The 59816-nt window shown below is 32.5% G+C and overlaps 3 protein-coding genes and 1 pseudogene across 3 annotated transcripts; 1 reads left to right on the top strand and 3 right to left on the bottom strand.

Moving 5' to 3' along the window:
* Positions 1 to 5387: 5387 nt before the first annotated feature.
* On the bottom strand, positions 5388 to 31159 carry LOC114711814 (short-chain dehydrogenase reductase 2a-like; annotated as a pseudogene).
* An 8533-nt stretch (positions 31160 to 39692) lies between these two features.
* On the top strand, positions 39693 to 41515 carry LOC114711813 (ankyrin repeat-containing protein NPR4-like). The gene is made up of 2 exons (XM_028896242.1): positions 39693 to 40184; positions 40709 to 41515. The coding sequence occupies exons 1-2, from the start codon at positions 39693 to 39695 to the stop codon at positions 41513 to 41515; spliced, it is 1299 nt and encodes a 432-aa protein (XP_028752075.1).
* Positions 41516 to 44990: 3475 nt separating this feature from the next.
* On the bottom strand, positions 44991 to 45821 carry LOC114711812 (uncharacterized). The gene has a single exon (XM_028896241.1). It carries the CDS (start codon positions 45819 to 45821, stop codon positions 44991 to 44993), a length of 831 nt encoding a protein of 276 aa, XP_028752074.1.
* Positions 45822 to 46002: 181 nt separating this feature from the next.
* Positions 46003 to 46611, bottom strand: LOC114711811 (ankyrin repeat-containing protein BDA1-like). The gene has a single exon (XM_028896240.1). The coding sequence runs from the start codon at positions 46609 to 46611 to the stop codon at positions 46003 to 46005; it is 609 nt and encodes a 202-aa protein (XP_028752073.1).
* Between the last annotated feature and the right edge of the window lie 13205 nt (positions 46612 to 59816).

Here is a 59816-nt window from a genome sequence, read left to right as displayed (position 1 = left end):
CTCTATATATAGTATTTCCGTGTTGTCTAGTTTAATATTTTTTTATGGTTCCTCTAGGCCAACATTTCATATAATTAATTTGTCCGACACATCAGGTTGATGTCATATGCGCGTAGTTAAGATTAGTTAATAATTCCAAACGAAAGTAAATGAAAGGGCTAGAACAACAGTACTACTGTAATTTCATGGTCTGACCCATCAGGAACAAGTTCTTTTTGGGCCTTCCATCAGTAACAAGTTGGAGCTTAATAAGTTGAGAAGTTTGCCAGAATTCGATGGCCTCCAATTGTACACCACACGCAAATTATTATTAAAAACAGTATCCTCACATGTTGACTTGTACGGTTCAATAAAAGTTAAATACAATGACCCAGTTTAAAGAAAAATGAATAACATAAAAACAGGAGAGAGATAATTTAGTTGATGTGCATACAAATATGTACATATTTATATATATGCTTATTGTAACATATAATGTTGTTAGATCCGATATGTTCCTTGTAGTAGCTAAATTCTGACAAGTAATGTGTGCGTGGCTTAGCCAACAATATAATGGATTAAAGTGGATCTATGGATAGAGTATCCAGTTTTTCTGTTTTTTTTTCCCTCTGTTGTTTTTTTTTTTGTCCGTTTTTGTGACTATTTCAATTAATTTAACAAAATATTTCTTTTAAAAAAACACTAATGAAGTTAGATGGCTCAAACAAAAACCATACATCATACTCCTTCGGTCTTTAATATAGAGTAAGTTAACTAATTTAAGTAAATTAAAAAAATTAGTTAAGTAGGTTATTTGTAATAAATAGATATTATCTTTTTTAAAATATCTTTGCTAATAATATGTATTAGTTAGAATTACTATTAGTTACGATATAAAAACAGGAGAACATGCAAATGCGTGTGTGTATATATATGTATATGCTTATTGCAATACATAATGATGTTAGATCCGATATGTTCCTTGTAATGGCTAGATTCTGACAAGCAATGAGTACGTGGCTCAGCCAACAATATAATTTAATCACATACATCGGCTTGCGATTAAATTGGATCCATGGATAGAGTATCCAGTTTTCTGTTTTTTTTTTCTCTGTCGTCTTTTTCTTTTTTTGTGACAATTTCAAGGTAAATATTTAACAAAATATTCTTTAAAAAAACACTAACGAAGTTAGATGGCTTAGTCAAAAACCACACCTAATACTCCTCCGGTCCTTAACAGATAAACTAGCTGATTAATTTAAGTAAATTAAAAAAATTAATTAAGTGAGTTATTTATAATAAAAAGATATTTTCTTTTCTAAAATATACTTGTTAATAATGTGTATTAGTTAGAATTACTATTTAGTGAAACATTTAACACGTGCAACTTTTATCAGGATTACCTTAAAAAAAGTGAATAAATATGAGAGACAAAATAAATTAGTGCCTTATATTTAGGATCAAATTGAATGTCAAACTAGTTCTTATACTACATCCGGTCCTTATTATAAGACTTAATTAACTAATTTGAAAAATTAAAAAAATTAGTTAAATTAGTTATTTATAATAAATATATTTTATCTTCTTTAAAACATCTACATTGATAATATGCATTGACTAAAACTATCATTTAATAAGATATTTACTATGTGGAACAATTGTAGAAATTACTTTTAAAAACATAAATAAATATGCAAAATAAAATAAATTAACATATTATATTTTGAATCAAATTAAAAATCATACTAATACTAAGCATAGCGGTAGGATAACACGAAAAGATCGATGGTCTTTATCTTATGGGCTGAGTTCTCGTGTCTCAAGTGGACCAATTCAAATGTATACCTATTAAACGTCCAGAAATATAACACTAGTCATTATGTTACCCAGGCCAGTTGGGGGCAAAAAAATTATGTAACCCAATCAGCACTTGCAGTTGGTAATCGATTTCCTATATATTATTATTAATATTATTATTTTATATTAAATCTTCCATTTATAGATAGCTTGGAATACGATGACTTGATATAATACTAAACATGTTTATTACTTCAACTGTATATAATTTATTAATTATAATGTTCTACCCTATTTGATCACCAGCATCAATTCCCTAAATTAAGAATATAACCAATGGCTGCACTCCTCCGCCATCAACGAAAATCAAGCACACGAAAGTAGATAGGAACATTAATATTTCTTTTCTTTTTTCATCTTTGTTTTCTTATCTTTATTGCAGATTTAAATTTAAATGACACTAATTAACAGAGCATTCTAGAAATAATAAAGCATGCAAATTAACCCTATTGCATTCCACTACGAGAAGAACAAAACACGATGAATAATATTATACATCTTCGTCTTCGATTCAAGTACGAATTAAAAGGGGTACCTCACGCTCTAAACCAAAAAAAATAAAAACAAGTCGGTGTATTGCTTGGGTGTAGGTTCGTTGGGCTAGAATTGGGTTCGCGTCTTCCCGAGTTGTGAAAAGTCTAGCTAAAATATATATAGTCGATGTAACTATTAAGTATCAAAACAGAAAGGTAAAATTTACATGTTCTAGTCGATCGAATTTCTTGAATTTAAGGAGCAAGTCGCAGTCAATATGGTCAAAGCGGAATTTTTTTTTTTACAAAAATTTTTTTACTTCTCATTGGCCTATAAGGAAAAAAAATATTAAAAAATACGGAACAAAACAAACAGACCCCTGCCAAAGAGATCCCTGCCGTTGCCAGCCCTAGACTTAAAATTGAAGGTTTTTAGGCACGCGTCTTTCAAGACAAAAAAAGAAAAATAAATTCTAAAGAGTAATTCAAGACAAAGCCATGTAATAAAAAGCCGGCGTCATCAGAGCTTGTGAAGTTGATAAGCTCGCCGGTGACGGCCAACCCCAGTTCCACCAAAGCTTGGAGGGTCTCCAAATGGTTTTTTTTTTTTTGGTTAAAAAAAAATGGTTCTACTTTATACACAAGTGAAAAACAGTTTCCACATTAACACTATAACTCAGGGATTCTGGTTTCGCTTTTACCAACTCTCTCACACTCTCTATTCGATCCCCCTCTCATAACTGCACGGTGTAGAGGAATTCTTCCGTCTTCATCACGAACCAAGCATGCTTCGTCAAAAACTTGAAGCAAGTGAAGTCCTTCACAATAATGTAGACATGACCCTCTGCAGAAGCCAAATGGAGGACTGTGCTTTGAAAAGAGTCCAACTCAATGGCGAGTTTTGAGTTGTCCATGAGAAGGGCCCTTGTGACTTAAACATGACCTAGCAATGATCATATGTGTAAAGGAGTTTCACTGAAGGCAGTTCTTGAAATCTTGAAGAGGATTAACGGGTTTTGCTGTACCAATGAGTTCAAAATTGATAAACCCCCCCCCCCCAAAAAAAAGTGATGTCTCTCAAAGATCTCTCATTTTGCCGCTATCACATAAAGTTCTCATTTCCCTTGCACATATGATTCGTTTAAACGCTACTTACTATATATGCACGCACATTATTATGATGAAAAATAACTTAGGTACTTATTATGTGAATTTCAACTCATTAAAACAAAAATTACAATACTCTGATCATTATATGCTTTAAGATCATAAAAAAACAAATTTCACGATTGCAACTGGATAATTAGAACAAGCAATACAGCTCAGGCCACATAACACCACGGGTTACGAAAGGATGAGATTTCTTCTCTAGCACAAAACATTTGACGATGAGATCGATTAACTTATTGAATGAAGCAACGAAGTGGGTTAATTAAAGCTTGAAAGGTAATTGATATAACGGTTGATCACCAGACTCAGATTTCTTCGCATATCTTATACCCATTAATCATCCTTATATTTAAACCAAATTCCTATTTATTTTAAAATCTTTATGAAACAATTTCTCTTTCAACATTTTGGCACTTTGTTTCCAGTACTGGGCGTGTATGGGTTTTATCAATTCTCCTTTCTTCCCTATTTTGATGCCAAAGGTTCCTAAACATGACTTCTACACAAACACATCTTAGTTTGACAGAAAACTTTAATCAATCAGTAGATTGAGATGACAATAATTTTAAATTATCTAAATATAATTTTGTTACAAAGTACAAACTTAGAACAGATCAGATCTAAATATATAAGAGAAACATGTAACCATGATATACCATGAATTATGATCCTAAAAGCAACCCATGCCACTTGTAACCCGCCAGACAATAAATAGCATTAGTTGAAATGAGATATATAAAGAAACAGCATCAACTTTGTCTAATTCCACATGTCAACAGCTTTCTGATTAGTCTGGCACATTTCTTCACGATCCAAATTAACACAACAATCAGCACAAGCAATCCAGACCAGGGCCAAATTGAGGCTGCAACGGTGGTCCAACCTGCTTTATTATTCCAAAGAAAATGGCTTGGCATCACCATACAAAGAGCAGTTAAGTAGGCAAGGGCTAGGGTTGTGAGAGTTGATACACATGCCTATGGATAAAAGCCATAGCACAGCGTTTTCTTCATAGGAACTCCACTCACAAGCAAGAGGGTGACGCTAAGTGATGAAATGAAAGAGATAGTGATGTAAATTACATACTCCAAAAGCAGATGTTGGAAACTAAAAGATAAGACAGCTTCCCCAGGACGATAGGAGACGTTGTTAGGAAGGATAGTGCACTTTAGGGCTTCAATATTGGATGAGCCTTGAGATAAACCTTGTTGGATGAAGCCACCAGGTGGGTTAATTAATGATTCAAATGTTATGGTGGCTATAACAGTAGGCACTAAAGTCAGATTTCCCCTCATTTCTGCTACCCAATCACCCTTTTGTTTGAACCAACCCCCAATCCATTTCGAAATCCTTAGGAAGCAGTTTCTCTTCTTTTGATTTCAAGGTTTTGGTCTTGCAATTGGTGTTGACGACTGTGAATGCGTGTGGATTTCGTTCTTCTCCGTTCTGACTCTAGAATAATCCGTCAGCATGACTTGTATTTCTGTGGTTTTAAAATGTTTTGCACTACGTTTAAGGATGTCATAGGCTGTGAGACCTATGCTGTTCTTCAAGCTTGTCATTTCTATTACTTTTCGGATTGATAGAAGGTACCTTGTAGTCTGAAATAATAAACTTGCATGTTAATATATTGGGGAAAGTGTCATGATTTTGGGGTAAAACAAATTAGACCCAATAATTCACGAAAAGTATAACCGGTTTACCTAAAAAGAAAACTCTTTATATCAAGAATTTCGTACATCAACTTGCTTGTACGCGACTGCTAAATGGAAACCCGTGTTGCCCACTCCATCAGAAATCGTAAAGTTAAGAAGCCCCCCATAAATGGCAAGTTCCAATTCCACCAAACCCTTGAGAGTCTCCAAATGATTGTGTATCACACACAAGTGAAATATAGTGTTTCCACTATCAAGAAAACTCAGACTCAGGCTTCGCCATGACCAACTCTTTCACAACCTCTATTCTGCCTTTGATAACTGCATAGTGCAAAGGAATTTTGCCCTCTTCATTAGGAAACAAGCATGGGTTGTTAACTTCATGCAATTTCTTTACGATGTCGATGTGACGTTCTGCAGAAGCCAAGTGGAGGGGTGTGTTCTGGGAAGAGTCAACCTCAATGACTAGTTTCGGTTTGTGCGCGAGAAGCGCCTTGGTGAATTCAAGGTGGCCAGTCAAAGCTGATATGTGCAAGGGAGTTTCGTTGAAGCCACTTTGTGAGATCCTGTGGAGGATTAATGGTTCTTTCTGTCAATATGAGTTCGAAGTTGATACAGACCCTTTGCGTGGTGCTTCATAAAGAACGCTCAATCTGTTCTTCACCATGAGAAGTCCCCACTTTGATTATTATAGTCTCTCTTGCGTGAATGCGGGAGTTGTGAGCATTCTTCATTATATATAGACACATCATTTTGAAAGAATCTGTCAAAATATGTTGCTTACAATTGCTTAATGTTCAACTTTCTGTTGAATTATGTAAAACCGTCGTCCACACGACTCAGTTTGTGAAAGTAACATCACATGATATGAACAATAAATCAATACTTTATCGGCAATGCTATTTGAATATATTGTTTTCCAAATTTTCACCTGTGAATTTCATCATTACACAAATAATACTCTCATCACCCAATTAATCTTCAATCCAAATACAGACACCTGGAGCTGTATTTCTTTAGGCCGATTCGGACCAATTCGACATTTGTTTTTCTTAGGAAAAAAAATTGTAGAAGAGAATAAACATATTAAAAGTAGTGAAGTTTTTCACTCATTACATCATACACGGATCGATTTAAATTATCCACAGGTTTTAAAATTGTCAAGAGTTTAATTATTTTCACGCTTATACTAATAATATTAATTAATAATTGTCCGCAGAAGGCAGAACAGGAGTACAGTTTGGATTTGCTGAATGGGATTATTTAATTCAAGAGTTCTGCTTTGGCACATATTACATGTGAAGAAGCTGCAACACATTTTAATCAATCCCAAGGATTTAAAGATGATAATTTGAGATGCTTCCAATACGCTATGGAGGGATGTCTCACTTTCAATTTAGTCCTAAATATAAGATCCCAATTCACTTTATCTATCATATTTATCTATTTTTTAAGGTAGTTTTTGTAGTAGTTGTACATATTAAATATTTCATCAAATGACCTTGATGTGCAACGGTATTTTAGAGAAGACAATACCTATTTGTTACAAACAAGTAACTTAACTAATTTTTTTAATTTATTCAAATTAGTCAACTAGCTTTTATATTAAGAACTGGAGGTAGTAAATGGCTAGCCCCTACAACTTCCAGTTATAATCATTAATCATGCAGAGTTTTAACGACAGACAAATTGATAATGTGACAACAATAGTCATTGAAGTTGAACTGCCCTTAATTGTCGCTTTGGGGTTACTCCAAAAATTAACCGAATTAATGCAATATAGTGCACAACTCGGGTCGTTTCACTTTGAGGAGCCGAAAACGAAATTAAATCCTAGTAAATGAATGCAAGTAACCTAAACTATAAAAAGAGATTTTTGATTTTGAAAAGCTGTTAATTAAATACTACGAATCAAATTGGAATTAAAATACTTTTTTTTGTTTTTATATAAAAGTGATTAAATGAATGGAGATTAAAGAAATGAAAATGAGACACACAAATAACACTGATGATAATCAATCCTCTAATTCAACAATGTAGGCAATCATCACTCTAAAAGATGTGGGAGTTAAAAACAATGAATTAAGAATTATAATTAAACTTTTTATCCAACAACCGAGCCACCTCGAGTTGCCACAAAATATTTTCCTAAAATTCAAATTACTAACTGCAACCAGAATAGTAAAATGAAATTAAGGATACTAAAAACCAATGCTCAATTAAATCCTTAAATTCACAACAATAGACTTAAAGCTAGCAAAAGACAATATGATCCAAGATTCTAAGCCACCTTAGAAAATCACAATATATTAACTCCAAAATCAATACAAATGTCATAACCACAACATCATAATTGAAATCAAAGCTATAAACAGCCCAATGTCAAATACTAAGCAATAATCCAGTCACAATAATCCCCAAATATAATCAGATTAAGCAATACAATTATCTTAATAATTAGAAAAACTATCCTAAGACCTAGGAATTGTTAAACAATTATTGAGTAGGAAATTAAAGCAACTAAAACTCCCCCTTGATGATCTAAGCTCCTGCCATTATTGTTGAATTAGAGGATTTCAGAGCTCTAGCCACGCATAGTCACGAGAAATGCCACAATCAATGTTCTTTTGCGGTCTGCCATGGAAGAACACTGTTCACGCCGTCGAGCTCGTGCTGCCCCTGTTCTGCTCGCGTCTCAGTTCAAGCTGCTGTCTCTCTGTTCTGTTGTGCTGCTGGTTCGCGTCTCCCGTCGCTGATTCTCTCTGCCACCAGAAAGATTCAACGGAGAAGATGATGAATGGTCCCCTCTCTTCGTTCGCCGCCTCCAGCCGCCAGCTCTCTCCGTGTTCGTGCTCTGTTCGCTTGCGTCTCCCACTCCTGCTTCGCGTGTGCCTCGCGTGTGTGTGTGTGTGTTTCCCTTTTCTCGTTCGGCGTCTTCTCCTGATGATGAATAGAATTATTAGGTTGGGGGAGGGCAAAACGTTCCGTTTTGCTCTCCCCTTTTATTATTGTTATATTTTTTTTTATTTTTCTTTTCTTCTTTTTTTTTTTAATTTTTAATTCTTCCAAAAACCTGCAAACAAAATTTAAAAGTAAGGTAGCATTAATTGTCCTCAAAAACCAATTACTCACAATTAAACCAAATATGACAATTTTACCCCTATAAAATAATAATTCAAAATAAAATAAATTAAATCAATTAAGGCAGAAAGAAACCAATTAAGCTGACAAAACTCATATAAAAGATACCAAAATATATAAAAATAATTGAGTTTGTCAGTCATCCTTGTTTATTTGTTTATTTGCTTCAGCAAGTATTCGATCTCTACAAGCGTACTGCAAAATCCCCCCCCCCCCAAACAGTCAGTTATAGCCAATATTTAAGAGAACACACACACACACACATGAATGGGAGATGGGATTATATTGCAGATGGAAACTCAAATTCACTAGATCTGTAAACATGTTCAAGGCTAATTGTTGAATATATGCAAATACCCATATGGTAGTTTGGACACGGTTGACTTTAATTTTTGAAGTTTATGCAAATATACCTTATCGATGGACGTGGCCTTCTGCAGTAGCTAAGTGGAGAGGTTGCTTCGTGAAAATAATTGATTTAAAAATCTACTTTCGGAAACTTATGACAATAATCGAGTTATTTCCGGAGTTTAAGGATATTAAAAAAATTAGTTAGTAATTTGTAACAAATAAATGTTAGTTTTTCTTAAATGCCCTTGTTAATTATTAGCATTTGAATTATCTCATGATGGAAACTTTTAACAAGTACAATCAATGGAGATATTTTGAAGAGAAAACTATAAATTTAAAAAAAAAAAATTTGAGATATTATATTATCTTTTATCTAATTTTTACATTAAGAACGAGAGCTAGCTTCAGGGAAAATGCCTATAAAAGCAATTATTTTACGTGAAATGAAGACAAGTCGTAAAGGAAAGGTTCCGGTTGCAGAATTAACAAGATGTTTGGGAGCGTTTTGTTGAATAAATGCTTTTTAAATTTAGAAATAATGTGCGCGCGCGCATGCGCGTGTAGGAGGTTGGCAAAATAAATACATACGAGCATTTTATCATCTTAAAGCTGATCCTCTGGTGAGGGGAACTTAAGATTTTACTTAAGATTTTTTTCAAAAAAAAAAAGATCATAGGGACAACATAATTATTTTGTCAAATTATAAAATTCTTATTTGGTTATATATGATTAAAAAAAATTTCTCTTATTCAGGTGACTATTTGAGAATTTTTTTTTTAAATTCAACAATCACTTTTGTGTCATTTTTCCTTATTTACTGCTACTATTATTATAACTAAACACAAAATAGTTTAAATATTAATTTCATAAATCGCTCACTACAAATCATTTTTATTAAATTTAACTGTAAAAATGGAAAAATCGCTTATATTTTAATACTAAATAAACGGGATCTAAATTGTCTCTACCGTTGACTTGTAATTTTCTAAAGGAATACATTTTCTTTCTTTGTAATAAAAATCAAAAGTAAATTTTATAGAACTACTTACAACCGATCACTTAGGATTAGTTCAGGCAAAAATAATAAGGTAAATTAAAGAGTGAACAGAGATTAAGGAATTAAACCCTCCGAATATAAAATATCCCTGCTCGTTCTTACAACTTTCTTAATATGCACTTAGAATCTTGCATATACAATTCCTAAGAGGGTTTAATTAATAAAGCAAAGTGATATACTCGAGCAAGCGGGACGTGGTGATCTCCGAACTAGATACTCTTCTAGTTATTAATGTAAGACTTATTTAACTAATTTGTTTAGATTAAAAAAATTATGTAAGTTAATTTAATTATAATAAATTTGACATGTTGCTCATAAAATACTCTAATCTTCTTTGTTTGCTTTCTTTTTGAACCAAATAAGATATTATTAAAATTATTTTCTTTCCATCCAATCAATCCTTTCATCTAATCAACATCGGGATTATCAAGATATCTCCCTTCCTCTCCCTCCTGTCAAGCCAAACAAGCATGTTTTCCTCACAAAATTTTCAGTTACCCTATATTTAGTACGAGAAAAAATGAAACGAAGGGGAGAGAAGAAAAAATCTTAATGGATTCAATCTAAATAATTGAAGGAGTAGAGTTATAAAATTTTAATAAAGATACGATGTAACATAAAAAAATGATAAAAATTGACTAAAAGTGTTTAATCTCACTTCGTCAATGATTTATATTAAACTCATTAAAATTGTTATCCTCTCCCCTTCTCTCTACTTCCCTCGTATACAGACGGCAGAAATAAGAAGATTGTGAAAAGAAAGTAGCATTAATCCCTAGATTTCCAATGAAAGATAGGGATTCGAAAGCTCCTTGCCTCTCCTTACTCTTATTCTCTTCTCCTTCTCTCTTCATTTTTGCTCCGCAGTTCGATAGCTTGAAACTCAGGCGAGTTTGTTGCAAGTGGAGTAGCAAATGTCAAACTTGGATTATACGATGGAATTGGAAGCCATGCGTGGCTGGTGGAATCTCTGGTTTTTAAGCAGTTAATTTACCCACTCCTACTTTATTCTGCGTCTGTTTTTTAAGAAGTTAGTTTCTCCACTTCTTCCTAAATAATTTTTAAACAACGTTCATGCGAATAAGGATATTTTGGCCTAAAACATGTGATTTAGTAAGAAAATTAACAAATATTTAATTTTTTCCCCATTTCCTTGGCGCACACCTAAGAGGCATGAATTGATTGAGATCATATCAAGCAATATTGGATAAAAAAGTTATAAATATTAAGATATTATGCTTCTCCGGTCCTAAATATAAGACCCATTTTATAGTATAATTAGTACTACAAAATGGGTTTTATATTTAGGACCGGAAGAGTATTTAGGATCAAAGTTAATTTTTGATCTACTTCTTATATTTAGGTATAGATGTAATATCACAAATTTTGAAGATGGGAATGCCTAAAGAAATAATTATTCAATAAAAGCCTATTTTTGAGTGAGAAATTCAAGAAAATTAAAAAATAATTATTATTAAAAATATAAAGGCTCAGAATAATTAAAGAAAATTTCTAGATAATTACTTTGAGAAATAAAGGAGTTCATGGGAGTTTATTTTCCCAAAAAAAGATAGTAAAAATAGATTAAAAGCAAGTTTCTAAATTAAAGTTTTATTTTCTTGAGAAATTTACCAAGGGGAAAGTCGAGACAAGAATGGCTGATCGGGGGGAAAAAAAAAGTTGAGATAAGAATGGGCTTTTTTATCAAAATGATATACACAGTAAAATAAATTACCATGATGCTATACTATGAAAAGTATTTCCCTAAATGCTATAGCTAAACTCGTTCACTACAAGAACGAGCTTGAATTTTTAAAGAAATTGTTTAGGAGGAGAACGAGTTTTCTGTCCGACCATTTTTTTTAACAAAATTGAAAACGCGTTTAAGGCGTGAACGAGTTTAGCTTGTCAGAGCACATACTGCCACTTACCATCGCCTTTCCTTTTTCTCTTTCATTTCAGCAAAATTTACAAACAAATACCCATTCCGTCAACAGCTACTTTCTTTTTCTTTAGACTTTAGAGAGAATTGCAATTAATAACCCCACTCCTTCCTAACCACCTCGTTCATTCTTTTCCTTTTCCCTTCATTCTATATTTCCAACAAAATGAAACAATACTGTTAGATTTTATATTTTACAAGATATAAAAAAATATGAATGAATTTTACTTTATATCCTAATAATTAAATTTTAAAAAAAGATGTGAACTATGAATTCTTAACCATTATCAACTGAGCTAGCTTGCTTCAAGTGGCTCGGTAATTAGTGGGTACTGTGTAGTAAGATAAGTTATTTTAATTTCAAAATATTTTTCAATAAAACTGAATTGACCATTTTATTTTGGATTGTATAAAAATGATGTTAGTAAATCGTTTGTTACTTTCATTATTAATCATATTAATCATACTAAAGGGTTAAGTAATTATGTCGTCATTTTATTGCACTTAATCCTCAGCAGTTTTGTTAATATAAGTTAATGACGTTAGTGAATATATTTTCAAGATTTTCAGATTTTGGCTGGTTAACCTATAAAAATTTTAGAGGAAACTTAGAAATTGATACTGGCTAAAATTACATCTTGTAAACAAATGTTTACAATATATACTTAGATGCCTCATGTATCAAGACAGCCTTGTCATGATTTAATGAACATTTAATTATATTAATTCAAACACGTTTAATTTTTAGCCAATAGACGGATCCAAAATTACATTATGAATATTGTTAAAATTTGTGCCCCTACTAAATAGTTACACATCTTAATGTGATCTATTTTGATTCATCATATATGTAAACAAGTCGCAGTATGCCAAATTAAACTGACTTTTTTAAGAAAAAATATTCAAATATAAATTACATTTCAATAAACTTATGTTTGGTTTAATTTAAACTTGCAAATTTGAAACCAAACATGTGCATATTCTGTTATTTTTTCATAAATTGTTCCATAAATGTACATACTTCCTGTAAAAAAAAATTTATATACGACAATGCTACAAGGCGGTTTTACATAATTATTTTAGTGTTTAATTTTAATAAGTTTTAACACCACTCATTCCCTCATAATCTCTGACCTTGGATCCGTCCATTGTCTATATTAAATAGATGTAAATTTTGCATATATCATATCATGTTGATAGATAATTTATATACAATAAATTTATTTTATATACTTTTTAAAATTTATTATTAGGATATAACGTAAAATTCATTCATGTTTTTTTATATCTTGTAAAATATAAAATCTAACAGTATTGTTTCATTTTGTTGGAAACATAGAATGAAAGGAAAGGAAAAAAAAAAATGAAAGAGGTGGTTGCAAAGGACTGGGATCATTGATTGCAATTCTCTCCAAAGTCTAAAGAAAAAGGGAGAAAGTGTTGATAAAATGGGTATTTGTTTGTAAATTTTGCTGAAATGAAATAGAAAAAGAAGAGGCGGTGGTGACAGTGGCGCCACTATGTGCTCTGAGAGACTAGTTTAGTGCATGCCTCGAACGAGCTTTCAATTTTGTTAAGAAAAATTGTCAAACATGAAACTTATTCTCCTCATGAACAACTTCTTTAAAAATTCAAACTTTTCTTGTAGTAAACGAGTTTAACTATAGCATTTAGTGAAATACTTTTCCCAATATAACATCATGGTAATTTATTTCACTGCGTGTAGAATTTTGATAAAATGCCCATAAGAACGATAAGTACGGTATATACCTACATCACACACGTCCTCTCCTCCCCTCAAGTCATCAGCCACCGCCCTTATGCTCCTCTCCTTGCCCAATGCGAACACGCACTCTTCTCCCTATCGTACGACATTTATCAAAGAAGCTAAGCCGTGATATACTCATAATGGAGAAGGGCGAATAGATGGAGTAAGATGGGGAAAGCAGATCAAGGGAAACAGAGATTTGAGAGATTGGAACGAGAGAGAAACCGAGAGAGAAAGCAAACGCTATGAGTGAGGCGTGGATATCGACGCAGGCGAAGAGGGTAGGAACTTGCGCTGACAGGAGAGAAAGTCGGTTAAGTTAATTTTCCTTTAAGTGTCCTCCATCTCTAGTTCTGTTAATTGGGTACAGAGTTGAGAGGAAGAAGCAATTGAAAAAGTTTATATATATATATATATAAATAAACATACATACTGCTGCATGATGAAATTGTTTGAAGCAAGGAATTCTTTGCAGTTCCAATTTGCTGTTCTAATCTGTGTGGTTTCGGGTTCTGTGAAGTTAGCGCTAAGGAAAACGGTAGCTTGGTAATAGATATAAAATCAGCGACCTGCGGCTGTTTTGATGCCTAATACATGACTGCATGTTGATTATTGTGTCTGATTGATGACCTCTGAAATAGGGGTTTGTGTTCTCATAGGAAAAGGTGAAAGAAGCAAGATTCATAAATCTGATATATGAATGAACATATGTTTACCTGCATGTGTGTGGTTGGATGGTGAATAATGAATTAAAGCTTTGGAGATGGGAAATTATTAAGGACTTGCTGTTTGCTATTCTTCAATGTTTAGCAAGTGTTTTTAAATGGTTAAATTTGTGCTGTAAGTGTTGGAATGCTGATTTTTATTTAAAAGCTGGAAAGTAATCTAAGAAAAAGAAAACTGGTATTGTATATGGTTGTGTGGCATTGTGGCTTAATTAATTGGGCCCTTGAAGCTGAAATATACATGCTACAGTTCAGTGACTTTAAATGCTAGACCACCATTTTAGATGATTAATTTATGTTTGCAGGCATTAAGATGATAGTTGAAGTGATATTCATAAAGATGGAATTTCAGATTTATAAGTGATGCTGTCAAAATGACCGAATTAGTTGATGAATTAACACTAATTATACTTTTCTTCCACTGTTTTAGTAGCCTTTATATGTGTGCTGCTGTGAATCTTATGAAGATAACCATATTGTTAGAGATGGGACTAATATTAAGTCTAAATGACAGTGCAAGAGAGATAAAATTGCCTTGAGGGAATAAATAATGGAAGCATTAAGATAATGATTTAAACATTATTTGAATCTGGGAAATAATTTCACATTGGAAGCAACATTATTTGGAGCATTATTGAGAATTAGGGAATATCTAAATGATCGAAATTTTGATATATCGGAGTCTTTATTTGTGTGATAATGAGCTTACTGAATCGAAATGTTGAAGTGGATAGATTATATGATACTTCCATGAGATTGGCGGTTCTTGTGTGCGCGCGCGCGCCGTTTAATGCTCCCTTGTAATAAATAGCTGTCTCAATATTTTGGGGTTGATAGTTTACTAAAGTTTATTGTTTTATGCCTCTAGATGTATAGTAACTGTTCCCAATAGTTTGATGGTGTGTGGACACATTAATATGATGATTTGATCATTAAACGTTGTTTCTAATCTAGAAACAATTAAATAATGAAGAAGATTGACAAGGATCTTGGAAGAAATGCATTATCTCAAGGCTTTATTGGGTTAAATTGATGAAGTAGAATGAAGAAATCAGGCCTATTCATTCCCCTTCTTGTTTCGGTCAAATGACTATGAAAGCAATATCTTTGAAATTGAAGGAAAAAAAGTCCAGAATTAGTAGAAAGTAGGCCATGGGAAATATGGGGGAAAGGAATAAGAAAATATTTTAGTTCATTTTGAATATATATGGTAAGATTTAATTTGAAAATTATTCTAGGTTGTATGGCTTCAAGTTCTCTGCTAATAAGGTTATAGAGAATAGAATCTCTTAATAATATATGAATTATTCATTTGAGTATTTTTGTAGATGGTTGTTGATATATCTCTATTTTATAATATATTTTTATATATAATTAACAGATTTTATAATGTTTAAAGGGTTTCAAATGTAGAAGATACTCATATTTTGAATTAAGGAAATTATATAAATTAATTGCTTACAAGTGTATTTTTTATTATATTTTTTTATAATTTCCCTTTTGAAAGGTATTTTTGCTTTGATTTCAGGTTTTATCCAATTTCATTTAAATTCAAAAGCCCCTTTACTTTGGTTGCCATGAAGATCACATCAAATTAAGAGAATTCAAATTTAAAGTTATATCAAGATAACAAGATAAAAGAAGATAAAAGAAAAAGCTAGAAGACTCAAGGGTTTCCTCATCCAACTAGGATAGATTCAAAAACTATAAAAGGATATCAAAGGACCCCTGGAGAAGCAACGAAGCCATCTACACTACACAAGCACACGCATACACTTGGCTTCCTCTTGTGTCTAATTATTTCATTATCTTCTTATTTTCTTTTTATTATTATGGTTTCATCTAGCCATATGTGTAGCTGGTTCTCTTTGTTCTTAAGGACAAGATGACGTGACTTGAGTTTCTGTTTTTATTAGAGAGTTTGTTAATTTTCATATTTCAATCTACTAGTACATTGCTTTTATGAATTTCCTAGGTTAGGATTTTTTTTATTTCTTTTGTGGACTAATATTTGATTTGTGTTTCAATTGAACAATTTTGTTTTGAAATTTTCAATGAATATATTTTCGGTTTCCTCATAATTCTATGAATGTTTATCTTTATAGATTTCTATTTTGATTTGCACAAGTAGTTCATGCTCTAGGGTTTTCGATAGATAAATCTCTTTAAGGAACAAGATATAATTGTTTAATTGAATTCACAGGTTAAGTGGTTTTTAAATGATTAATTGAAAGGTGATTATATGCTAGCTCTCTAGGTATAATTATTAATTAATTAATCACGACTTAGATGTTATCTAGGATTTTTTTTTCTTTTGACTTAGTAATTGTTTGTATACAACTTCCTCATCTTTTTGAATCGTGATAGCCACTCATCAACATCCTTGGAAAGTGCATCATTCTGGTAAAGTCTTCGTTCTTTTTACTTATTGTTATTTTCTTTTTATTTTTGTCAATTTATTTTTTTAAAATAATCAATCAATTTTCATTCCTACTCCTTCCTTCTCTACATCACGTTTTTCTTAATTAAAAAGATTTTCAAAATTTTAACAAAGCTCTTCATAGAGAGAGACGACCTAGGTTTACCTCTATACTATATAGGGTTAATTTAGTAAATTAATTTGAGAGCTTACACGACAGGGCGATCAGTTGTGGATGATACATAGTAGATATATCATTATACATCTATTTAAAGAAATAAATGGCAGAGAATTGTTGTGGGGTGATAGAGAGAATTAGTAAGTTATGGATTAATCATAATCCTAGTTCTAACTTATGTCATATATGTACTTATAATGTTAGGATTTAATTGGTGTCCTAACCGATCAAGAAGAAACCCAGAGCTAGGTACCCACACTGGCAGGCAGAAGGTAGTTTTATTGATTATTTGTATGTTTTGTTTTGGTTGCATGTCTGTTTATACTATAGTTAAGCAAGAGAACATATAAATTACCTTACCAGTTATTGCCATGACTATATGTATGCATTTCGCTATCTAGTATATGCACATTTAATAATTAATCAGTTAATAGCTGCTTATTTATTCAATTACTTAGTTATGTAGTAGCACAATTACTCAATTATTCAAATTATGCATTTAAACATATGCTCAAATATCCAGTTATGCATATAATTAGTAATAAGTTAGCAGCTACTCAATTATATAGTTTAGTTAATCAGTTATGCAGTTGTTCAATTATTTGGTTAGGTGCAACAATTATATGAGATTCAATTAAATGATAGTAAATATGCCTTAGTTAGTTATTCAGTTCAGTTTAGTTATTTTGTAAGGTATTGTTTTTCACGGCTTATTTTGCATGCTCAGGTTTATACTCTGCATAATATAAAATATGATTAGTGCTACTAGGATTCTTTGAATCTCACATTGCCTTTCTATTTAATCATAAGAGCCAGTTCATCCAAAGGAAAAGAGAAGCTGGTGGAAGTATAGCCAAAGTGGAAGGAGAGAAGAGTTTAGTCCTTAGTTAATTAATTAACCTTGAATATATTATGTGTTATGTTCCCCCTTCCTTTTATAATGTGATTTATGATGTTTATATTTCACCTTTGTGAGGTTATGCGAATTCTCCTTATATGTTTGTACGTACCTCCATAAGGAGTGACTGGGGGTAGCTTAGCATAGTTGGGGAGTTAGCATTTATGTGTACATATTGATAATATAGCTGTGGCATGAATAATATAATTTAGAGTTTACAAAGCATGATTGGAACATGTCACCCAAAAAAAAGCATGATTGGAACAAAAAAGTAGAGTTTTCAAAAAGTAACATCTGTATAAATAGAAGTTGCTACCAGGCATATGTATAATGAATTTAGATCTCATTTTTATAGCATAAATTTTAAGAAAATGAAGTTACAAAGTCATGAATCAAAGACAAAAAGTTTTAAAAACTTTACTTTTTTGGTGTAAGCTTTCAGCCATAGTTAATAAATCTGTTTTCCTTTAGGTGTACACAGTAGGATGTTACAATAGAGGTAGTACTATGCAAAGAGATAGGTAAAGAAATGATAATGGGTTACTTGGCGAGATTTAATTTGATTATAAATTACTGATCAAAATCCAAGTTCTGCTGTCAACTTATATATATTCAAACCTGTTGACTCGAAGTCTGACCGTTCGATGAAAACGAGTTTGCTAGATTTGCACTAAAAAAATAAAACAAATAAAAGAATAATAAAAAAAGCCAAATAAAAGAAAATGAATATTAGATCAGCGTGCTGCGCGACATGCTAGGTTGCTTATGCCAGTGATTGTGGGGCTATAATATATGTGGGTTATATCTTTTCGCCTTTGGAAAACAAAATTTGTCCTTTATCCAAAAGGAAGAAATTAAAAGTCCACTCGGGAGACCGCGGGTACGGCATACATCATTTATATAATTTTTTTAAAATCTCTTTTACATTTCTTAAAACCAATCAACCAATTTTTTTTATCAATTTAGTGAGTACTATTTAATTCTTCCTTGAGCATAACCGGGGTTTCTTTTCTTGGTTAATGATCTCAAAATTAGTTTTCCCTTCCTTGATAAAGAATATCCCTATGTACGTACCAACATATTGGAAGGCGATGTCCATGGCAGCCGGGGGCCACATCGGATAAGAGCCCTCGGGAAGGATAAAGTGGGTTGGTAATGTCTTAATATCAATCACCCGTTTTCCCCCCCCCCCCCCACTCATCACACACAAATACAAAACAAGTTTCTTTGTCGTATTCTCTGTTTCTTGCGTGAAAGAAATGTGATTGTTGGATGTAACTAATGTTTAATGCAAGTTCACTTCATCTTCCAAGTAGTTTCAAACTAATTATAAGTGTTGATCAATGATCATAGGGTGATCTTTCGTCAAAGTCTAAATAGACAGCAGCGTCCTAGCTCGTTAGTATTACATCATTTACATGACTCACGATGGCATCACCTCAATCATATTCAAAATAATTGGCAGGAAAAATTACTAAAGGATTCTAAGAAAAAAAATTTAATTACCTAACCATCTTAATGACAAGTGACTATTCTAAACTTATAGTTATTTCCTTAAAATTTGTCATTGTATACTCTTCACTAATTGATAGATTTTAAAGTAATTAAATCCATTTCTTAAGGCCTGATGGTGATTCTCCTTAAATGATAGCACTTAAGACATTGACTCTCACTATGATCAGTGTGTAATTGGAGGGATGTGCATCTTTTTCTTCTTATTCTTTGTCTCATTTTATTGTCCTCATCTCTCCTTCATCTATGATTTCTCTTCCTACCTACTCTTTCTTTTACCAATGACAATTCGACATGAAAAAAATGCAATGGAATATAACTATTGCCAGACAAATGCACATGGTTGAAAAGGTTGCTAGTGAACTCAGTACGATTGGGACTCCACGCCAATACTCAACAATAATGTTACCCCATTACTTATGAGTTCTATTTGGTCCTAAATATAATATCTCAATTCATTTTGTCTTTCATCTTTTTTCAAAATATTTCTATTTATTGTCGTGTGATTCATATAGCAGACCCCACTTAATAGGATAAGGTTTGTTATTGTTGTATTTCTATTCATTGTAAGGGAATTAATTCTAATAATTTAATGCACATGAAAGTCACCACAGTTTAACTGAGAAATCATTTACGTTGTATAATTTGAGGATTAATTGATTTATCCAGAACGTCTTGAAGTGAAAATAAAATCCACAAACAGAAAGAGAGGATCCAATTTATCTTCTTCTTTCTTGAAAACTTTTTAATCTGTCGTATTTTCTAATAAATATATAGTCTGGGAATTATGTTAAATAAGAATTACCAGTGGAGTATACTACTTCCAATCCTTAATATAAGATTCTATTTAATTTTTATTTTGATTCTAAATATAAAACCACAATCCACTTTATTTTTTATATTTATCTATTTTTTTTAAGATAGTCTTTGTAATAATAGTAGTACTAGCTAATATACTTGATTAGTAAGGATATTTTAGGAAAGACAATCCTTATTTATTAAAAATAACTAATTTAACTAATTTTTTTAATTTATTTAAATTAGTTAACTAGTTTTTATATTAAGGACCGGAGGTAGTGTTAAATAGTCCTGGACTCGGGACTTCCAAATATTCTTGGTATGTCTCAATTCGTTGCTTTCCTATGCCTAACCTCTTTACCATAATTACTTGGCGGGTCATTTCATAGACAAACCCCACAATAATGTGAATTTATAAAAGTAAAGTATAAAAAATATTCCTTCTTGCAAAAAAAAAAGTATAAAAAATATTCCGAAACGTGTCAAGAGAATGACCTGGCTATCCATAAAATAATCAAAATGAATATTAGTTAGCTTCTAGAAGAGCGTGGGGATACGTGCCGATTTGTAAAAGTAAAGTATCGTAATTGATTTTTGGCGTATATAAATGCATAATAATCAAGGTAAAAAAAAACCGGACCGGACCGGCCGGTTTAATCAGTGAATCGGTCTTCAGTCCCGTCTGGTTTGCTTATTAGATCGGATATGAAATGAACCGGTAACAAACTGGATAAACCGGTAAAAACCGGTTTTAAACCGGGTAACCGCCGGTTGAAGTGGGTTGCCCTTTTTTTTTTTTTCATGTCCCAGAGAGGAAGAAGAGGAAAAGGAGGAGAGTGACAGTAAAACATTTCAGATCTAACAAAAACGTATGAAAGCAAGGAGGAGGAAGACTAGGGCCAGAGGGAGAGACAGAAAAGGAGAGTAGCTTGCTGATTGTTTCCGTAGAGAGCCACCTCTGTGCTGTGTTTTGCTTACTGAAATCCATCGAAGAAGTGAGTTTTTCAGAGAGAGATGGTGAGTTTTTCAGAGAGAGGCGGAGGAAGAAGAGAAAAATGCTAGAGCAGAATTCTAAAAAAAAAAGAGAGAGAGGAGAACGAAGGCTACCATGTCTTGGTCTTGGATAATATCAAAGTGAAAACTGAAAAGGTTGGTGCAGAGTGTTAATGACACTTAGAGCAACTTTTTCTCTCCCTTTTTCGTTTTTCCAAAGCCTGATATTTGATTTTTTTTTTTCTCTCATGACATGTAAATAGAATATTATGTAATAATATATAAATAAAAAAAAGAACGTCTTTCCAAAACCTGATATTTGATTTAATTTTTTTTCTTTCATGACATGTAAATAGAATATTATGTAATAATATATATATATATATATATATATATATATAAAGAACATCTGGCAAAGGAAAAAGAGACCAATGAGTTTTTTTAATATATTACACATGCAATCCTTATGCCATCTCGGCATATTTTTAAATATTATTTTGATTTAAAAATTTTCATAATCCAATATTTTTATATCAAATATAATATTTTCAGTTATTTTGTTATTTGTTGTAACTAAATTATTATTTTATTTTCTCATATTTTGTTACAAATGATTATTAATATTGTTATGTTTTGTTATTGTCAATTAAATTATATTATTTTAATATGACCGGTTTGATCCAGTCTGACCTCGGTCTAACCCATTAACCCTTAACCCACTTCCTCAACCGGTTCAATATCCGGTCCAGTTTTTTGTTCCTTGATCATAATTTATAAGATAATCATAGTTTTTTGATTCATAGTTAATTTTGACATGTAGATTTTGAGTTCATAATTCATTTTGCATGTATAAGAATATTGGTCTATTTTTTTAATAAAACCATAATTTTGACTCTTATAAATGCCTGTTTGGATTGAGTTTATAATATTTTTTTTGCCAATGAGTTTATAATAAATTTTATCCAGCTAAACTTTGTTTTTGTTAAAGATGATCTATGCACCCCTCTTAATGATAAAATCTATTTTTGAGTACAATTTTGATTTCGCCATAAGCTGTTAATTAAAAAGTTTCAAATAATCAATTGTTACAAATCAATCTTATAATCATCTTCTGAATCATATTGAAGAAAATTTATTTTACCAATAAAATTTATCCAAAATTTATCCTTCCTACAAAATCTAAGTGACTGTGTACACACAAATGGAAAAGAGTTTTCCCCTGATCAAGGGTCCGCAATGACTCTGGCTTTGCACTAATTAGCTCTAACGCAATATTTGTTCTCCCTCTTTTAACTGCATAATGCAATGGAATTGGTCACAAGCTTGCAATAACTCCACGATGTGGACGTCAAACCCAAGAGCAAGTTTGGGTTTGTGAGTAAGAAGGAATTTGTGAATTCAGGGTGGGCGATGGGGTGGAGACTCCTGCGCATTGACCTTAATCTCGGAAGCCTTTATGATTTACTTGATTTAAAATTGATATAAATTATAATCACTTAAAATACATAAAACAAGTAATGACACAGGTATGATTGGCAATAATTTTGTCTTAGTTTGAGTGATTATGAAACAGCCACCAGGATTGCACACCAAAAAGGGGTCCCAACAAAGATTTGGAAGTGTTTGAATAGAAACTAAATCATAGTTTCAGAAATAATTTTATGATATATAAAATAAATATGTTGAGAAGTGCGTTTCGATTTGTAAAAAAATACTTTTATAAAATACTTCTAGAGATATCTAAACACCCTTTAATCGAAGAAAGTTGAAAGATTTGGTCCTAGAAAAAGTTGGGATTAAATTAATAATCCTCAAAGAATGAATCACTAAGTGAAAATTTGACATAATTAATGCTCATAAGGATGAACCACAGACTGAAAATCCACGCAATATAGGTCTCTATTATTAAATTTTTTAGGGCCTACATATATAGGTCTCTATTGTATTGTATTTCAGGACCTTGTTTTTCTTTCAGGCATGTCAAATTTACCAATGGCTTTTTTAGTCTGATAGAAAGAATTAGTCTTTTACAATGTGATGAATTGAGATTTAAATTCTCAATAAAAGAAGTGTCCATAATAAATGCTTGACAGTATCTCAAATAAGATTGTCTCTAATAAAAGAATACCTATATGTAGCAAAAAATGTAGAATTTTGATAATAAAACAGGGTGGCGTAAACCGTAAGTCTGCTTACTTATATGTAGCTAAAAGAATAATAACAACGACAACAATTAGAAAGGCATCTCAATTCACTTTAGAATTTCATATATGTTAACTGAAATTTCTTATTGTATAATTGTTATTTTTTAAAAAAAGTGTAACATGTTAGATTAATAAGATAAGATTTTTATCAAACATATTGGAAATGACATAAATAGAATTAAAGGAGTAATTTCTAAGGAAAATTGCATAAAGGAAAAAGAAAAGACCGTGAAAATTGTGAAATTGTAAATCAGGTATTTTGTTAAAACTGTGTTGTCAATTGCAATCCAATTGTTATCAAAGCCAATGAAAGTGTTGTAACAAGTCCCAATTTGCGACTTTGCAATTTTCACGGTTTTATTGGTGATTTTTTTTCTAATTTCTAATTCAAATGATTAAACAAGATAACTTAACAAAACCAATTCGTATTATATATATAACAAGCTACTTTTTTTTTGCCTAATGAAACTAACTCCTTTTAATTCTTCTTTGAGAATAATTGGGGTTTCTTTTCTTGGTTAATGATCTCAAAAATTAGTTTTTCATTCTTTGATAAAGAATATCCCTATGTACGTACCAGCATATTGGAAGGCGATGCTCATGGCTGGCGGGGGCCACATCGCGAGAGAAGCCTCAGGAAGGATAAGGTGGGTCGGTAATGTCATAATATATCAATCACCCTTTTTTCCCCCAACTCATCACAAGCAAATACAAAATAAATTTCTTTGTCGTCTTCTCTGTTTCTGGCGTGAAAGGGATATGATTGTTGGATATAACTAATGTTTAATGCAAGTTCACTTCATCTTCCAAGTAGTTTCAAACTAATTATAAGTGTTGATCAATGATCATAGAGGGATCTTTTGTCAAAAGTCTAAATAGACAGCAGCGTCCTAGTTCGTTAGTATTACGTCATTTACATGACTCACACGATGGCATCACCTCAATCATATTCAAAAATAACTAGCAGGAAAAATTACTAAAAGATTCTAAAAAAGAAATTTAATTACCAAACCATCTTAATGACCAGTGACTATCCTAAATTTATTGTCATTTCTTACTTTAAACTTGTCATTGTATATTCTTTACTTGTTGGTAGATTTTAGAGTAATTAAATCCATTCTTTAAGACCTGATTGTAGTTCTCCTTAAATGATACCACCTATGACATTGACTCTTATTATGATCAGGGTGTAATTGTGGAGGGATGTGCATCTTTTTCTTCTTCTTCTTTGTCTCATTTTATTGTCCTCATCTCCCCTTTATTTGTGATTTCTCTTCCTATCTACTTTTTCTCCTACCAATGACAATTTGACATGAAAAGGTTGCTGGTAAACTCAGCACGATTGGGACTTCACGCCGCTACCGAACAATAATATTACCCTATTGCTTAACATAGGTAACTGTGAGTTTGATTTGCTTTTAAATATAATATCTCAATTAATTTTGTCTTTTATCTTTTTTTAAATATTTCTATTTATTATAAGGCAATTTTCACCAAAAAATTAATTCTAATAATTTAATGCACATGAAACTCTCCGCGGTTTAATTGAGAAATCATTTACATTATATAATTTGAGAATTAATTGATTTATTCGGAACGTCTTGAAGTGAAAATAAAATCCACAAACAGAAAGAGAGGATCCAAGTTATCTTCTTCTTCCTTGAAAATTTTTTAGTCTGTCGTATTTTCTAATAAATATATTGTCTGGAAATTATGTTAAATGAAATTTACCAGTGGAGTATACTACCTATGATCCTTAATATCAGACCTCATTTGACTTTTATTTTAGTCCTAAATATAAAATCCCAATCCACTTTATTTCTCATATTTATCTATTTTTTTTAAGATAATCCTTGTAATAATAGTAGGCCTAGCCAATATATTTGATTCGTAAGGATATTTTAGAAAAGACGACATCTATTTATTACAAAGAGTTAACTTAACTAATTTTTTTAATTTATTTAAATTAGTCAACTTACTCCTATATTAAGGGTCGGAAGTAGTATTAAATAGTTCAGAATTCAGGACCTCCAAATATTCTTCGATAAAATGCGTTCATTATAATAGTGCTATTGTTTTACCTTTTTTTTGGCCATCCATAGTGGGTATTGTTTTTGTCCAAGTGGGATTTAACAAAGAAGTGACTCGTTCTAAAACTGAGAATTTACTTTTTGAAGTAACGGAAAAGTTTAGCATACTTGGCTGTCTCAATTCGTTGCTTTCCTATGCCTAACCTCTTTACCATAATTACTTGGTGGGTCTTTTTATAGACAAACCCCACAATAATGTGAATTTATAAAAGTAAAGTATAAAAAATATCCCACAATCTTGCCAAGAGAATAACTTGGCTATCCATAAGATAATCAAAATGAATGTTAGTTAGCATCTAGAAAGCTCGTGGGTGTACGTACCGATTTATAAAAGTAAAGTATCATAATTGATTTTTGGCATATATAAATGTATAATCATTTATAAGATAATCATAGTTTTTTGATTCATGGTTAATTTTGACATGTAGATTTTGAGTTCATAATTGATTTTGCATGTATAAGAATGTTGGTATATTTTTTTTAATAAAACCATAATTTTGTCTCTTATAAATGCCTGTTTGGATTGAGTTTATAATATTCCTTTTGCCAATGAGTTTACAATAAATTTTATCCAGCTAAACTTTGTTTTTGTTAAAGATGATCTATGCACCCCTCTTAATGATAAAATCTATTTTTTAGTTAAAATTTTCTTTTCGCCGTAAGCTGTTAATTAAAAAGTTTCAAACAATCAATTGTTATAAATCAATTTTATAATCATTTTCTGAATCATATTGAAGAAAATTTATTTTACCAATAAAATTTATCCAAAATTTATCCTTCCTACAAAATCTAAGTGACTGTGTACACACAAATGGAAAAGAGTTTTTCCCTGATCGAGGGTCCGCAGTGACTCTGGCTTTTGCACTAATTAGCTCTAACGCAATATTTGTTCTCCCTCTTTTAACTGCATAATGCTACGGAATTGGTCACAAGCTTGCAATAACTCCTTCACGATGTGGGTGTCAAACCCAAGGGCGAGTTTGGGTTTGTGAGTGAGAAGGAATTTTGTGAATTCAGGGCGGCCCTTTTTTTTGGGGGGGGGGGGGGGTTGCTGCGTCGGAGGCCTTTATGATTTACTTGATTTAAAATTGATATAAATTGTAATCACTTAAAATACGTAAAACAAGTAATGATACAGGTATGAATGGCAATAATTTTGTCCTAGTTTGAGTGATTATGAAACAACCTCCAGTATTGCCTACCAAAAGCCGGTCCCAACAAAGATTTAGGGTGTTTGGATAGAAATAAAATCATGATTTCAAAAGTAATTTTATGATATACAAAACAAATATGTGAAAGAATGTATCTCAATTTATGAAAAATACTTTTAAAAATACTTCTAGGGATATCTAAACACCCCCTTAATTGAAGAAAGCTAATTGAAGAAAGCTGAAAGTTTGGTGTTAGAAAAAGTTCGGATTAAATTAATAATCCTTAAAGGATGAATAACTAAGTGAAAATTCGACATAATTAATGCTCACAAGGATGAGCCACAGACTGAAAATCCACACAATATAGGTCTCTATTATTAAGTTTTGTAGGGCCTATATATATAGGTCTCTGTTGTATTCCAGGACCTTGTTTTTCTTTCAGGCATGTCAACTTTACCAACGGCTTTTTTAGCATGATAGAAGGAATGAATCTCTTACAATGTGATGAATCAAGATTTAAATTCTCAATAAAAGAGATGTCCATATTAAGTGTGACAGTACCTCAAATAAGATTGTTTCTAATAAAAGAAGACCCATACATAGCAAAAATGTAGAATTTTGATAATAAAACAAGGTGACGTAAATTATAAGTCTGCTTACTTATATGTAACTAAAAGAATAATATCAATGACAACAATTAGAAAGGCATCTCAATTTGTTTTAGAATTTCATATATGTTAACTGAAATTTATTATTGTATAGATTGTTTTTTTTTTTAAAAAAGTGTAACATGTTAGAATTTTTTTTTTGGTCAAGTAACATGTTAGATTAATAAGATAAGATTTTTATGATTTTTATGAAATATATTGGAAGTGAAATAAATAGTATTAGAGGAGTAATTTCTAGGGGAAATTGCCCTAAAACAGAAGAAAACACTGAAAATTGTGAAATTGCAAATCAGGTATTTTGTTAAAACTGTATTGTCATTTGCAACCCAATTGTTATCAAAACCATGAAAGTGTTGTAACGGTTCCTAATTTGCGATTTTGCAATTTTCACAGTTTTTTTTTTCTGATTTTTCCTAATTTATAATTCAAATGATTAAACAAGATAACTTGACAAAACCAATTCTCACTGTATATACAGATATAACAAGCTATTTTTTTTTGGCCCAATAAACCTAACTACTATTTAATTCTTCCTTGAGAATAACTGGGGTTTCTTTTCTTGGTTAATTATCTCAAAAATTAGTTTTCCCTTCCTTCATAAAGAATATCCCTATGTACGTACCAACATATTGGAAGCCGGTGTCCATGGCCGCCGGGGGCCACATCGGATAAGAGCCCTAGGGAAGGATCAAGTCGGTTGGTAATGGTCGTAAAATCAATCACCCGTCCCACCCCCCCCAATCACACATAAATACAAAACAAGTTTCTCTGTCGTCTTCTTTGTTTCTTGCGCGAAAGGAGTATGATTGTTGGATATAACTAATGTTTAATGCAAGTTCACTTCATCTTCCGAGTAGTTTCAAACTAATTATAAGTGTTGATTAATGACCATAGAGTGATCATTTGTCAAAAGTCTAAATAGACAGCAGCGTCCTAGTTCGTTAGTATTACATCATTTACATGACTCACACGATGGCATCACCTCAATCATATTCAAAATAATTAGCAGGAAAAATTATTAAAAGATCTAAGAAAGAAATTTAATTACGAAACCACCTTAATGATAAGTGACTATCCTAAATTTATTGTCATTTCTTATTTTAAAACTTGTTATTGTATATTCTTCACTTGTTGGTAGATTTTAGAGTAATTAAATCCATTCTTTAAGACCTGATTGTAATTCTCCTTGAATGATACCACCTATGACATTGACTCTTATTATGATCAGGGTGTAATTGTGGAGGTATGTGCATCTTTTTCTTCTTCTTCTTTGTCTCATTTTATTGTCTTCGTCTCTGCTTTATTTGTGATTTCTCTTCCTGTCTACTTTTTCTCTTACCAATGACAATTTGACATGAAAAGGTTGCTAGTAAACTCAGCACGATTGGGACCCCACGCCGCTACTCAACAATAATATTACCCCATCACTTAACGTAAGAGGTGATTGTGAGTTTGATTTGTCCTTAAATATAATATATCAATTATTTGTTTTTATTTTTTTTTAAAAATATTTCTATTTGTTATAAGGGAATTTCCACCAAAAAATTAATTCTAATAATTTAATGCACATGAAACTCACTGCGGTTTAATTGAGAAATCATTTACATTATATAATTTGAGGATTAATTTATTTATCCGGAACGTCTTGAAGTGAAAATAAAATCCACAGAGAGAAAGAGATGATCCAAGTTATCTTCTTCTTTCTTGAAATGTTTTTAATCTGTTGTATTTTCCAATAAATATATAGTCTGGAAATTATGTTAAATTTAAAATTAGTGGTGGAGCGTATTAAATAGTCTCGAATTCGGGACCCCCAAGTATCTTCGATAAAATGCATTTATTATAGTAGTGGCATTATTTTACTTTTTTCTTTCTGCCATGGCAGTTATTGTTTCACGCTCGCACAGAACCATGTATTATGATAATTATGGTCAAAATAAATTTTGTTGAAATGGGATTCCTTGATTTTGAGGAAAAGAATGTTAATTACTTTCATAATAAAGAAGTGGCACACGCTCTAAAACTGAGAATTTACTTTTTGAAACAATGGAAAAGTTTAGCATACTTATATGGTTGTCTCAGTTCATTGCTTTCCTATGCCTAGCCTCTTTACCATAATTACTTGGTGGGTCTTTTTTATATACAAACCCACAATAATGTGAATTTATAAAAGCAAAGTATAAAAAAAATATTCCACAAACGTGTCAAGAGACTAACTTGGCTATCCATAAGATCATCAAAATGAATGTTATTTGGCTTCTAGAAGTGCGTGGGTACAAGTACCGATTTATAAAAGGTGGAGTATCATCATTAATTGCTGGCATGTATACTCGTTTGTTCCTATTTATAGGACAGGGAGAGAAAATAAATTTTTATTCTATTTATACGATACTGAGAAATTTTTTTTGTATAGATAAATAATTTTACCGTTCATTTATTATTATGTTAACTTTATTTATGTAGGGTATAATGTATATTAAATAGGGATAAAGTTAGAAAGTTGTTGAATTTTAAATTAGAGGTGATGAAGTTTATGGTTTTTCTTGCTCTATATGAAACATGTTGGAAGTTACTTATAAATAAGACCAAATGAGTATAAATGTTTAATACTCCCTCCGTTCCTTATTATAAGAGACATTTCATGTTTATGGCATGTTCCTATATATAAGAGACACTTAAAAGTTGTCTCTACTTTTTTTTGTTGATTTCCTACTTTACCCATATTTATTATCTCCAACTCACACTCTCTCTCCCTCCTACTTCTCTTTCTTTTAATAATTTAATTGTTCTCTCTCATGTTCTCTCTCCTTATTAATGAGGACAGTTTTGGAAAAAGAATTATACTTTTTACACATTGATTGTTCTTAACTGATTTTAACTGTTTTTTTGATCAACGTAAATCGGTTATTTGTCTCTTATAATAAGGAACGGAGGGAGTAATTTATAAGATAATCATAGTTCTTTGATTAATTAATATTTAATTTTGTCATGTAGGTTTTGAGTTCATTATTGATTTTACCATGTATAAGAGTGTTGGCATTTTTTATAATAAAACCATAAATTTTGACTCTTATAAATGTCCGTTTGGATCTAGCTAAACTTTGTTTTTGTTAAAGATGATCGTCGATGCACCCCTCTTGATGATAAAATCTATTTTTGAGTTAAAATTTGGGAAAATATATTTGCCAGTCCTTATAGTTTGAGAAGATTTTGAATTGAGTCCCTATAATTTTATTTCTTTTTATTGAATCCTTATAGTTAATTTTGTTAAATTCATCGGTCCTTCTGTTAGTAAAAGTTGCAATTGCCGTTAATGTAAAGTGACATAGGGTGATTTGGCACTCTCTCACCCAAGTATGTATGTGGCTCCCTCTATCATCTGTCTCTCTCATCTCTCCAAGCTAACCACGGTAAGTTCCATGGCGCCCAGATTCTCCCAACTCACAAGCTAAACTGAATCCCATATTTCCACAACTCAGAAGTTGTGTTCTTCGTGAGCCCAACCAAGGCGTGCTCTGAAGCTTTATAAGCATGAGGACCTAGTCCTCCCAAGAGTCTCGCGATGCTCGACGTCGATATGATGCGCCCAGATCGCCTGGGTATCATCACTCTACCGCATGCTTGATTCCGAGAGCTACACCCTTCATGTTCACTCACATGACTCTATCGAACTCATTGGTGTCGAAGTTAACAATCTTTTGTTCTTTGATTGATTCCCTGATACTTCGACATTGCTTAAGATTATATTGAGCTGGTCGTACCAAGAGATTGTGGATTTCACTGACTTTTCCATGTCTTCTTTGGACAGTGGAAGAAGTGGCTGACAGAGATAATGCCTCTACAAGTAGAGATTCATACGCGTCTTCAACATTGGCAATCAAAACTTTCGCTCCTTCCTTCACGAACAACCTTACCATTGCTTCCTCTATTCCTCTCGTTCCTTCGATCACTATGGCCACTTTTCCTTCTAATCTGTAGAAAAATACAAGATTTATGCAGAGAGTTTTAGTTCATTCTCTTGTTTCTGTTTCATGATGCTTGAAACAGGGAAAAAACAGAGCATGTATGAACAGAGAGAAGAAATGAAAGGAATACCTCCTAGCTGGAGAGAAAGTGTGGTCCTTTGCCATGATAGAGACACCCTAAAGATTTGGTTCTGGCACTACTTCGGCAACAATCATGGCTGACCTCTTAAATGGAGTTTCTTGCAATTACGACCTCATAGACAGAGAGAGAGAGACGAGAGACGAGAGAAGATGGTAAGTGCTTGGAAGTTTTGGTTCAATTAAGGAGCACCAGGTTCGATAACGTGACTTGATGGGAGACACAAAGGCAAAATTTTGAACTGTGCAAGTGCTTGGAAGTTGGCACACAAGCGAGGTATAGGGAGTGTTAACGAGGGAGTTTGTTTGTCTTTATTTAAAAGTTTTTCAATATACTCAGACTTCTAAACTTATAAATTTTAAACAAATAACCAGCAACTTGAGGGAGTCCTTCTTCATTCCTTTTGGGTGTTGTTAGCTTCGAGAGATGAGAAAGACAGATGGTAGAGAGAGCAACAAACTTGGGTGTGAGAGAGAGTGCCAGATCACACTCTATCCCTTCACATTAACGACGTTTGCAATCTTTGGTAACGGAAGGACCGATCAATTTAACAAAATTAACTATAAGGATTCAATAAAAAGAAATAAAATTATAGGGACCTAATTCAAAATCTACTCAAACTATAAGGACTGGCAAATATATTTTCCCTTAAAATTTTGATTTAGCCATAAGCTGTTTAAAAAAGTTTTAAATAATCGTTATAAATCAATTTTATAATCATTTTATGAATCATAATTCAAGACCATTTATTTTACCAATAAATTTTATCCAAAATTTATTCTTCCTACAATTAATTCAAACACACATGTGTAAGTAGATAGAATTTAGTACTCTTCCAGTCCTTAATATAAGACCTAATTGTTGCATTAATTTTTGTCCTAAATATAAGATTTATTGCTTCTATTTATCAATTTTTCTAAATTACCTCTATGGATACTCCTTCAACCATAATTAAGTAGAAGATAGAGAGAGGACATTAAGGAAGATGATTTTAATATTTTAGGAAAAACATATCATATTTTTTATAATTAACTAACTTCTTTAACTTTCTTAATTTAATCAAATGAGTTAAATAGGTCTTATATTAAGAATTAGAGGAGTAAAATGCTTGTTTTGAGGTAATCGTTGCTCCTATATGTGGCCCAAAAAAAACGAAGTAATCACTCTTGCTAATGGAATTATTATATATCTCGAGCTCTTGGATGATATGGCTGAGGGCAAAGAAGAATCTCGAAGCATAATTGTTAGTGGAGTTTTATACAAAGAACTGAAAAAAAAAAAGCCTATTTCCTTTTAATTATATTTCTGTCTATTTTTAATACTTCTTCATTCTTAATTTTCTGCACATCCTCCGCTTTTATTGCATAAGAGAAGAATAATTAATTTGTAAAAATTAAAAAATGCAGTTAATGTCAGTCGGGTTTGATAAATATGCCAAAATTGTAACTTTTTTTACCAAAATATCCTCATTTAATAATTGAGTGGTTGTTTTTAATAATTGATCCAATTAATAAATATTTCATTTTAATGAAAATAATAATAATAATCTAAACTGGAGTTTTTTCCTTTATAAATAAGATTAAGAAAATCCTTCAAAAGTTCTGAATAAAGGATCACATTTTGGAAGTACATAACGATCTCACTCGGCGCTAGTGGTCAAGTTTTACAATAGCTCAACCTGGCGTGCCCTCCTATGAAAAGTGCTCGCCTGAAACACTTGGCCTAATCGATTAGCCAGTCATGGGCGTGGATGAAGTTCCACGTGCTAGGGCTCTCATGCAATTCTACCGTGGCAGCTAGTGAAGATAAAGATAGTTCTGGATGTTTGGATGAATACTAAACCATGATTTTAAAAGTAGTTTTATAATATATGAAGTAAATATGTGAAGGAGTTTGTCTCGATTTGATAAAAAAACACTTTTTAAAAACATTTTTTTAGTTATCCAAACACCTTGAAGGCAAAGAATGGGAGAATTGAAACAAGAGGGCAAAGAACGAGAAGGCGATGTGTGAGACTGGAAAAAACCGAGGGAGTCCAAGTGAAATTTCGAACAAGTGGAGATATATATATATAAATGAATTGGTATGTCACGGATTGATCAACCGAGGCCTGTCGTCTGTTTATACTGTTGGTCTTTCAGGTACAATAATATCTAATTACTATAATTAAGCTATATTATTATTCGCTGTTTAGCTTAAACACAAACACACAAGTCGCAAGCAGTACAAAAAGTATCATTCTCTCGTAGACTAAAGCTAAACAAGTTAAAAATTGCAATTATGTTCATGATTAGATTAAGCGAAATTAATGTGTAAATGAAGTTGTTTAAGGTACTTTGAAAGCAAATTTAAAAATCAAAGCAAAATAAACTTGACTTTAAGACAAATAAAGATCTGGAATTATTTTTCACTATTGTACTTTATAAAACTTGATTAGAAATTTCTCATTTAGTATTTTAATGATAAGTTAAGCTAACCCAAGTTTCACAAATATTGACTAAGATTTCTCAAGTCAAAACCAAATTTTGTAATCTTAATAAACTTTACAATCTCTTGCTTTTGTTGAAAAGATTACACATTGAAAACTAAAACCTTTTTGGACAATGCTAGTCAATAGGTACATCTCTATTATATCAACAAGCTTTCCATTTAATAGCATAAACTTCCAGTCTAGCATGTTTTAATCTAGGTTTAAAGATCGATTTAACTTTCTCAAGATTCAACCAATCAAACAAATCACTTCAATTGATGACCAATCACAAGGAAGCACTAAGCTCAAAGTAAAAATAATATAACATTAATATTAACACTAAAAAGAGAGTTAAAACAAGTCTTAATCCATACAATAGATCAAAATAATCCTAAAATGACTATTCTAGTTACAAACGTTCAGCGAAGAGCCACAAATTAAGGGTATTTCGCAGTCATTACATAACCAAAGGAGAAGAGAAGAAGAAAACTAAGAAAAATGAGAAAAGAAGCTCTAAATCTCTTGCAAATTTCAAGCCTCAGAATCTCCAAACCCTAGCAAGAAACCCTTCCAAAGTCTAGTCGAAAATCATGAATTTTCCTTTTTATATATCCCAAATTTTAAGTTACAAAGCAAAAGGCTACGGCAAATTTAGAAGTTATAAATCATGCATTTAGGTCTTATTTTTATAGCATAAATCATGGGTTTTCAAAGGTAACATCTGTATAAATAGAAGTTGCTACCAAGTACATATAGAATGAATTTAGGTCTCATTTTTATAGCACAAATCTTTAAGAAAATGAAGTTATAAGTCATGCATCAAAGTTAGATAAAAAATTTTAAAAATTTTACTTTTTAGTGTAAGCTTTCAACCATAATTAATAAATCTGTTTTTAGGTGTACATAGGATGACGTTACAATAGAGGTAGTATGTAAAGAGATGGGTAAAGATATGATAAGGGTTACTTTACAAGATTTTAATTTGATTATAAATTACTGATCCAAATCCAAGTTTTGCTGTTGTCAACTTATATGCAAACGTGTTGACTCGAAGTCTGGCCGTTCGATGAAAACGAGTTTGCTAGATTTGCACTAAAAAATTAAAAGAAAATGAGTATTAGATCAGCGTACTGCGCAACATGCCAAGTTGTGTCCGCCAGTGATTGTGGGGCCACTTGATTCGTTACTCGCGGGGCCATAATACATGCGGGTTTTATCTTTTCACCTTTGGGAAACAAAATTTGTCCTTTCATCCAAAAGGAAGAAAAGTCCATTTGGGAGACCACGGGTACGGCATAAATCGTTTATATAATTCTTTTAAATTTCTTTTACATTTCTTAAAGCCAATCAACCAATTTTATATCAACTTAATATATTTATTGATTTTTCATGCAAAACCCTCCAGCTAATTTTTTCCCCAAACAGTGAAAAAGAAAATCTGCTTCATCATTATGTGGTTGGTTTAGTTACTGCGTGATGCAAGTTTAGGATAACTGTGTTCCGATTTATAATTGCTCTCTTGTGCCCCTTAACGGAATATTCTTCCAATTTTCTTTTCACTGTGCATGAAATCAATAACTTCTGCGTTGTTTCAGTAAGTAGTAAACAATTTCTTTTTTTAATAGGGAGAATATTTTTTTTTCCCTTTCGTGATAAAAAGCAAGTCTTCATCATTCTTCTGTGGTCATTTAAAGAATATAAATAAGACATGTAGTTATTAGCCATATAAAATTTCTTGGTTACATATTTCACTATATATACAGTATGTATATTTTGATTAGAGAAACGATGGGGTGGAGATTCCTGCACATTGATCTTATTTCTTAGCGGTGTGATTAGCTACTGCATCAAGTGGCGATTTATTTCTTTTACTATTTATAAGAAAAATTAATCCCATAGGTCTTTTTAAGCTACTGATTTGAGATTGATATGAATTATAGTCACTTGTCATATTATTTTTTAATATAAAACAAGTAATGACACGGGCATGATTGGCAATAATTTTGTCTTAGTTCGGGTGATTGCGAAACAACCTCCAGTATTGCACAACAAAAAGGGGCCCCAACAAAGATTTGGTTGAAGAAAGTTGAAAGATTTGGTCGTAGAAACAGTTGGGATTCAATTAATAATTCTCAAAGAATGAATAAATGAAAATTCGAGATAATTAATGCTCATAAGGATGAACGCCAGACGAAAATCTACACAATATAGGTCTATTTTATTAAGTTTTCTAGGGCCAGTATAGGTCTCTATTGTACTCCCATGACCTTTTTTTTTTTTTTGGGTCATAAATATAGAATTTTGATAAGGAAACAAGTTGGCGTAAAACTATAAATATACTTGTATATAACTCACAGAATAACAAGAAGAATCAGAGAGGCATCTTAATTGGCGCGTATTCTTTTCGAGACACAGGCCTCAGGGCTTACTATGTTGACTTGTTTCAAATGTTGGATACGCTTTTAGTTGAAAAATTTATTTTAATCTTAAATATAAAGTTCTAATCATCTTTTACATTTCAAAATTATAATTTTCTCCTAAATTATCTCTATTGTTTGCACGTCTAATAAATGTTTTCATCAATAGAGTACTCTGATGTTTCTGTTTATAAGTTGAAAAGAGAAAACTTTTTGGTATTATTTATAAGTCACATTATTAAATTTTTTATATTAATGCACAATATTCTCATTCATTTATTATTGTATAGATTATTATTTTCTTAGAAAGTGTAATATATTAAATAAGGGTGAAATTAAAAAATTATTAAATTTTAGAACAAGATTAATAAGGTTTTTTTTTTGTCTTTATCAAGTATGTTAGAAGTCACATAAATAAGATTGGACGAGTAATTTCTAATACAAATGAATGAATAAGACAACTTAACAAAACCAATTTGGTTTTCTTATACACTTATAGCTAGCTACTTTTTTTTTTTTTTTTTTGCCAAATAAAACTAACTGCTATCAATTCTTCCTTGAGAACAATTGGGTTTTTTGGGGGAAAATCGTAAAATAAAAATTCTAAAAATTAAAAAATTGCATATAGGAACTGTTCATAAAAATGGTTGTCATTTGCTTATCAGTTATTATCCAAAACAATACTAATATTGTAACGGGATCCTTATTTATAATTTTTCTATTTTAAGGTTTTTTTGTGATTTTTTTTGGGCTAATGATCTAAAAATTAGTTTTCCATTCATTTATAAAGAGTATTATTCCTATGTACCAACATACTGGAAGGTGATGTCCATGGCGGCCTGGGGCCACGTCAGATAAGGGTTCTGGAAAGTATGAAGTTAGGTTGGTCCTGTCATCAAGGTACTAAAAGCTAGATTAGCCACCAAACAAAAGTTAATGGGCTAGATCTGAGTTAATCCAGGAATCAAACCAGTGAAAATAAAAAATTAAAAAATTATTTAAATTTTTGTCATACCATCTAAAGACTAGATATCAATTTAGTATCTTGAATTACTAATAAAATAATTATATACTTACAATTTTTTCCAACTTTCTTTGTGATTCCTTTGAAAAATTGAAATCATAATATTACATTATTAAAATATCTAAATATTCATCCTAGCAAAATATCAAAATAGACATATTATAAAAAAATATTCCCCCTTACAATCATTCAATCACCAAGTAAAATTATCAACAACTAAAAAAAAAAAAAAACAGTTTTTCATCAAAATAGTTTTCCTTTTTTAAAGGAAAAAAAGAGAGGCAACCAGATTAACTCACTAAATTGGTCAAATTAACGGGGCTGCTTCCCTAGTTGGTCGGGGTCAACCCTGGGTCAAATTTTCCCGATTCATTGGGCCCGACCGAACCAGAGAAGTGATTGGATTTGGATCCAACCCAATCCGGATTTCAATACTATGCCTGTCATATCTAATATCAATCACCCCTCTTTTATCACTTACCACCCCACACAAATACAAACAGGTTTCTCTGTCGTCTTCTCTGTTTGATGTGTGGAAGGAACATGGTTGTTGGATATAGCTAGATAATGTTTAATGCAAGTTCAAATCATCTTTGCCATCATTTATACAACTATTTATAAGTTCGTTATATATAAATTAAGACAAAACTCTTCTTAAATATTTACTTCATATTTTATAAATTATGACTACTAAAAAATTGCTTATAAATCATTTCAAATAGTCCCAAGTAGTTTCAAACTAAGTGTTGATCTCAAAAGTCTAAATAAACAACAGCGTACTACCTCATTAGTATTACATCATTTACATTACTCACACGATGACATCATCACCTCAATTATATTGAAAATAAATGACACTACTTGACACATTGAGGCTCATTATCCATGTGTAATTGGAGGGATGTGCATCTTTTGCTTCTTCTTCTTTGTCTCATTTTATTTTCCTCATCTCTCCTTTATCTGTGATTTCTCTTTTTACCTACTTTTACCAATGACATTTTTTTTGGAGCAACTTTACCAATGACAATTTAACATGGCAATCACATGGTTGAAAAAGTTGCTAAACCCAGTATTATTGGGACTCAACAGCATTACTCCACAATAATAATATAACTAACATTAGTATATCATTAACTTGTCAAATTAAATTAATTTTTTAATTATAAAGACAGACACTAATAATTTAAGATCACAAATCTGATTCACGACCTCTTATTTATAGTGCTACTAAATCACAGAGTCATTGGTAATATTACTGTTAATAAGTTAAAAATAATTAAAATATAACGTGGGATCCTTGGCAATTAAGGTGATATGTTAGTAAATCACAAAGAAAAGGTCAAAATAACCAAAAATGAAGAAAAGTGTTGGGGCCATATTCTAACTTATTTTGTGGCTCAATCCCAAAAAGATAAAGGACAGGAAGTTAGTAGTACGTAACGAGATCATGCATCTGAAAAAATTATAATAAAAAACTTTATAACTCATCGTTTAATTGAGAAATCATGTTCATTGTATAATTTGAGGATTAATTTATCAGGAACGTCTTGAAGTGAAAATTCCACAGACAAAAGGAGATCCAAACTTGTCATTAATAAAAATTCATGTATTGTTGAATTCCAAACTCTGAGATAAATCCCCAACATATCTTTTTCTTGAAAATTTTTAAGCTGTTGTATTTTCTAATAAATATATGTGGTCTGGAAATTACGTAAAGATTTAAAATTAGCAGTGGAGTATATTAAATAATAGTCTCGAATTACGGACCTCCAAGTACTCTTCGATAAAGTGTACGTGTTTGTAGTGGAGTATATTAATTCCAACTTTTCTAAGACCAAATCTTTCAACTTTCTACAACCAAATCTTTGCTGGGACCCGTTTTCCGATGTGAAATTGGATGTTATTTCATAATCATCCGAATTAGCACAAACTCGTCGCCAATGATCCCTGTGTCATTTTTTGGTTTAGATTTTAAGAAAACTAACACAGAACTCATTAGAATTTTCTTTAATTTCAGTTTTTGCAGCTTATTTTATTGGATTTGAGACCTTGTTATTTAATTTAACATTAGAATTTTGAATCATTAGAATTAACATTCTTTTACTCAAACCAGGGAATCCACTTCAGCAAAATTTATTTTGACCATATGCATGACTCTCTGATTGTAAACCAATACGGCTTATATAATAAACACTATTTAACCAAGGCTATTTGGAGGTCCCGAATTCAGGACTATTTAATATACTCCACCCGTAATTTTAACTTTTTTTATTGCTCATAGGTGTTCTTATATTAAAGGCAATTCTATTTAAAACAGGGTAAAAAAAATATTCCACATTGTAGTACTCCTCTAGTCCTAAATATAACGCTAATCTCGTAGTATAAATTACACTACAAAATAAATTTTATGTTTAAGACATGAGGAGTAAGATTAAGACAAGTTATAATAAGCCATCTCTATATAAAGGGTACCATATAGCTGGCTAGTGGGCATTATCTAACACGAGAAATGGAACACGTCATCAGCTTAAGTAACAACCAAATGAATGAACAGAGTGCTCTCTATGGGGCAGCACGTTGTGGGGATGTACGGGCTTTGGAGCATTTGTTACAGCAAAACGCATTAATCCTTGACAAAATTCCAGATGATGGCCGTGAAACTCCCTTACACATATCTGCAGTGCTATCATGCTTCATTCACCGAGGCTCTTCTCAATCGCAATCGCGACCTTGCCACTAGACAGGATTCTGCTGGAAGAACAGCCCTCCACTTGGCTTCTGCAGAGGATAACCTGGAGGCCGTGCAGACACTGCTAGACTTTAATGATGAGCCATGCTTGGTTGCTAATAGAGAAGGAAGACTTCCTCTGCACTATGCAGCTATGAGGGGGAGGCCACAGGTTGTGGAAGCATTGGTCATAGCGCAGCCAGATTCTCTAGGTTGTCTTGACCCACAAGGGAACAGTGTTTTTCACTTGTGTGTCACATACAACCATTCCAAGACTCTGCAATCATTGGTAAAATTGGACTATGCCACTGCCAATGCTACTGTAGGTGCGCCTCGCGTTCCCATCCTTACGTCCCCTGATCGTACGGGAAACACCATTCTCCATTTGGCCATCATGTATGAGCGAGATGAGGTAAATAATACTTTATTCTTCTATTCTTTTCTTTTAATTTTTTTTTTCAAAAAAAGAAAGCTTGCATGTACTAGCTATTTATTTTTATTATATTAGGATGACTTGAAGCTTATGAAATCACTGTTCACAATCCACTTCATCACTCTTACCATTTGATGAACTCGCCAGTATCTAATGCTAACGGCTTTGATACACTTTATTTAACAGCAAGTCTTAGTAATGTTTTACTTTTAGAAATGTTTATCACATTTTTAGCAAGAACAAAATATGTATGTATACGTTTTTGTTCAAAGACCTTTTATGTGCTGTTATTTCCCTTTATCTATGAAGAAACACTAATATTGTTTCTATTGTCTTGCTCTTTTAGGAGTTTGTGAGTTACTGCAAGCTAACATTTAACATTTTGCTTGTTCTAATATTGACAAGAAAATGATTATTTATGAACACAACATAGAAAAAGTTACATGGCATTCACAAATCGCAGTTGATCTAGCCGAATACCTTACTAACGTGTTTGTATTTAGGCTGTAAGGTATCTGCTGTCAATTCCAGAAATAAGAGAATTAGGAAAGACGAAGAACCAAGATGACCTTACGGCTCTGGATATCCTGGAACTTAGTCCAAAAGACAGGAAAATCAAACAAATAAAACTCATGTTGACAAAGTCCGACACGGAAGAATCTGGAAAGTTCGACACGAGAGAATCTGAAACATCGATGTCGAAGCGTATTAGGATGATTTTAAAAAGGATGGGAAACCACTTGAAGGGTGGGGTTGATACTAGTTGGATAGAAGAAGTGAGGGGGAAACTGAGTGCGGCATCTATTTTTATGGCATCCGTAACCTTTCAAGCCTTAATTAATCCACCAGGGAGCTTTATTCAACAAGACTTCGCAAAGCGAGAAGATGCCCCCTCACCGTCTGCGGCCCTCAACTGCGTGATGGATGGCGATAGAAAGCTTTGTCCCGGAGAAGCAGTCTCATCCTTTAATCAAGGAGGACCATTTCTGTCGTATGCAGCTTGTATTACCATCTCTTTCTATGCATCCCTTTCTGTCACCCTCCTGCTTGTAAGTGGAGTTCCTTTGCAGAATAGTGCCGCCATCTGGATTCTAGCTATAGGCATGTCTCTCTCTGTCCTCAGTCTTGCAGTTGCATACAACTTTGCCGTCTACATGTTGGTCTACTCTGCTGGTTATTTAGGCCTCGTGGCCTTGTGTGCATTTGTTCTCTGGACTTGTGGATTTGTTCTTCCACTTGTGTTGTTTAACACAATGCGCTTTCTCATCTGGATTGCCAACAAATGTTGTAATAAGACTAACAGGAAGTGAACAAGTCGCTGCTGCTGCTCTGTATCTGCCAATTAATGCCTCTTGTTGTCGGCAAGAGACAAACAATGGTATCCTGCATGAGTTGTTTTCAGGATTAAGAGCATTGTTATTTTGTTATTTTAGTGGTTTTTGTTTTGCTGCCAACTTATGTTAGTGTATGTGTTATGTTTATACGTGTGTGTGTTTGTTCCCTGTGTGTTGTTGCATGGGATAATAAAATTATTACTTAAGAAGATAGTTTAGTGTCCAGTTCTTTTTATCTCTTATTTCAACACCTGTTTCAGCGGGACTTTTTTAATCTATTTTTAGTGCCTATATTCATTTTGTTTATATTTCCAACGCTTGAGAATCTTTAATTATTGTGAATGAACATTTAGCAATATGTTTACTTCAGAAGAATGACTAAAATGTTTTCAACTAACTCAACCAAATTAAGAAAATTTTGTTACATTTTTAAACTTTGCCAAAAAAGAGCCCAAGATTCCATTTTTACGTACCTTAAATATTATTAAAAGCATGTAAACTTCATTAAATGTAAAGACAATAAACCCAACCAGTTAAAACATGACTTCAAAATAAGTTGAGGCTAACATGAGATAAATCGGGGATAAAAAAGATAAACCATTAAAGTAAATATTACATGACACCGTATATTACCGACCAAGAAAATGTTTTAGAAGATGCCTTATATATCTTATTGGAGTGAATATTAGTATGCAATATCATAATCAATTAAGTAGCATTTACCACGTATACATTAACCTCCAACTTGAATGATTGCCTTCATCTAACTAATTAACGGTTCGAAATTAATCAGAAACTGAATCTCCTTAGCTGCAAGTTACGAAGGAATAAAGCGAAGGAAATTGGAGGTACAAAGAAAATAAACCAAATAGCTCACAACAGTGAAACTTTAATTTCAGCTTAAAACAGAAAGGAACAATTGCAAATAAAGACCCTTAAATGTATGAAATTGTGAATGGGTTCCTGAATTAACATAATTGTTTGAAGAGACTGGGCCTATCAATTCCATAATTTAACATTTTATTACATATTTGGAAGTTATGATGCGGACAAACCGTTAGTTAAAGCCCATAAATTAAAATTTTCATTTTACTTTTGGGCTACTGTTCATTTGGTACTTCCAAGTTTTCGGTCCAAATTTAAAAATTTATAATTAATTATAAAAAATTTGTGTGAGGGTATTCTAAAATTCTTATGAAACCTCTACAAATCCTTTATATGAAAAAGAAATATCATTCTAGCCTGATCCTATGCGTATTGACATAGTTTATTGCATTTCCTAACTTTCCTTGAGTTTTGAGTTGTGCATGAGAAGGGCCCTTGTGAATTTAACATAACCTAACAATGCTGATACGTGTAAGGGAGTTTCAGTGAAGGCAGTTCTTGAAACCTTGAACAGGATTAACGGGTTTTGCTGCATCAATGAGTTCAAAATGGGGACGTCCCCTCTAAGGGTGTGTTTGGTTGGAGGGGGGAGGGGAGGGAAAATGAGCCCCTCCCCTCATTTGGTTAAAAATTTTGGAGGGGAGGGGAGCTAAAATGTCTCCTCCCCTCCCCTCCCTCCCCCCATTTTGGCTCCCCTCCAAATTAGGGGTTTTTGGAGGGGAGCCAAAATTTTAGACTATTATGCCCTTATAGTTTTTTTAATATTCCACTTCTACCCATAAAATATATTATTATAATATTTATTTCTAATAAAAAATATATTATCCTAAGTATAAAAAATAAAAAATATATACATTATTATAATTAAAAATATATTATAAAAATTATTTTTAAATAAAAAATTATTTAAATAAAAAATTATAATATTATAAAATTAATTTTTTTTATAAATATATTATTTATTAAATATATTTTAAAGCTGGAAAAAAAGATAGTCTAAAGAAAATAAAATTTCATTTTTCTTAGAGCATATAAAATTTGTTAATTTGATTATTTTAAATATATTATTATATTAATTAGAATAAAAAATTACTATACCAATTTTTTAATACATATATTAACATGATAAGACTGAATTTTTATTAAATTATATAATTTAAATTAATATGTAAATTAATTTATATAATATATCAATAAAAAACATAAACTAATATGTAAGGGTAAAATGGTAAATTGATTATTACTATTCCTCCCCTCCCCTCCTTGAACCAAACAAGGGATCATTAAATACCCTCACCTCCCCTCCTTTTTAATCAAACCAAACAAGGTGAGGATGAAACCTCCCCTCTCCTTCCCTACGCCTCCCTCCCCTCCCTCTTCTACACTCTCCTCAAACCAAACAGGCCTTAAGTGATGCCTCGTAAAGATCTCTCATTTTGTCACTATCACATGAAGTTCTCATTTCTCTTGCGTGCATGGCTTCATATATGATTCGTTTATATAAGCTTCTTATACATATATACATAGGCTTAGAGCAGCTTGGAACGTGCAATGTGACCAGCGAAAGCGAAAGTCAACACACACACACACACACACACACACACACACAGCTAAAGTATTTTGCCAGGAAGTCAGCCGGCTGGTTTCCTTCATCCATGCCTGGCCCATATATATATGGGCCGGGATATATATGGGCTGGCTCATATATGGTTCAAGTATGGATTGAGTGGTAATATGTGAAGTTTGTCCTTCGTCGCAACTACTCCAATAATAATTCATCCATGTAACCTCAGTTGTAAATAGCCAGCGCCAATAACTCAAGTTATAAGCATGCAAAGTTTTGCTGAAAAATAAATTTAGGTACTTATGATGATTATGTGAATTTCAACCCATTAAAACAAAAATTACAACACTCTAATATGCTTTAAGATAAAAAAAAACAAATTTCATGGTTAGCTGGATATAATTAGAACAAGCAATCCGGCTCAGGCTACAAGACGTACTATGGGTAACGAAAGGATGAGATTTCTTCTCCAGGACAAAACATTTGATGATGAGATCGATAAACCTCATTGAATGAAGCAATCAAGTGGGTTAATCGAAGCTTGAAAGGTTATAGTTGATAGAACAGTTGATCACCAGACTCAGATTTCCTCTCATATCTTACACCCATTAATCATCCATCTATTTAAACCAAATTCCTATTTATTTTAAAATCTTTATGAAACAATTTCTCTTCCAACATTGGTGCTTTGTTTCCGGTAGTTGGCGTGGATGGGTTTTAACAATTCTCCCTTCTTCCCTATTTTGATGCCAAACGTTCTTAAACATGACTTCTGTACACAAACACATGTCAATTTCACAGAAAACTTTAATTAATCAGTAGATTGAGATGACGATAGTTTTAAATTATCTAACAAAGTACAAACTTAAAACGGACCTGAAATAAGAGAAACATATAACCATAATATAACATGAATTATTATCCTAAAAGCAGGCCATGCCACTTGTGACCGGCCGGACAATAAACAGCATTAGTTGAAATGTGATATATAAAGAAACAGCATCAACTTTCTCTAATTCCACACGTCAACAGCTTTCTGATTAGTCTGGCACATTTCTTCACTACCCAAATTATAAAGCGCAGTGTGATTAACACTACAATCAGCACAAGCAATCCAGACCAGGCGCAAATTGAGGCTGCAAGGGTGGTCCAACCTGCTTTATTCCAAAGCAGATGGTTTGGCATCACCATACAAAGAGCAGTTAAGTAGGCAAGGGCTAGGGTTGTGAGAGTGATACACATGCCTATGGATAAAAGCCATATCAAAGCTTTGTTCTTCATAGGAACTCCACTCACAAGCAAGAGGGTGACGCTAAGCGATGAAATGAAAGAGATAGTGTTGAAAATTACATACTCCAAAAACATATCTTGGGAACTAAAAGATGAGAGAGCTTCCCCAGGACAATAGGACACGTTGTTAGGAAGGATAGTGCACTTTAGGGCTTCAATATTGGATGAGCCTTGAGATAAACCTTGTTGGATGAAGCCACCAGGTGGATTTATCAATGATTGAAATGTTATGGTGGCTATAACAGTAGACACTAAACTCAGATTTCCCCTCATTTCTTCTACCCAGTCACCCTTGTGTTTGAACCAACCTCCAATCCATTTCAAAATCTTTATGAAGCAGTTTCTCTTCTTCTTTCGAGTTTGAGGTTTTGGTCTTGCAACTGGTGGTGATGAGTGTGAATGCGTGTGGATTCCGTTCTTCTCAGCTCTAATTCCAGAATAGTCCGTCAGCATGACTTGTATTTCTAGGGTTTTGAAATCTTTTGGATTACGTTTGAGGATGTCATAGGCTGTAAGACCCATGTCGTTCTTGAAGCTTGCCATTTCTATTACATATGGGATTGATAGGAGGTACCTTATAGTCTGAAATATTAAACTTGCATGTTAGTATATTGTGGGAAGTGTCACATATGAGTTTGGGGTTAAAAAAAAAAATTGACCCAACAATTCACAAAAAATATAACCCATTTATGTAAAAAGAAAACTCTTTATATCAGGGAGGATATCACACCTCAACTTGCTTGGACGCGACAGCTAAATGGAAAACGGTGTTGCCCGCTTCATCAGAAATCGCGAAGTTAAGAAGCTTCCGAGAAATGGCAACTTCCAATTCCACCAAACACTTGAGAGTCTCCAAATGATTGTGTATCACACACAAGTGAAAAACAGTGTTTCCATTATCAAGAAAGCTCAGAGACTCAGGCTTCGCGTTCACCAACTCTTTCACAACGTCTAATCTCCCTCTCATAACTGCATAATGCAAAGGAATTTTGCCCTCTTCATTAGGAAACGAGCATGGCTTGTCATTAACTTTAAGAAGTTCCTTCACGATTTCGGTATGACCTTCTGCAGAAGCCAAGTGGAGGGGTGTGTTCTGGGAAGAGTCAACCTCAATGGCTAGTCTGGGTTTGTATGTGACAAGTGCCTTGGTAAATTCAAGGTGGCCAAGCAAGGCTGATATGTGTAAAGGAGTTTCGGTGAAGCCACTTTGTGAGATCTTGTGGAGGATTAATGGTTCTTTTGGTAAAAGTGAGTTCAAAGTTGATACAGATCCTTTGCGTGATGCTTCATAAAGAACGCTCAATCTGTCCTCTTCACCATGGGAAGTGCCCATTTTGATTATTATAGCCTCTCTTGCGTGAATAAGAAAGTTCGATGTATTCTTCATTATATATATACATCATTTTGAAAGAATCTGTCAAAAGTGTGTTGCTTATGATTACTTAATGTTCAAGTTTGTGTCGAATTATGTGAAACCATCGTCCACAACTCAATCTGTGAAAGCAACATCACACGATATGAACAATACTTTATCGACAATCCTATTTGAATATATCGTTTTCCAAATTTTCACCTGCAAATGTTATCATTACACTAATAATATTCTCGTCACCCAACTAACCGTTTACTCCAAATCACACCTGGGGCAGTATTTCTTTACGCCGATTCTGACCAATCCAACCTTTGTTTTTTTTTTTACCAAACAAAAAGAGAAAAAGAAAAAATTGGTAGAAGGGGGAAAACATATTAAAAGTGGTGAAGTTTTTCACTTATTATTACGTCATACATACACGTATTGATATAAATTAGTACATAGGCTTTAAAATGGTTAGATTTTGATTATTTTCATGCTTATACTAATAATATTAATTAATAATCGTCCTCAGAACAGGTTGCGTGATTGGTTGCATTCCTCGAATGGGATTATTTTCTGCTTCGGCACATACTATGTGAAGATGCTATAACATATTTTAATTAGTCTTAACGATTTAAAAATGATATTTTCTGATTCTTCCAATGCGCTATGGAAGAATGCCTTGGAGAAAAAAGCAGGCGGCAAATCGGTTAGGAGACAGGTTAGGATCGATAAGCCTAATGTGGAAGGTTGAAAATCTCATTTTGCCAGAAAGTAGTCAGCCGGCTGGTCTCCTCAAATATAAATTGGCTAGCGCCTGCAACTTCCAGTTATAATTGATATGACAACAAGAGTCATCCTTTTGTTTATTTGTTTGTTTGCTTCCACAAAGTGTTCGATTCCCACAAACACTGATGATGCCACCAAATATTGTAGTAAAAATAGACACTCACAAATCAAGGTCGATCTCAGAGAACTCAATTAATAGTAATTAGGCAATAAAAATTCTTGTTTCGTTTAAGTTGAAAAAATCAAGATTTAATAAAATTGAGTAAAAAGAAATTAAAATAAAGAAAACAAAATTCTCTCAAATTAACTACCCAAATATTAAAAAGAACAACTTAGAGTTACAAATCTCTTGCTAGCTTCTTGAATTTTAATTCACTAAATTGGTTAGCTTTAATGTCAATTTTGTTAATTTAGTTTCAATTAGTTACAAGTGTCTGTCGGTCTACTTATAACCCTCTCTTAAATTAATTATCTAATGTCTCACACAATTAACTAAAAAGCTAAACAATTCAGTCTCACTCGTTAACAATTATAAAGGGCAATTAGATATATTTTTATTCTAATCACAAATTAGATTATCATCCAATCTCATATCACTTAATCTAAGAGCCCAATTAAAATCTCTTTTATAAAAAAACACTTTAATTCTCAAATTTACAATTAATGATGACTAGTCATCAAATGGATAATAAAACATAAGATTAAGTAACCAAAATTTAACATTAAGCATCGTCAATTCAGTAAAATTAAAATCAGTATATTAACAAGTTCATAGTTCCTCTAGACTGTAAAAAGAAATTTAGCTACACATGATATAATCAGTTTCACCAACAAGATTTAGATCAGACTCCATCAGAATACAAAATAGGAACAAGGGAAGAAAACAGAACACTGCTAATGGTCTCCTCTCATCACTGCCGTCGCTTGAACTCGTTCTCTCAAGATCATTGCTGTCGCCACTTTCCTGCTTCGAACCAGTCTCGGCGTCTACGATTCAAGGGAGGAAGATGATGAACAGTGTCGACCGACCTTCAACCCAGTTCAGCGCTCCTCTGCTCACAACACCATGATGAAATCTCGGTCCCCCTCTGGTTCTCACCAGCGTCGACGCCTCCCAGAGGAACCTCACAGCTCCAAAAAACCCCTTTCGGCGGCCCTCCAAGATGATGATCGTGATTTTCCTTTTTTTTCAGTTTCGGCGGCCTCCTCCAGATGATGGACGATAATCCCCTTCAAAACAGAACCCTCCGCAATCCTCCAAACGGTGCGTTCCACTCCTCCCATGTGCCAACGGTGTGTATTGATTCAGCAGCTTCAAAAACTTCCTCTCTCCGTTTCGGCAATAATAAAAGGGGAGGACAAATGAAGATAAAATAAACGGAGAAGAAAAAATTAAAAGAAAATATAATATTAAAAAAAGGAAATAAAATAAAAATTAAAACTGACATAAGATGAATCTATAGCTACTTTTATTTATTTAAAACCAAGCTATTTACAAGAAAATCCCCCAAATAATGCTCATAATTAATTTCTATTCAAAACTCTTTTAAATCATCCAAAATCCTATTGATAACTCCTTAAAAATCACCTAAAATATTCTTTCAAGATATTCAAAATAATGAGTTATCAACTGGGCAAAATTGTCCCCTAGAATTATAGCCATTTCAGAGAATATATATATATATATATATACACATATATGTAGATATAAAGAATGGGAGATATGATTTTGAAGGCTACAATTGTTGGATACATGCAAATATATAGAAATAACTTGTTTGCAATTTTGCTGTGAAGCAATATATGATGCTGATTATAATGGTAATTTGGACATCGTTGGCCTTCTGCAGAAGCTAAGTGGATAGGCGTGCTTCATGAAGAGTTTCTCAAAAACATATTTCTAATTATAATTTGAAAATCTATTTTTGGTAACTACTAAAAATAATCGAATGTGCAGATTGATATTAAGTCCATTTAGATTAATGATAAAAAAAGTAGCTTATTTTCAATTAATTCAGTAAAAGTTAGATTGAGTAATGTGATTTGTGTATGGATTGATTTTTGTAAATAAATCAATTTACAAAAGTAGAGTTGTTTGGATTATTAGTGAAAAAATAAGTTTAGTCATAAAATAAAAAAATATAAATGTTATCAAATAATTTATATATTTTATTCTCTCTCTTATGCTATACTTTCTAGTTACATTTCTTTATATATTTTCTCTTATCTCTTATTTCACTTATTATAAAGGCATGTTTAAAATCAAAAGTACTTTCTTTGGTCTACAATATAAATTACTTCTAGAAAAATAACTTTGTCCAAAATATAAGTCACTTGATGAATTAATTAAAATGACTTATATTATGGCCTAAAAGAAATATATTTATAACTTATTTATTACTTTCAATTAATTTTAACTAATTTTTATTATCCGTGAATTAATTATTTAAAGCTTATAGCAAGAAAAAAAGAAAATAGTAAATTTCTTAAAAATGGGATCCACCTCTTTTTAACTTTGACTCTCTACTCTTCAAAAAGAACAAGCAAAAATAACTTTTTACTTTTGACTTTAAGTGGCTTTTTACACAAAAATTAAATTGCCAAATCATGAATCCAGACACTACATATTTTATCCACCACACCTTTAGTCACCCAATTGCATGATGGAGGCTAGGACTGCACATGAGTAGGCCTGGACAGGGCTAGCCCCTTGCCTAATGCCTAGTTCAAAGAATGAATAGGTTGAAAAATACAACCCATTACCCAGTCCTGCCCATGAAAAGCCCTAGTAAGTTTGGGGTGGGCAAATGTGGGCTAAACCAGGCAGGTTTCCATGCCCAATAAATTAATATATTATATTAATTAACTAATTATATATTTATATCCCTCTAAATAATCTAAAATAATTTTATATTAAAATGACAACTTGGCTTTAATTTAATTATTACTAATTAATATACCACAAAGCTACATTTGATAATAGCTAAGAGCAGTGGACTGTGACAAAAAAAAAATGTTGTTAGCATATTTTATTAAACTTACTTGTTTTTCTAGTTTCTAAAATTTCTTAACCAAATATTAATATCTTTCTTTCATAACTCCAAATACTCATTACAGGATGGAATCAGTTATATTTAAAAAAAATTGTTTTGTTTTAATAAATTTTTAAAGAAAAATTAATCTTTTAGTCCCTATAGTTTTAATACGTTTGTAACTCAATCATTATACTTTGACCCATTACAACTCATTCCTTATAGTTTTGACTCAGTTATAATTCAGTCCCTGAAATTTGACTCGCTGTAACTCGATCCTTATAGTTTTACCCATTTTATAATTTAGTCCCCCCTTTTATTAGATATATAATTTTATTTTTTAAAAATATAAGGACTAAATTATAAAATGGGTAAAACTATAGGGACCGGGTTGCAGCGAGTCAAATTTTAGGGATTGAGTTACAACCAAGTCAAAACTATAAGGATTGAGTTGTAACAAGTCAAAGTATAAGGATTGAGTTACAAAAAAGTAAAAACTATAGGGACTAAAAGATTAATTTTCTTAATTTTTAAAGTATCTTGATCATCTTTTAATTTTAATCAAAGAGAGGACAGTGTTAAAGAAAACAAGAAGCAAAACAAATTTCAAAAATAACTTGATCATCCTTTCATAGGCTATCAGAGTTATGCTCAAAATAAACGATATATAATTACTTGTCTACCAACATACAAATTGTCAATGGTCATAATGTTTGCATTAAAAAAGAGAATGGTCATATAGATCACAGTAAATGATAAGACGTCTAACTCTCAAAATTATTCAAAAATAAATAACTATAGTGAACCCTGAATATTGATGCAATAATGGGTTTGATTCATGAGATAAATGAGGTGAATAATTTATATACCTTGAATATTTTTGCGGGCAAGGCTAAATAGGCAAGGGTAGCATACCGTGCTCGATGCCCAGCCCGACCCGAACATGCCTAATATTTCTTTCGGGTCATTTTGTTAGGGTGAGTTGGGCTTTTTTTTGGTGGGCTTGGGATAATGGGCAACTAGGCTATATAAACACTCCTAATGAGGCATATAAATGCTTTCACTAGTGGAGCCATTATTATAAAAATTGCTTATGTGAATACTATAAACGCTCCCATTTGTTGGGGCTACAATATTATATCTCATCTTTTGTCATAGTGAAAAAGATGAGAAAGAATATTGATGAAAGTACAAGGATAAATGAAGATACCATTAAATTTAAAAATCATTAATAAAACAATTCTTTAATATTATAAGCAAACAAAGAATAATTTAAATATTTATTTGGTAAAATCTATAAACTACAAATCAGTTCTTATAAAATTTATAAACAATCTAAAAATCATTTAGTTTTTTTTTGTGGAAAAATCGCAATAAAACATCATTAAAATTGGAAAATTGCACACAAGAATCCATTCATAAAAATTGTTATCAAAACCAATATTAATGTTGTAATGGATCCCTATTTATAGTTTTGTTCATTTCTAAAGTCTTTTTTAATGATTTTTCCTACTTTTCCTTTGTTTTTAATAAAAAGCAGAAAAAGACTTTATAGAACTACTTACATCTTGTCATTAATTAGGATTAGTTCAGGTGATGAAAACAATAAGATAAATTGTGGAGGAAAAGAGTTAGGTCAAGTTCTTCATTTCAAGGGTTATGTGCCTTTTCTTGTTTGTTTTATGTGAATTTATAATTAAATATTATTAAATATTAATATTTTAGACATAGGATACATGATCATATGTGGTTGGAGAACTTGACATATTGAATATAAAAAACTTATTGCAAGTATTATCCAATACAGTGATTAAAGAGTTAAACCCTTTTAATGATCTTGATGCAATTGACTGCTGTCATTTAATTATTCCTTAATTTTTCACAAAGCATTTAATTTGAACAGAAAATTTTAAACTAAAATATTTTTATCTGTGATATTATTGGGGCGGAAAATAGAGAGAAACTTACGTGAATACAATAATAAAATAATGTCTCTGCGATTTAGGTGGCCGTTTGGTATAATCAAAAAGCACATTTAAAAAGTATTTTTATGTAAATTGAGATAAAATTTATTTTACATGTTTACTTGGTTTATTGTAAAATTACTTATAAATTATAGTTTAGTTTCCACTTAAACGTTCTCTGTCAAAACTTTCAAAAGTTAGTTCAGGTAAATTTGAAAACAAATATATTATTAAAATTTTAAACCTACGATATATAACTTTCACAATGCATGTTTATTATATATTAGGTAAAGACATTCTCAGTAGCCTGATCTTATTTTTTTAAGTGTACCGCCCAACTTCTTAATTTTTTTTTAAATGGTGTAATTTTATACATAATCTTTTTTTTTTTTTTTTTACTTCTAACACTTTAGTTTTATTCATAGTGTATCAAACACCCTAAAATTTAAGGTGTTGGATGTAACTAAAAAAATAATATCGGCATGTTACATTAAAACAAAAAGAAGCAAGTGACATGTGGCTATTAGGGATCTTATAACTTATAAGCTAGTGACGCGTGAGCTCCTCTTGCATTTGAGAGTTTGTGGGTCCTACCTGTCTGCTCTTTTAGTTAAAAATTAAAAATCCTCCAATTATTCTTCCTAGCATAATCTCTACTGCAAGACGCTGTCGGAATAGATTCACTAGTCGCTACTAATAGCAACATGATAGTGTGAGCAAATTTATTTAGAAGCTTTTTTTTAATGAATTTAATGATGTAAGCAACTTTCATTTGGATAGAGAGAAAAACAGGGAGGAGAGAATGCAGAAAAAAGGTTTAAAAAAATAATAAATCTTATTTTTCTCTGTATCTAAACTAAAAGTTAGCTCCCCCCCAAAAAAAATATACAAGGTATTGATGATCCATATGAAGAAGCGTTAGTTTATACATATCAATGTATAAATGGTTTATACATCATCATTTAAATGAAATGATGAAGAGGAATTTTCATGAGGAAAAGAAGGTTTCTCATACGCTAAAGTAGGACTGCCTTCAAAATTTGAAGCGTGAGATACAACTTTTATGATGATGAGGATGCATGAGATGAGTAGGGAAGATGAGGAAGACAGAACTGAAAGCATCTAAATTAAAACATAAGCCATTCATTGAATATAAATATAATACTTAAGTGCGCGCGCGCGCACACACACACACATATGCGTACACAGAGAACATTAACAGTAATCAACCCCTGGAGTTAAAAGTTGTACACACCAAAGACGCATGAATTGATTGAGATCATGTCCAGCATTATTAGCCGTGTGGTCACTGGACTACTTGCGAGACTTGTTTGCCTGCCTTTGCCTTCAGTTTCTTAACTACCCATATAACAAAATATCACCATGCTGTATGCAACGGTCAGTGCACGCAAAGCATTAAAAATCCAAGAGGATATGGTCATCACTTGATCGATATCATGAACGTCCGGGGTGATAAGGACGAGGCCAACAGCATAAGCATTTGTGAGGTACGTGATACTTATACCCATGCGTATAGATAGCAGCCACATTACAAATCTATGTTTGAGAGGAACCACACTCACAAGCAAGAGGGTAACACACAGAGAAGTCACAAAAGAGATGGTATTGTACATTATGAAGAGGCTAAAGACGTGTTTGACGATAAGCAAGCATGGCCTCCCCGGGACATTGTCCGGAAGAGCCTTTAGGATGCTCAGACTCATCTTTGTACAGCAAGATGCCAAGGGGATCGTTCGGTCTTATTCCTTGTTGGGCACAGCTTCCTGGAGGGCTAAGTACAGTTTGAAAGGTCATGGTTGAGATGACAGTAGCCACCGTGCACAGATTCCCCCTCATGTCTTCTAGCCAATCCCCATTATACACAAGCCATTGGTCTATAGTTTCTAAAACAGATCTCCACGACCACTTCTCTTTCCTACATCTCTCTTCTTGGCTCGCAACACCATCAATCCTTTCTTTTCTTCCGAATTTGATTCCACACTCCATCAATATGACTTGTATTTCAAGGCTCTTGGTGTCCTTGGGACTTTGCTCAGCAATATCCGCCGCGGTATAAACCATGCCGTTCTTCCGAGTTCAATGCTTCTGATATTATTGTTTGAATTGAAATGAGGTAACTCACAGTCTAAACAACAACGTCCAAGCAGGAAATATAATATGTTATGCTTGTGACTTATGCATAGCAGAACCAGAAAAGGATGGAAACACAAACATGAAAGAGTAAGAAAAAAGTACCTCTACGTGCTTCCACATGATAGCCAAATGGAGAACGGTGTTTTTGCCATCCAAGTCTCCCTTAATGAGCAGCTCGTGGGTGCCATCAGTATCCAATTTCACCAGATCTTTCAAGACATCCAACTGGTTGTACATCACACACAAGTGGAAAATAGTTTTCCCATTGTCATCATGTCACCTCAAAGACTCTGGCCTTGCTATAATCAGCTCCAACACAAGGTCTCTTCTGCCTCTTATAACGGCATGGTGCAGGGGGATTCTGTGCTCTTGGTCACGAGCCAAACATGCCTCTCCACCAGCTTACAACAGTTCCTTCAGTGTGGATGTCGCCTTGTGCAGAAGGCAAGTGAAGAGGCGTGCGTTGAGATGAGTCCGACTCAAGGGCGAATTTGGGGGAGTGAGCAAGAAGGGTTCTGGTAAACTGGAGGCGGCCAAGTGAGATACGTGTAAAGGAGTTTCAAAGAAGGTTGTTTGTGAACTAAGTCTGTGCAAGATCAATGGGTCTTGCTGGAGTAGCGGGTTCATAGTTGAAACACGGCCTTCTTGTGCTGCCTTGTATAGATATTCATTCGTCTCTCTTCTTCATTGTTATTAGTTATTTCCATTTTCGGCTGTTGATGTACATGTATCTGCGTTTGCTTGTGACCTATTTATAGACCAATCGCTTCATTTCACATATGTTTTTGTAATTTTTACTATGACATGCTTCCAAAAGATTTCAAACCCAGTATTACAGGGACTCCACAATACTTCATAGGGGAGGCGTCAGCATGACTTAACTGGGAATAACTGAGAAAGAGACACACACACGTATATATATGTACCTGTGTCACTATGACCAACATGCCATTAGCTGTAAGACAGGCATTATTCGATAAAGCCACTAGCTATATAATTTACAACAGAATTCTTAGTTTACATCCCACGATTTAGTCCAGATTATGCATATTATAATCTCTATTAACATGAAGGAAATAATATCTGTCAATCGCTATATTTTCATGTAAATTTATAAGAAAGGAAGAAAAACTAATTCACCATCCCAATTCTGTTGTACTTTCTATGTATATTATTTGTTATGTAGCTGTTAGGAGCAAGATGTTGGAATGAATATCAGTGCATATGTGGTATCATTATCGAGTAGTATTTACTCATTTACCATAGTTTAACCTTTTAACTTAAATGATTGCCTTAATCGAACGAATTAATTGATGTACCAAAATATCAAAGTTAATGCGAACTACTAAGGAATATAGAGTAAGAAACGAGAGGGACGAAATCAACCATACAGCTCACCCTAGTTGAACTTTCAACTTAAAATGACCGTCCTAAGCTCTAACAATTATTTATTTGTTCCATTTACAATTATATAGTATGTTGTTTTAAAACTGTTAAAATTAATAAAAGAAATAAATATGTAAGAAATATATTTTTTTCCCTAAACGTGCCTTTATTTATAAGAGGGTAAATGAAAGAGAGTAATATTGAGAACAATGATAAAAAACAATGAATGGGAAAAATTAATCAGGAGCAAAATTGATATAAAAAAATATATTTAATCTCAGTTAACCCCAAAGCAAATCTTATAAAATTGAACGAAAGGACGGAAAAATTTAAATATTATAAAAAGGAATAGATGGAATTTATAACAAGTGAGATAGGGGAATATGGGACCGTTGAACTTTCAATTAAAATTATTGTCTTACCGAATTGGTTTGTTCCCTTATATTAAAATGAAAAATTGACTCTTTATACCAATTAAGTTAGAATAGTTGCAGGTCTCCCGTTTAATGCAACATGCAGATAAGGGAATCTTCAATAGAGAACAAATGAGAGGTATGAATCTGAAGGAACAAAGGGTGTGGCTCACCATATCAGGATTTTCAGCTTGAATTACGCCTCCATCTAACCGATGAATTACGTTTGAATTTTTTTTTTTTTTTTTGGATAAGCTACGTTTGAAGCATTTGCCCCACTTACTTTTGATAGTTGACGTTATAATGAAGACTAGAAATACCTCTTCGATCTCATCGTTTCCCATATTTCTGTGAAGAATTTGCTGATCCCCACTTACTTTTGATAACTGACAAGATACCATTAGATGCATCTTTACATTCTTTCTACTCTTGATAGTTCATAATATAATATAAGATGTTGATTAAAAGAAAAATATGGTACAAAATATAAGACATTATTAAGATAATTAATGCGATTTTTTCACTCTCGTCCTTATTAAATATGGTGTCACAGAGTCCACTGTTGTATACGTTAAGATTCATGGCCATGTGGCGTTCATTAATAATATGAGTTGTGTTATTCGGTTCTTTTCATGGTATCTAGCAGCAGGTTCGTCTGGGCTCACAAGAAAGGGAGCCGAATTCCTGGAGACACTCTAATTAGTCCATAGACCCTCGGTACACACGACGACGTCGTCGTGAGGGTCAGTCGCTGTGCCCCTCCTTTGCGTTGTGGGCTGGTCGTCTTTCCCAAATCGATCATTCTTCATCCTAGACTAGAACACATGTATCTGTATTTTACACTCCCATGACATTTGGATAAAATTGGACAATGTTGAAAGGATGGCACATTTGCTTTATAACTAGATATAAAACTAGACTGTGCATTGATAATAAACTTCATTATTTGTGATGTAGTAGGTCTAATGCTGGATTCCCATCAATGACCAGCTCCCACTTACAAAACCGAAATCAGGAAATTAAAATTTTGTTGAAATGTCAGAGTATTTAACACTCCTAATTAAGTAAAACCCAAGCACGCATAGTAAACAAATTTACTAACATGTGCAAGGGCAATATTGGAGAATTAACTCAGACCAAATCCAGAAAGAAAGTACTATCAATTCTGATGCTTGACCTCTGTTCTTTTTTTTTTTTTTTCTTTTGGGTATATTGCTTCGCCTCATATTCTGAAGATCCATAATTATTATGGTTGTCATGACAAAACATAATGGCATCGTATGTTGTCGTTGCCGATGTTAGGATGAATCTGACGCTTTCATTTTTTTTTTCCCAACCTTTTCTTCCCCAGCCAAAAATCAAGTACCATGTTATAAGCAGAGCAACCACCCCAAGGAAGCCAATCCAAATCCTTAGTGATACTCCAACCATCTTCCAAGCTGAGTAAAAAATGTCACCATCTGGGGCTATCATGTAGAGGCCATTAATGCGGGTGAGTGTGAAGAATGTGAGAGTTATACACATAGCAATGGACAACATCCATATCACAGCCTTGTGCTTGAGAGGAACTCCCCTTACGAGTATGAGGACGGCAGTGAGAGATGAAACGAAAGCTATGGTATTGTACTTTAAGTAGGGATAAAAATAAGGTGGGTAATTAATAGCTGATACTGCATCTCCAGGGCATGCCTTGCCACCAGTTTTTTATTTAGAGCATCCTAGTGGATCATCATGATCTTCTGGATTTATACCTTGCTGAAGGAAACCACCTGGAGGGTTATTTACGGCTTGAAAGATTATGGTTGAGATTACTGTAGCCACCAGACTCACTGCCTCACATCTCTTATTGCTGGAATTGAAAGGTCCTACCTTATGATCAACACAGTTATACAGCAAAAGTTTTATGATCAGTAATACAGTAATAGAGTGCGAGTTTTAAAATAATACAAAAGTTGGAAAAATTATGTAAACTTGCTTCAACATGGTAGCCCAATCAAGGATAGTGTTGCCGTCAATTCCCTCAAGTGGAAGACAGTTTTATTACAAATACTCTTCGATAAAATGTGTTTAATTTGTCATATTCTCGGTATTGTTTTAAGCTTACATAATCATGCATTATGATAATTATGGTCAAAATAAACTTTGAAGAAGCAGTGGATTCCTTAGTTTGAGGAAAAGAATGTTAATTTCTTCCGGTGTATAAAAAAATGTTAATTACTCCCTTCAACTGACAATATAAGTAACTTCTATAAAAAAATTTTGGTCCACAATATAAGTCACTTCAAAAGTAATTAATACTTAGTTGGTAATTTTATCCTTATACTTAATACTTAAATGTGACGTATTTATTTTTCTCTGTCTTTTATAACCTCATCAAATATGAATAAAGTTAGAAAAAATTAATTCGAGATAAATTTAGTCAGTCAGTTATTATTTTTTAGCTTTAATTAATTAGTTAAAAGTGACTAATATTATCACATGAGCAGTACTTTCATAATAAAGAGGTCAAACCGGCACTAATACTGATAATCTACTTTCGAAGTAATGAAATGTTTGGCATACTTATTTTATGGTTTTCTCAGTTGGATGCTGTCGTGGCCAACTTCTTTAAGATAATTGCATGGTGGGTCTTCTTACAGAATAACCCAGAATAATGTGAATTTGTAAAATTAAAGTATCATAAATATCCCACAAACGTTTCAAAAGAATAAGCTTGCTATCCGTGAAATCATCAAAACAAATGTTATTTAGCTTCTAGAAGCGCGTAGGTTAGTAGCCTTTATAAAGGAGCATAATTAATTTTGTCACCGATGTTTATTAATGTATGAGATGATCATGGTGTTTTTATTGATTTTGGAATGTATAAGAGTTTTTGTATATTTTTCAATAAAACTAAATGTTTGACTCTTACAATTAGTGCTTTGGATTGAACCATATCTAGCAAAATCCTGTTCTTGTTAAAGATGATCTCAGCACACCTCTAAATGATAAACTCTATTTTTGAGCTAAGACCTTGGTTTAGCCATGAGGTACTTAAAAAATTTTCGTATAATCAATTGCTATTAATCATCGTTTAAGAAAATCTATTTTACGAATGCATGTTAATTTAATTTATTCAAAATTTATTCTTCCTACCACTGATTGAAGCACACATTTGGAACTAGAATTTAGTAAAATGCTTGTTTTGCAGTAACCTGTAATGAACTCACCCCTCAAATGATTATAACACTGATCAATGAATTAGAACAATGAGCAATTGAGAGTGAAAATGCTTATATTAGTAACCGGTAATGAACTAATTACATGGTTATCACAACTTTATTCTTGAGAGCAACTCCACACCAACAAACTGTTGGTTGATGTAGTAGCAGCCTTATTCCTGTAAAAACAAAAACACAAATTCAAATTTCTGGAAGTGCACTTATTAGAAGAGTTATTTCTTAACT

Source organism: Neltuma alba, unplaced genomic scaffold (genome assembly GCF_004799145.2).
Source record: "Neltuma alba isolate B1F8T4 unplaced genomic scaffold, ASM479914v2 tig00011320_pilon, whole genome shotgun sequence".
Taxonomy (NCBI): Eukaryota; Viridiplantae; Streptophyta; class Magnoliopsida; order Fabales; family Fabaceae; genus Neltuma; species Neltuma alba.
The sequence above is the reverse complement of the archived record's forward strand: the minus strand, read 5'-3'. Positions and strand labels throughout refer to the sequence as shown.

Coding starts and splice junctions, on each gene's coding strand:
- LOC114711813 (XM_028896242.1), top strand. CDS start 39,693: ATGGCCGTGAAACTCCCTTACACATATCTGCAGTGCTATCATGCTTCA. Junction 40,185..40,708: donor TCATGTATGAGCGAGATGAG/GTAAATAATACT, acceptor GTTTGTATTTAG/GCTGTAAGGTATCTGCTGTC.
- LOC114711812 (XM_028896241.1), bottom strand. CDS start 45,821: ATGGCAAGCTTCAAGAACGACATGGGTCTTACAGCCTATGACATCCTC.
- LOC114711811 (XM_028896240.1), bottom strand. CDS start 46,611: ATGGGCACTTCCCATGGTGAAGAGGACAGATTGAGCGTTCTTTATGAA.